This window comes from Triturus cristatus, chromosome 1_1 (genome assembly GCF_964204655.1).
Source record: "Triturus cristatus chromosome 1_1, aTriCri1.1, whole genome shotgun sequence".
NCBI classification, from domain to species: Eukaryota; Metazoa; Chordata; class Amphibia; order Caudata; family Salamandridae; genus Triturus; species Triturus cristatus.
Window position 1 is genome coordinate 544,238,075 of NC_140579.1, and position 72,089 is coordinate 544,310,163.

Consider the following 72,089-nt stretch of genomic DNA (forward strand, 5'->3'; position numbering starts at 1 on the left):
CTTTGGGATCCACAACAACAAGCCCCTTCTCGGGCCCCACCAATCAGGTTGTAGGTAAAAGGAAGGAGGCTCACCCTCCCTACGACTCCACAGCTACCAGCAGGGACAGACAAAAAGCCTCTCAAATCAATCACTTCAAAAGCCGACCAAAGCTAAGACTAGAGATCCTGCACTGCCCCATCAGCACACTTTAACTGTAACTAACGCGCCAAGAAGATCACTGACTTCCTCCAGCCTCAAGAGCAAGTTGACATGGTCCCTACGAATCTTGCTCGGTACATCCCGGGTCAAACGGATGCCTGCACCATAGAACACCATTTGATCTTCCCCCCAGAATTTCAGTCCAGGGAAAGACATAACATCCTTACTCATGGTAACTGTTAGAATCCGGGGTCTCTGGTCGGCGCAGGTATGCACTTGCGACAAGCAGGGACCCTTTCCTCTAAGTCAGGGCGAAGGATTACTCTTAGAAAATAACCTCTGCTCACCCTCTAGGTAACGTGGCGCGAGCAGTCAGGCTACATTCCAGAGGGCATTAGGTTAAGCATTCAAGGCGTCCCACAATAACCACCAATCCACCACACAGAGACACCAGACTGTATTCTGTAAAAATATATATAAAGTTCTTTATATAAAACTCTTCAGGTAGGCTTCAAATACAGTCTTTCACTTTAAAATGAGGTTCCAGTTACTTGTTATCACTTTTCAGGAGGCCACAGTTCTTAAAATGGTCACTTTTGGTGCAATCAGCACTCTTTGGAGGTCTGTGCGCTTCGTAGGGCCCTCCGTACGCTTCGTACCAGCCTTAGAACGCTTCGTGCCGTTTCTCACGCTTCCCGCGTGAGCACGCGTACTGGGACTCAAGCCGTACGGGCCGTACCTTCGTAGGTACGCGTCGTACGAGTCCGGTACGCCTCTTGCCACTCCTCACGCTTCCTGTGTGAGCAGCGTCTATTTCTTTAAAGCGGTACGGGCCAAACAGGTGCAGTGACGCGCCGTACGGGCTTGGAGCAAACCGCACCAAGACTCACGCTTCCCGCGTGAATAGCGTAGCGGGATGACTGCACCGTACGGACCGTACACAGCAAAGTACGCGTCGTACAGGGGCGCGTTGGGGCTCACAGTACCTTCTTCTTGGGGACAAAGTTCATCGCGGCCTCAGCAGTCCTTGGCAGGGGCGTCCCGCGTCGCGTTGCAGTCCCGCTGGTCAGTGGACGGCGATGCTTCGTGGGGCGCCTCAGGACGTCTCAGTACACCTCGATGTTAGAAGCAGGAGGGGCAGCTCGGGGGTGATTTTTCAGCGCGGCGCGCTGTCGGCTTCGTCCAGAATCGGCGAACCAGTGCGCCGCCGGTCCTCACAGTGGTCTCTATGGCCTGGGGTCGCAGAGGCTCGGCGCTGGGACACAGGCAGTCTCACCTTACGTTGCGAGCTCCGGCTCGAGGGGGCAGTTGTTCACTTTGCTCAGGCCAGACAGGGCAGGCCTTCACGGTGCTCACAGCAGCACAGTCGATTCAGGAGTCGCGTTGCTCAGCGAGATGGGGGCACACAGGTTCTCTGGGATCAGCGTCAGCAATCCACCCACAGCAGCTTCTTCTTCTTCCAGGGAGGGGTAGCACCCACTGTTCCTGGGGCGCAGTTCAGGGGCAAGTTCACAAGCAAGCCCATGGAGATTGTTTTAAAGCACAAGTTGAATTCAAAGACTTTCTCAGTCTTTTCTTCCTCTCCTTCCAGCAGCAAGGCACCCACCACAGGCCAGTCTCACAGGTCAGAGACAGTACTCCTCCATGCAGCTTTCCCAGGTCCTTCTCTTCGGGCAGAGTTTCTTCTTGGCGTAAACAGGATCTGATTTCTTAGGAGCAGGGCTCCTTCTTTTATACACAGTTTCTTTTGTTCTTTGTTGCCTGGCTCAGTCCGGTTTCGGAACACTTTGTTGTGGTGACTCTGCTCTTTCCTTTCAGTGCACAGGGCAGAGACATCAACCGCTCCACAGGGGGCGGAGCCAGCATTGTGGAGGCAGAGCACAGGTCTATTCAGAGTCAAGGTGTACTCCTCCCACCCATCCTGGTGTAATCTCTCTACCCACCACCTGGCAGCCAGCCTGTCTCCTGGAATTCCCCAGCCCTGCCCCTCTCTGAAACTAGGCAGCACACACACACACAAAGCAGAGGCGGACTGAAATGGCTAAGCAAGTAAATGCTAACTTTCTAAAAGTAGTATTTACAAACACAGGATATTAAAATAAACTTTACTAAAAGAAGTATTTTATTATTCTGAGTTCAGGCATACTAAACTTGACTTTCTACCATGCTCTCTGAGTCCGCTGGGATTATAGAGTGTAATAATTCCAGCAGCCCATTATGGCCTATGGAGAGCAGGTAGCCTTCAATAGTGAAAAACGAAAATGGCTGTAATTCACTATTAGGACATGCCACACACATCAGGGCATGTCCTACCTTATGCCTACAATGCACCCTGTCGTTGGGCCTACCATAGGGGTGACTAATATGCAGTTAAGGGAAGGTTTAGGGACTGGCAAGTAGGTGTACTTGTGCAGTCAGCGTGAAAGTACCAGACTGCACGCAGGTTCTGCAATGGCAGACCCTAGACACATTTTACTAGGCCGCTTCTGTGGGTGGCACAACCAGTGCTGCAAGCCCACCAGCAGCATTTGCATTTACAAGCCCTGGCACTCCTGGTGCACTTTACTAGGGGCTGATAGTAAACCAAATAAGCCAAACATGGAATCCAATGAACATCAACATTTTACCATAGGGAAAGCATATGCACCTTAGCACTGATCAGCAGTGGTAAGGTGCCCAGAGTCATAAAACAGCCATCAACAGGTCAGAAAAAATACAGGAGGAAGGCAAAAAGTTTAGGGATGACCCTGCAAAAAGGGCCAAGTCCAACAGTAACATCCTGAAACTTCTGCGGGCAATTCCATAACTTAAGAAGACAACATCAGTAGACTTTGAATCAATCAAATTCCTTCCACCTAGGGAGGATAATGTGCAAGAGTCTAGCCTCATAACATGGTCCTCTAACTTGCTAGCCAGGTAAGGCCTTCAGGAGAACAAATACTTTGCTGGCTGGGGAATCAAGATAAGCAAGCCTCTTCCTCCAGCATATGCAGCACCACTCATCTGTCAGAAGGAGCCTTTGTGGAAGCCTTTGTGGAAGTGGGTTTCTGAAGGCAACAAACAAACACACTCAGTCCTCACGAACCCTTCTGGCAGAATCGTACCACCTTCGCCTTCCCTTTTGCCGTGGGAAGAAATAACTTCATCAAATGGCAGGCTTTGCTCCTTTAAACTTAGCTGGCTGTTGGCAGCTCTACATAGCAACAGCCTCTGATGTCCTGCAACAAAGTTGCCTCAAACACTTGCAGCACCCAACTCAAGCTCAGCACCTAAACCAGAGGACACCATGAAAGTGTGCTCTTCGAACATAAATGGTGTGCATGCTAAAAGTCACAACAAGCAATTAATAAACCTTATAGGAGAATTTCAAACAATTTTTCTACCAGAAACTTGGACAACACGTCCATTCACAATGGAAGGATTTGCTGGCTACTTCAATCCAGCACAGAAATAAAATAAGTTTGGCCTCCCAAGGGGGTGGGGGGGGGGGGGATTGTCTATCTTTATAGCTGCAGCACTAAAGACGGAAAGTGAGCTGGTGGAACTGGACGACAACAACATTCTAACAGTTACACTCCAGAAATAGCACATCGCAGCTTTGCGACCCCTTCTGCTCATTAATCTATATATTCACCCGACTCAAGGTCCAGGGAAACAATGCAGCATATTAACAAGGAACAGGGAAAATTAACGCTAAGGGCGCTTAGCGTTCATTTTTTTAACGCCCACTATCGATGGATAATATCGCATGGTTATCGCGTTATTAACAACGCTAACCGCCTAGGCGATAAAAAATCCAGCGATAGCGGCATTTTGGGAGGTTATCACTGGTAATGCAGCGATAAAACTACAAGGATAGGGATATCCTTGTTGATAGTCTATGGTGGACTTAGCCATGTAATCAACCTCCTATTGGATTGCATGGCTAAGTCTGAAAATTAGCAGACATAAAAAAGCAGCGTTAACCGTGGTTAGCGCTGCTTTTTTTGTCTCTAACAGGGTTAGCGTGAAGCTTGATAATAGGAGAAATGTCGCTTAGCGACATTTCTCCTATTATTTTGCTCTGGAACGCCCACTTTGCATTTCATTAGAGATGCAAAGGGAAGCGTAGTGAAAAAGGGTGCTAACATGTGATTTTGCATGTTAGCACCCTGTTGTTGATAGGGCGATATTTTTATCTCCGCTTCTTTGGCTTTTGAAGCCAAAAAAGCGGAGATAAAGCCCTTGTTAATATGCCCCGATGTCTTTCAAACTGGTAAACATTATATCAGAAAGTCTACAAGATCCAACCCCCTTGGATCTTCTTATTATAGGGGACTTTAATAATAACTTGCTGGGACTCTTTACCCGAGAAGAGGACACTCTGCAACAGGACCACATCTGCGCGGTTCCTACAAAGTCTAATGCACCTGCAACCAACAGACCTAGGTATGTTAAGGCTGTCTTGTTGGTACAAGATCTGGAATCTCTTGGGCTGGGAGTCCTGAACAGCAGGTACCAAGAAAATATGCCACCAGCGTGGTCCTTCCATTCTGGAGTTTCACACTCCACTATTGATTACACTGTAGCATCATTCCCTCTACTCCTTTTGAACTCGACATACCAGGTCAAAAAAACAGACGAAAGCAACCATGGCCAACAAATTATAGCCTTTAAGGTTCACTGCCATCTACACCGACAGGCCACCTCCTTGTCGGGGGATCTTGTTACAAGAAACTATGCTGGACGGATGACACAATAGGGTCAATTGGAGCTATTGCCTCAGATCTCTTCAACCGATGTCTTAACAACTATAAATATACTCCAGTACTAAAGTGGTCACTCTTCAAGAGTAAACTATTGGACGACTGTTCGCCAAAAAGCAGTCCAAGTATCAATCAAGCCAAAGTGCGAGTGCAAAAAAGACTGCCATAACTGCCTCCTGTTGAATTATAAGGGAAAACCAAAATACAGCTCTAAGACTCACCAAAAGGCACCGGGGGAACCCCCGAAACATGGGCAAACCTCAAACACATAAACAAAATATACCATAGAATAGTCTGGGAGGAGGAAATAAAAGTAAAGCAAAACCTCTGCGCAAAAGCCCTGTATCGTAAAAAAAAAACCAAAATCAAGAGACTTCTAGAGACTGGTTAATAATCTGAACAGGGCCCCTATGGCTGCCTTGAGCTCTAACTTGACAGAAGCGAACTGGGTCAGTTTCTTAACTGAGCATTTCACTTAGCCTCCTGAGCACACAGCACTTTCTAGCCTAGAGAAGGTAGGTAGAACCATTTCTTTATCATCTCCAAACCCAGTCACTACTCCACTAAGTTTCACAGTAGAGCAAATATGTACCTCAATTAACAAGCACAGACAAGACGGAGCACCAGGCCCAAACGGAATCCCGCAAGTGCTGTATAAGACAAACCCCGCTTTTTAGGCATCCAACCTGTTGATAGTTTTCAACAGTGCCCTGCAACCAGAGACAATTTCAGACTTGTGGAAAGGATCCATCATCACCCCCATTTTAAAGGGGGCTATCGCTACTGTGCGGAAAACTATTGTCTTATAACATTATTAGACATCGAGGTCAAACACTTTGCAGGTCTTTTTCTTACAGAACTACAGCTCTGGGCGGAAGAAAAACAAATTGTTCCCCCTAATCAAGCTGGATTTGTACAAGGAACAGGCATGGCATCCAACCTTTTATCACTATCGATCACTATAGATAAACAGAAGCTAAAAAAACAACCTATCTCTTTTTGCTTCGTAGATTTTAAATCTGTATTTGACTGTGTGCAGCACAAACTCCTCTGGCCAAAACTGCCCCACTGGGGTATCCCTATTCGCTTACTGAATGCAATACAGTTGCTATACTCAGGTACCTGGGCAAGGGGAAGAATATCTGATGGCTCCGCATCGCACTCCCCCACGGTAGCTGGAAGGCGGGGGGAGTGCCGTCGCACTCCCCCGAAGACCCGCTGGAGCAGAGACAGCCTCGTGTCTGCCCACCAGAGTGGGCAGACCTGAAATGGAGTGCCAGCTCCAGCGGCAGCACATGAGGGTGCTGGCCAGACTGGGAGCTGGCGGGAGCCGCCGGGGTGGGCTTCTCGAGCAGCTCCCCACCGATCTGGCAATGCGGGGTGCCTGGGTGGGACCATGCCCCTGCGAAGAGAAGAGCGGCCGGGGTGGGCTCCCCGAGTCGCGTGCACTCACCTGGCACAGAAGGGGTCCGGGTGGGACCGGGCCCCCCTCAAGGATCCGGAGCGGCGTGAGGCCGCCAACGGTGGTGGTGCAGCTCTCCCCCAGCAGCGGGGGAGCCACTACTATGTTATGCATGCACAAGGAGCGCTACGTCCCATAATGCCTGCAGGCCCGGACTGGCCTACAAGGAAAAGAGGATGGTTCTTGGCGTGTGGTGACCACAGGAGGATGGGGTCACTGCCAAATGAGTGCAAAGGTGCAGGGGGAGCTGCAGGGCCAACGTAGTCACCCCCAGCACAAAGAGGAAAGTCCCCCCCTAAGTCTCTGGGGACTCCAAAGATATAACCCCTCAAGGGCTCAGCCAACAGTCAAAGCATCCTGGGGCTGGAACTTTTGTTCTACAGCTGGGGGTACTCAGGGGACTGCACCACAGTATGGAGGGCTAAGCTGCGTATGTCTGGAGAAGGGCATCTCTTGGAGGTGAAGAGGTGCAATTGCATGAGAAGTGCATTTACCAATGTTATTTCTTTTAGAGGGAATGAAAGTCACGTGTTATGTGAAGTACCTGTGTAAGGTGAAGTCATAAACCAAGTGGGGTTATGTTGCTGGTCATTCCTGCTAGGGTGTCTGGCTGTATATACTTAATCCTGTGATTTTAACTGTGATGCATTTTAGGGGCTTTAATTGCAATGCAGTATAACTATTATCAACTATGATGAGTACTGTCATTCTAAGTGATGCCCAAACATGTATTCTTGCTACTGGGTTAGGCGAAGAACAACCCAGACTGTTAGCCACTAAGATGTAGAGGTGTATACTGTATGGTCAGTATCAATCAATCAATCAGCGAATTGTAAGCGCGCTACTCACCCATGAGGGTCTTAAGGCAAAATTTATGAGTAAGACAGATAGTTACAGAGACATATTGTTAGAACTGGGGTTCTCTAGTTGGCTGAGGCAGTTACCTTAGTCCAAATAGGGACCCTTGCTTCTAGTCAGGGAAAGGATGGACACCCTCTTTGATAACCCCTGCTCACCCCCTGGTAGCTTGGCACGAGCAGCCAGGCTTATCTTCAAGGCAATGTGTAAAGTATTTGCAACCACACTCCCAGTGACAGTGATAACACCACAAATGGACACCACACTGATGTATGAAAATAGCGGTATCTTTATCAAGAAGAAAAATACGGTAAGACCAAACGATAAGAATCCAACATATGCGTATTCGTTATATTTCACTTTGTCGGTTATTAGGCCAACAAACACTTGTAGGTTCTGGCGGTATTAATGAGCAGTCCACAATGTTCAAATGCAGTCCTAATGCAATGCTATGCAGTTCGTAATGCAGTTCGTATTGTCAGACTAATGCAGTTCTTAACTTAATGCAAGAATAATGCAATCCTCAATGCACGTCATCAGGCAGTTCGTAATGCAAGAATAATTTAACCCTCAATGCACATAATCAGGCATTTGGTCATGCAAGTATAACGCACTCCTTAATGCAAGTAATAAGGCAGTTCGTAATGCGAGAATAATTCAATACTCAATGAACGTAATCAGGCAGTTCGTAATGCAAGAATAATGCAATCCTCAATGCACGTAATCAGGCAGTTCGTAATGCAATTATAAAGCACTCCTTAAAACAAGTTATGGGGCAGTTCTTAATGCGAGAATAATTCATTCCTCAATGCACGTAATCAGGCATTTCGATATGCAAGAATAATACAATCCCTAATGCAATTAATAAGGCAGTTTGTAATGCAGGAATAATAACAGCTAAATTGACGTGATTAGCGCAGGCACCACTAGACCCCAACCACAGACAACAGTCCTGAACTTCTGAGGGCGGCCCCCGTACTGCTATGCAGGTCCGGGCCGCTCGAGGGCTCAACGCGACTAACGCGATGCAGCGGGAGAGAGACGGGAGCACTCCTGTACTCTTCCTGCACGCCTCCCCAGGCCACACACGCTTGCGGCTCCCGACCGGAGTCCAAACCTTTTTTTTTTTGCAGAGTTTTATATAGCGCGAACTTGACCCGAATCCAATCAGGTATCAGCACGCTTTACATAGCATTAGTTACGTTACATGAGGACACACATTCATGTTTTGCTAGGCACGGGGAGATTAAGTGATTTGCCCAGAATCACAGGATGTTCAGCGTCATTACCGAGACTCGAATCCAGTTCCCCAGGTCCGAGGTCGAGCACCCTAGCCATTAGGCCAACTCCTCTCCCCATTACCTGCGGGATGTGCTGCCTCGCTCTCTCTCTCTCCCCGCTAATCGGACGTCCTGCTGGGCGCTCCTGATGACGACGCAGCTCCGATGCAAGGCGACGCTGTAGCTGGACAGGTTACGGCGCTGCCTTCTCCGTTGGTGACGATCTTGGGCAGATTACTCTTGAGAACAATGATCACAATTACCTCACAACTTCCTTAGCTTTCTGAAATCCTTTAGCACGTTGTGGCTCGGGCCGGCGGCGGCGATCTTGATCCGCAGCCTCAGTTATGATGACGGCTCGGGTCACAAACAGCTACACAGTAGTGTTATGTTATGTTATGTTAATTTAGTTCTTCTATAGCGCACGGCTACTCCAAGGAGCATCCCGGCGCTTTGCTGAAGAACAATAACAGATAGAAACAACACATAGCGACTGCCAAAGAAAAATAGAGAGAAAGACACAGGTTATCCAGAAGTACTTAATTAGCAAAGAGCCACGTTTTAAGCTCCTTCCTAAAGGCAAGGAGACTCGGGGCCTGTTTGAGAGAGAGTGGTAGTTCATTCCACTCCTTCGGGACTAGGTAGCGGAAGGATCTGCCACCCATCCTAGCACGCTTAATGGCCGGGACTGTCATTTTGAAAAACAGAGATGATCTCAGGGCCCTGCCCGGTACATATCGGGATAGACGTTTCCTTATGTACTTGGGGCAAGGGCCGTGTAGAGCCTTAAAGGCAAAAGTCAGGCACTTAAAAAGAATTCTTTTAGTAATCGGCAGCCAGTGTAAGTCTCTCAAAAGAGCCGTAGCGCCGGCTCTTCTTGGGAGCCCGTAAATAGCACGGGCTGCCGAATTCTGGACCACTTGCAAACGGGTCAAAAGATATTTTGGAAGGCCTAGAAAAAGGGCGTTTGCGTAGTCCAGACGCGATCCAATCAAGGCCTGAACAATAGTCTTCCTATGTTGAACAGACAAAAGAGGAAGGAACTTTCTCAGCATACGTAAAATGCCGAAGCATTTACCTGAGAGACACGAGATATGTGGCCCAAAAGACAGCTCATTGTCCACAATTACTCCTAGGTTTTTTGCTTTAAGTGACACGCTGTTAGGAGGAAATAAATCTTGAGGCCACCAGGCTTTCCAATCTGGTTCACAGGTGCAACCAAAAAAGAGCAGCTCCGACTTGTCGGGATTGCACTTAAGCCCATTACACCTGAACCACTCGAAGACCGCCCCCAAGCAGTCCTTGATCTGTACGCCATCGAAAGTACCGCCCCTGTCACAAGTGAACAGGAGCTGGGTATCATCTGCGTAAGATATGACCTGGGCGCCAAAAGATTCCGCGACTGCCGCCAGAGGAGCCATAAAGATATTAAATAGCGTGGGGCTAAGAATGGAGCCCTGCGGTACCCCTACCTCTAGCGGAGACATTTCCGCGGAAAAAGGAGGCGCCCAGATCGTTTGTCGGCGGCCGGCTAGAAAAGATTTAAGCCAACTCCACACCGTTCCCTGAATGCCGCACTCCCAGAGTCTTTTAAGGAGGCGATCATGGGGGACGGTGTCGAATGCCGCCGATAGATCTAACATTACCAGCATAGCCCTTCCTCCCGAATCGAGAACTTCCCTGATGGCATCCGTGACCTCTAAGAGGGCCGACTCTGTGCTGAAATTTGCACGAAACCCAGATTGCGTATTGTGCAACAGGTCGTGTTCCTCAATGAAATTAGAAATCGTCCGATGGACAAATTTCTCGGCCACCTTTGCCAGTGTGGACGATGATTCACGCTGTGGGGGCACTGCAGTCACGGGGCACTTTCCAACCAGCACCACGGACCCCACGGCAGTTTGCAGGGTGCACACGCACACGCACAAAGCGTCGCTGAGACTCGGTTGGGCTTCGGGCCACACAGTCCCGGGGCAATGCTTATGAAGGTCTCAGGCTGCAAAAAGCATACGCACACAGCGCCGCTGAGACACACTTGGAAACTTTGATGCTCCTGAGTTTCCACAACAGGGAGCCAGCTCTCCTCGGGCCCTTGGAGGCAAGTTACTTCGGGACACAGCAAAGTCCTTTCAAGCAGGGGGACACAGCACACAGCAAAGTCCTTTTAGCCTCTCATGGTTAAATCAGCAAACTGCAAGCCAGCCCCAGAACACACAGCAAGGGTCAGTCCTTCTCTTCAGTCTCTTCTGCTGTTCTTCCTTGGCAGAGGTTCCTCTTGATCACAAAGTAGTTTCAATCCTTTTCAGTCTTGATAAGCCCAACATTCAGGGGTTTTAGCTCTCATAGTTATACCCCTAAATGTCTTTGAAGTCTTTGTGATCAGGGGGCACTGACCCCTGTCCAAACCAGTTCTGGGTGTCTTCCTGCCAGTGGCACCTTCTTCCTTTGATAGTGGGGGTCTGGTTCCTCAGACACTCAGCAGGAGGTGGAGCCATTCTTTTATGGCAGCAGCCCAGGCCTCATCACATCCATCCCCCCTACACTCCAGATGCAGGTCAGCCTGACAGTCAATCCAGAACCAGGCAGAGACACACAGAATTGTTAGAACAAAAAAAACAGCCACTTCTAAAAGGTTGGTTTCCAAACACACAATTCAAAAACCACCTTCACAAAAAGATGTCTTATTAAATTGTGAGTTCAGGCACACTACACTTCACCTCTCCATCTTAAGCCTATGGTAAGATAGGCTTGAAACATATTACACAGCCTTCCCCATTCTGTCCTATGGGCAAGATGGCCTTGCAACAGTGAAAAACAAAAGGGAGAGTATTTCACCGTCAGGACATGCTACACACCATAGCACATGTCCTACCTTTCACAGACACTGCACCCTGCCCAGTGGGGTATCTTGGGCCTTGGGCCTACTATAGGGGTGTCTGATGTGCATGGAAAGTGAAGGGTAAGGCCTGGCAAGTGGGTGCACGTGTCAGGACAACATGGCAGTTAGCAAACTGCGCGCAGGCACTGCAGTGGCAGGCCTGAGTTCTCTTTTGAGGGCTACTTATGTGGGTGGCACAATTAGTGCTGCAGGCCCAGGAGTAGCATTCATATTACTAGCCCTGGCACACAAAGTGCACTTTACTAGGGACTTTACTAGTAAAACAAATATACCAATAATGGAATCACTAATCCATACTACTTTATACAGGGAGCACTTGCACTTTGACACTGATCAGCAGTGGCAAAGTGCCCAAAGCATCTAAGCCAGAAAAACTAAATCCATCACAGCATCAAAAATAGGGGAGGTAAAGGCAAAAAGTCAGAGATAACCACACCAAGAAACGCCAGGTCTAACACATATACTACTCAAGTCAAGTCAAGTCAATGAAGTTTTTATTTAGATTTTCATAATCATAAAAGACAAAATACATCAACAATTAAAAAGGCTTAGAGGATTCGGAATATAATATATTTCTAATATTTCCTACAATCATCCAGGCTTGTATAAAAAAAACACAGATATATTTACATGTGGTGTTAAAAACATTATTACAATATGTTGACAATGTTGTAAGTACAAAGGATAAGAACATATTTAAAAATCACATAAAAAGTGAAAGTACATAAAAACAACAAAACTGTGGCAGGACAACTGTTTCCTTTCGTCTGCCCATGATACGGGGTCCAAGTTTCGGCAATGGGTCAACAAGGGATCATTTCTTAGATAACCAGTTATCAAGGTCTAGACAGGCATTGAGTTAACAGCCCCAGACCATAATATCTGGACCCTCAGAGATAAAAATGGCGAAATTAGTGTACCCTCATCTTGTTGGCTCGGATGACCCACATCCAGCTCAGAAGTTTTGCCATAGCAACCACAATGGAATCTTTGGTGTTTGTCCTTAAAATCCTTAAGGCCTCCAGAGCTATTCTTGTGCCCAGATTCATACAAATAGGTTTGAGCCATTTGGTCCTAGGTGAATTATAGGCTGGGCATACAAACAAAATGTGAGCTAATGTCTCAGTTTGAGCTGGACATGAAATACTTTTGGCATCCGTTGGATGGTGCCAACTGCTAGTAAGTGCTCTTATGGGGAGTGAGCCCATCCTGAACTGGTGATACAGTTTCCTGTCTGTTGGCCTTGTAATGAGGTCCCAATAGGTTTCAAACTTAGTCTCATGTTTGAACTCCAAAACTTCCCTTGTCAGGGTGGGCCTCGTAATATATGGGAACCACTTCGTTTTGACCATATTCCAGTATGCTGCCTTGAAATTCTCTTTAGATAGAAATGGGTTAACAGCTGGGTCCTCCCACAGGATACTCATCCCCATATTAATCAAGGTGGTTTTGATGTTGTTTAGCCAGGAGATCTTGTGTAAATGGCCCAGCCCGCATACTTCAAGGAAAGCTTTAGCATACAGAGAAAGCTCAGGTGTGGTCCAAAGCCTTCTCCAGAATGCTATAGGTCTGAAGCGTGCCGAGTCCTCTATGCTGTAGCAACCCAAATCTAACTAAAGGGGCGTAAGTGGGGTGGATTGCGGAAGGCCTATTAGTGCACTAAAAAGTTTGTTTTGGGCTAGTACCAGAGATGTTAGGTCCTCAAAACCCCTAAGTTCAGCACCATATAATATTGAGGTACTGATTTTAGAGTTATAAATCTTTAGGACGGGGACGATAGGCTTAGTCTGGGAAAGTCTCTGCTCTTTTATCAATACACCAGCTAATTGTGCATGTTTTAAGGCCAGTATATTGATCTGGGGCTTCCAATTTAGTTTCCTACCTAGTGTTATACCCAAATAAGTAAAAACATCAGTCGTCTATTCCAAGGGGACATTGTTCATGTACACTCTCCCTGTTATGGCTTTAGATTTGTAGAGCAAATTTACCACTAATTCATGGTCGTGGCAAAACACCTCGAAGCGGGACAAAGTGGCCTGCAGGCCCTGTCGAGTCTTAGATATTATCAAGGTGTCATCCGCGAACATGGGCAGGGGTATGTTCATGCCAGCTAATGCTGGAGCATCTGTGGGGTGGGTAGAAAAATACTGAACAACCCTGTTTATAAATAAAGAAAACAGGGTTGGGGCTAAAACGCACCCCTGGCGATTCCCCTTGGAAACAGGGAACCTCGCTGTAACATTCCCCTGCTTTCCCCAGCGGACCTGTGCGTAATTTGAATCGTGCAGTTTTACTAAAATAGCCAACAGTTCCGGTGGCATCCCCAAATCCACAAAAGCACTCCACATTTTCATACGGGGCTAAATCAAATGCGGATTTGAGATCAATAAAAGCCGCATAGATTGTGCCCCCTCCAATGATAACCACCCACCAATAGATGAGCACAAACCTAAAGACCTGATCTAAGGTACTAGTTTGTGGTCGAAACCCCTCCTGGAGAGGTATCAGGATATCTGTCTCATCTATCCAGGCCTTGGCCTATTGGTGTCAGTTACCCGCACCGCCGCCATGTGGTTTTAATCATCGTGCCCAGACACGGGAGCGATAATTGAAACCAGATGTCTCGCTGTGGAGCTCGCGCACACCACTCGTTAAACTGGTGACTGAATACATGATTGTTTGAAATTGAATGTTCTGATTGTGTGCTGCCACAAAGTGATTTTGAAAGGATGGGAGTTTCATTGCAAACTCTTTGAAGTTGTACCTTCTCATTAATTCATAATTATTAAGGTGGACACGCTTCTCATCGTTACAAGATCCATGTTGCGTTGTTTACATATCTTATCGCTCAGGTCCGCCTGTCACCAGTGCCTACCAGTAATGGTTTTCCCTGAGTGTGGGGAGCATTTGTGTGTGTTTTGTGCTTGTTATTAATTTCCAGTGCTGCTATTTGTGACTGCCAGTCGGGGACCGGGGACACCACCTGCTGATGATGAGCGATGGGGCTGGGTCAAAGTTGTGTTCGGCTGCGGTTGAGTGACAGAGGGGCGTGGCTTGCGGGGTTTGAGTGGCGCATGGGCTGGGGCCCTGCGCGTGGTCAGTGATGCTGAGGGTCCTGTTTTGCTGTTACAGGAGGGCGGACCTGGCTTGCGATGAGTCAGCTGGAGGAGGTATTGGACATGCGTGACCTTCCATTTGAGTGGCAGAGGGGCGCGGCCTTCAGCCCGGAAGTGACGAGGCTTGCCTGGCTGCTGGTCGGACCCCTGCAAGAGGCACCAGATTCTGGTGGCTACTCTCCCCAGGATTTGGGTGCTGAACGGAACGCGCCGTGAGGAGCCTGGAACAGGTAGGGGAGGCGCAGAGGAATTATTTGGGACACACCTCTCTCTACCAACCATACCCCCTTGCCAGAACCCAGACTCGCCCATTCATCCCTTGTCCACAGTACGGCTCCCCTCAATCGCATCACCATCCAGAGTAAAATGCCCAACACTATTTGCCAGAGCCCTTCACGAGCTATATTTTTTAGCAACTACAGACTACAACCAACTGAAACCAATCAAAGCGATCTCAGCATTCCTTCCTAATAGCTCAAAACGCAGCTCAGAGCCCCCGCTAACCCAGGCTCCCCAGAAGCATCGAGCAGATCTCGGAGCTCAGTCTTCCCGAGCTTACAGTCCTTCCAGAGCGTACTGATCCCCAGAGTTCACAGTTGCCTCATCCCATAACCCACCAACAAAAGCATCACTACTCAGTACAGTCCCTTTTTGGCGAAAAAAAACCTACCGTGCTCTCCAACACAGCACTGGCCCCTAGATTTCACCCTACCCTGACCCCTGGAGCATAGCCAGAGCGCCCCGACCACGCCGAACCCAGAGTTTAGCCCCCACAAACTACCTACAGCTCCTTGAGGCTTCTCGCCTGGAGCTCTCCCCAGAGAACAGACTCCAGAGCGTAGTCCTCACTCAGATCATAGCGAACCAGAGTTCAGCCCTCGAGCACAGCCCCATCAACCATAGCACTGAATCCATGAGTGTGAGCTCCCAGAGCACAGACACAGTCACATGGCCATGAATGAGAGACCACTTGCTAGATCCCCCACAGCATAAACTCTATAGCACAACCCCCGCTGCAGAGGACTGAATGGCCTGAACCCTTGGAACACAGCCTACGACAGCATAGCTCCCAGCTCAGAGCGTAGCCTCACCATCGCAAACAAGTGATGGACAGAATGCTGAATAAATCACAAGTTCACCCCCTGTCAAGAGATATGGTTTAAATCCATTGTTCTTTTGCTCACCATGCCACCCCAGTTTAGACCCAGCCATATGGAACGATGAATTAAACCCAGATCTCTTGACTGGGGGTGAGTGGTTGAAAAGGTCAGCACTCCGTCCATCATCTTGTTGTGTTTGCATAGCCCCGCCATCTACAGCCCCAGAGCTCAGTCAGCTAGAGCTCATTTGACTGACAGCAACCCCCGGATCGAATACTGATCACCACCCACGACTATAGTCCTTAGAGCTCAGTTCCTTGGAATCAAATCTGCCAGTGTCTTCATGCCCAGAACCTTGTCTTCAGAAAGCACACATCACACCCGCAGAGCCGAGCCCACCCCGGACCACGTGAGCTCCAAACCTCAGTCTGGCATTTGCGAGAGTTTAAGCTATTGGCATTGTAAATGACAATGCCTTTTATTTATGTTTTAAAAACCAACATGTATAAATAAAAGGCATTGCCATTTACAATGCCAATAGCTCAAACTCTCACAACTGCGAGACCTATTGCATTGCAAATGCTTGTTATATATGGGTAGGATTTGAGCACCTAACCATGTGTCGGGAATGGGAGCACCACTAGCTATAGCATTGGCCAATAACTTTATATAAGATACCCAATGTTCTTTATCATAAACAAACAAGTCTGCAGGTATACAGTCGGGGCCTGGGGCCCTGCCTCTCGGCATTGATTTTAGCACAGGCTCGATCTCTAAACTAGTAAAACACAGTGTAATAGTTGGGGTAGGCCATAGGGTTATATCTTCACTACGATTAGTGGCAGAGTACTGTGCCTTATAGTGTAAAGTCCACTGTTCCAGAGCAACATAATTAGTAGGTGTCTGCTTTAATTCTCCACTGCCCCATTTAACAAGCTTCCAGAATTGGACCATGTTTTTCCCCTTGCTGGCTGTGACCAAATCTTGCCAGCGGTTCTCATCCCAATCCTTCTTCGCTTGTTGCTGGACTTTCTTATACCTTACTCTAGCCTTTTTAATATCACCCACAACTTTGGATCTAATAGCCCTGGATACAATCTTATAGGCCTTTCTACAAGAACTATTGTACCAGGAAGCTGCCTTTGCATGAAAGTTTTCCCTTGGTTTGCTACTTTTGATTAAAAAATGTTTTAGTTGCTTGAACAGGTCATTGTGGACCTGGAGGACAGTAGAATTAATTTCCTCCTGGTAATCACAATTAAGAAGGGTGGTAATCGAGCAAGCAACCAGTTCCTTCATCTGTTCCAGATCACCTTCATTGTCAATAATCCTATCCCACTGAACTCTCCTCATATCATTAGTGAGCATGGCCTCTGCTGTTATATATTCAAAACCCTTGTTATTAAGATTTAGTGCAGTTGTAAAACCAATGGGTTATGGTCGCTTTCAGTCTGCTCCTGCACCATCATATCCAAGAGGGATGGCCAGAATTCCACTTTAAGGAAAATATAGTCTATGCGGCTGCTTTTAAGACCATTGTCAAAAGTGTGTGCGCCTTTGCTATCCGACTGCGACCGCCTATTGACTGCCCTCAGTCCCCTTTCCAGACACAGCCCTTTTAGCTGTATTGCAGCCTCTGTCCATTTTTTAGTGAGGCATAATTCTAATTGGGGAATATTCCACTGTGCGTCCTCCTCTGCACTAAGGTTTCCGTCATCGTGGTCCAAAGGCTCGAAGCAGCAATTAAAGTCGCCTGCTATTATCAAATTACAACTACCCCGTAAACTTTCCAGATAGCTATCGAGGACGGTAACCACACATGATCCCCTGCCACCCGGCTGCCCTCTTGCCTAAACTTTGATAATCAGAACATGAGGACCGTGTGCCATTCGAATCCGTATGGCCATGATGTCCGGACTATCGATAAATACTTCCTCAACCGAGATGCCCGCTTGCTGTCTGACCCAACAAGTCAGCCCTCTTATAGGTCTCCCTCTCTGTCCTCCTAAAGCAGCCTTTGAAAATTTTTAAAAAACAGAATGGTAATTTTTGTCCAGAGACCATGTTTCCTGGAATATCCAGACATCATAACAGTCAATATATTTTGACCAGTCAGTTGAGGTGGTTTTAGAAGATAGATCTGCAATATTCCAGGAGACTATAGACATATATGTTTTTAAATGCCCTTGAGTCGTATTGCTGGTATTTGCTTGGGAGTCAGATACATGATCGTTTTCCAGTATTACCAAACTAGGAGTACTGGATGATGTAAGAGGTCTTGCAAAAGATGTATGGGATGAAATGTTCTCCCCCACCCCAATGCTTATTTTCGTCTGGGTTTGACACGAACCCCCGGCAATATCAGAACTACAAGCATATGTGACCTTTCGATCGGCCATAGGTTCAGGTGATACAACGGTGTCAAGAATACACTGTCCTAAGTCAGATCCCGACTGGCCAATAGGTACTTGTGTTCCAATTAGAGGGGGATTATCTAATTTTCCAAGTCAATCTATGTCTTCTAAGGAGGAGAAGATTTCAAATCGATTACTTGTGGTCACCGGGTAGTTATGTTGGCTGTATGTCCGGGATAACCCCCACCTCTCACTACACCTAAAAGTGCTGTTTGGTTGATAGAAAAAACCCAGGGGGAAGATATTTATGTCGTCCTCCTTTTTAAAACAGTTCCCGGCCCTATCCAGTATATGCTGGACCAGACTTGGCGACCTGAAGCTTAGGACCACGCAGTCACCTGGTAAAGACTTATGTGATTTCCCAACCCAGGGAACTCTGCGAACCATTTTAAATTCGGAAAAAGATGATCTTTTATGCCAATCCTATTACCCAGCAAGTGTAGGGCCTTATTTCTTAGTGTTGACCAGTGCACCCGTGTGTTGGAATAGAACATTGGAACATTTGCCAAAACGACTGTATGTGGAGTAGCTTCCAGGGGGAGATGTAAGAAGGTATTATGGTTCTGAGCACTAGCAGCATTAGGCTTGGAAGGCCATCTCCTAAGACCACTCTTCCCTTGCTGCGATGTCGATGTCAGAGACGTGTCACCTTGTGGTACATTAGCGGGTTGGGTGGCCTCAGAAGTTGTTGCTGTAGATGGTAAGGGGCAGTGTGCATTTTCTGGGGGTCCGTTTGATACTGTTTCATTTCCCCTCACCGATTGGGTCACAGTCCCGGCACCCCTCTGCCCATTAGAGTTGTTAGGGGGGCTACTAAGAATGCCCTGCTCTATTTTGTGAAGTCTGTCTTCAATCGAGATCAGCTTCTTGAGTAGGAGATCAATCAGAGCTGAAAATTTCAATTCTATCTGTGAACAGAGCTCATCCATATTAAATGGGGGAGGTGAATGAGTAATACTAGTGGGGGGGCGTGTAGTGGTAGTTGGCTTTTCTTTAGGCTGTTGGCTATCAATGTTTCCATTGCCATTTGTAACTGCCTTACGTTTAGCTACTCTGGAAGGTAGGGGGTTTGACTTTGGTGGCCCGCTGCCTTTCCTTTTTAGGTCTCGCCTTGCTATCGCGTAAGCGATCGCAAAGCGAGACTATAGAGAGCGGGCTGGAAAGTGCTCCCAAAAAGCGGATTGCATTGCTAGCACGCACACAATCACGCGCATCGTGCAGCCATGCAATTCGTTTTTTAGGAGCACTTCAAAGGGTCCGCTCCCTCGCCCCCAAGCGCGCGCGCGCCACGCTCCGCCGAGCTTGTCTTTTTTTTTTTAACTTAAAGCGGGAGGCGCGCGTGCGGCCAATGCTTGTTTTTGTTGTTGTTGTTAACACCAGCCTTCCCAGGCTCTTCCTCCTCCTCCCCCCCACTCCTAAGGTTCAGCTGCCTCCTTCCGGGCTCAACCTCAAGCTGCGCAGGAAGATTAATCCTTTTAGGCGGCTACTTTTTCTGCACCAACTCGGACTGTGCTTTAGTAGAAGTTGAACCTTTTCAGGGCAGCGTTACACAGCAGGGTTAATGCGAGTGCCTTAGCGGATCTAGCGCCTGGTGCTTCTTTTAAACACGGAGTTACATGTTTCTAAAGTAACTGAAGTGTTTTTGTGTAAAGAATGGATGTAGAGATTATATACTGCGTGCTCCCGCCCCATGAGAAAGGAAACACGGGGGCTGGGTGACAGTAGGGTGAGGGGTGTCTTTCAGTTCTGGAGTGCACTATCGCACACAATTGGGTCCGAAGACTCGACTTGCGCAGGAACACACCACAACAATAGCTTTGCATACAGCACGTCATGCGGCACGTTGTGGTTTCTAGGCGTTGTAAATGACAGTTGTATGTCTTCAAACCCTTCAGTGTTCCGCTTCCCTTACAAAAAAGTAAGTTTCACGGAGATAATAATGACACAGAAGAAACCGCATTATGCAGAGCACTAACAAAAATAAAATAATATATTTTATAACGCAAGGAAGTGAAACCCTGGGGGGGGTGAGAGGATGTGGCTTGACGGACAAGGCGGACGACCTTGAATCTGAGAAACCAGGTTCGAGTTTGGCAAAAGGCTCACAAATCCTGTGATTCTGGCCAAATCACGAAATCTCCCTATGCTTAGTAATGAATGTGTCCCTCTGTTATGCAACTGGTGCTCGTGTAAAGTGCTCTGATACCTTCGGTTCGAGTTCGCGCTATATAAATCTTCCGTAACGTTTCTCATACCCCGGGGGGGGGTGTGGTGTGTTTTTCCGTTGTTTTTAACACCAGCCCTCCCAGGCTCTTCCTCCTCCTCCCCCCACTCCGAAGGTTCAGCTGCCTCCTTCTGGGCTCAAACTCAAGCTGCGCAGGAAGATTAACCCTTTCAAGCGGCTACTTTTTCTGCACCAACTCGGACTGTGCTTTAGTAGAAGCCGCACCTTTTCAGGGCAGCGTTACACAGCAGGGTTAATGGGAGTGCCTTAGCAGATCTAGCGCCTGGGGCTTATTTTAAACACGGAGCTACATGTTTCTAAAGTGACTGAAGTGTTTTCATGTAAAGAATGGATGTAGAGATTATATACTGCGTGCTCCCGCCCCATGAGAAAGGAAACACGCGGGGCTGGGTGACAGTGGGGTGAGGGGTGTCTTTCAGTTCTGGAGTGCACTATCGCACACAATATTGGGTCCCGAGACTCGACTTGCGCAGGAGCACACCACAACAATAGCTTTGCATACAGCACATCATGCGGCACGTTGTGGTTTCTAGGCGTTGTAAATGACAGTTGTATATCTTCAAACCCTTCAGTCTTCTGCTTCCCTTACAAACAAGCATTGAAAATGCAATAGTTCTCGCCTTTGATTAAGTTAAAGCCATTTGCTTTGCTAATGGTATTGTATAGCAAAGCAAATGGCTTTAACTTAATGAAAGCCGAAACCTATTGTTTTGTTTTAAAATCCCTCTGATCTGGCTATCCCGGGTTTGATCTGAGCCACCACGACAGCTTGCAGTAGAAGAGGCTCCCTGCACTGCATTGAGGTGTTAACACGCAGCACACTCCAGACAAAGGCCTACAAGCAGATCTTATCAAGGCCCTTGGTTCGGAATTTACAAGCTCTAAACAAATGTCCGCTTCCTTTCATCTTGGGAGGGCGGGGTGACGCAGGGGGCAGAGGGAAGCGACGAATAGTGAAGTATGTGACTTTTACAACTTCCTCTGGGCAGGCAGCCTTCCAGCGAATTTACCTGGGAGCACTGTCCATGCGGACGAGCAGAGAAGTGGACACAAACATTACTGTATTCTGCACTGTTGAACAGTTAGACAGTAACACGCGCCTGATCTGCATAAATGCTTACTGCTGTTCTGATCAAAGCCGAACCCGAGGCAGCGAATAAGGGATTACATTGCCGCACTGAGCTACAGTCTTATTTAAATAGGGTTAACTTTACAGTACAAGCATTTGCAAAGCAATAGGTCTCGCATTTATAGGAGTTTGAGCTATTGGCATTGTAAATGACAATGCTTTTTATTTAAGTTTGGTTATTTAAAACATAAATAAAAGGCACTGTCATTTATAATGCCAATAGCTCAAACTCGTATAACTGCGAGACCTATTGCATTGCAAATGCTTGTTTTTGAAGGTGGTTCGCCACCTGTAGCCCCATTAAGCTTCTTGCCCCTAGTAGTGACCATGGACATGTTTGTAGAACAGTCCGAACTAGGTGAGATTGGTGAAATAAGTGGCACTGGGTCCGATGGTATCATAGAAGACTGACTAGAATGCAGTGTTGTGTCATTGGTGCTATTTATCAATGGTTGGGAGGGATGAGGTATGGAGCTATGGGTACCAATAGAAGTATGGGGTTCAAGTGATAACCTGCGCTCAGTTATTTGGATCTCGTGCATTGGCGCTGATTCTGCCCTAGAGAGAAAAGCGTCAAGTGTACCCACAACCCCCGCTCCCACCTTCCATTTACTCATATTGCTAGACCCTGACCTCCGAATAACACACTTAAATTGTTTGTCCGTTATATACAGCGAGAGCTTACTGTTCAAACGTTAGTAGGATGGCCCAGCCCAGCCTCTTCCAGTCTTCCAGTCTCTGACGGGCTCAGACGGGCCCGCCCTTGGCGGCCGCTTTGTAGCGCCTCCTTGTGCTGGTTGGTGGCGTAGGCGGCCGTGCGCCGCAGTTGCAGGTGAGCTGGTCCTTCCCCCGTGGGCCCCGTAGGCAAAAACACCGCGATGGAGCTCGGGGCTCGAGCAGGACAGAGGAGGCAGTGAGTGATAGCAAGTACCAGGTGAGAGCGGGTCCCACTTGCAGGGCGGAGGTGAGTCCAAACCAAAAATAAATCTCTTAAAAAATTTAACAAAAGGTAATCGAAATGAGCAGCTCTTACAGCTAGTAGAGCGCTTGATGCTGCTCCTGCATAGTAGAGCCAGAGACATACGTCTGTCTTCTGGGTAGTTCGATGAAGGGTGTTTCCATGGGTAGGAGAAAAGATAGCACAGTCTTAACAGGAGCTTCCTTGGCTGTTTGTCAGGCAAAATATTGCTCCCAATAAATTTTTGGAATCACAAACAACAGCAACAAAAATAAGAAAAACAAAGAAGACGAACTCCTGGGGCCCAGCGTAAGCGAACGCTATCTTTAAAAAAATGTTATGACACTGCTCTTATCAGGGTTCACCAAAAGATAAGAGCCACTTGGGTGAACAGGTTAGTGTAGTCCTAAACACGGACTCCGGTTGGAAAGCAGACGCGAAAACTTTGGTGACTGCGTATCTCTCAGCAAGGCAGGTGTCCGATACACGGCTTAGCGGTGGAAGAAGTCGCCATGCAAATCAGCGCATCCTCACGCTGATAAAATATCTTTTGACAATTGTTTAAAAGAGGCCGAGAATAGCATGGAGCCGTGCTAAGAGGTGCTGACGACCGCGAGTGAAAGCGAGTGAAAGCGCGGCGTGTCAGCTGTTCAAAGCGCAGAGGGAACAAGCATTTGCAATGCAATAGGTCTCGCATTACTGAATGTTTGAGCTATTGGCTTTGCATATAATAATGCAACAACAATAGCTCAAACTTTCAGTAATGCGAGACGTATTGCATTGCAAATGCTTCTTTTTTTAGTGTGTGCTGTGCTGCTGACAAAGGAAACCCTCCGATGCCAATCAGGCTTTTAAATAATGAGTTCAGTGCGAGGGTGATGTACGAAGTTTAAAAAATGAGAGCTTGGCATAACTCCGGAGGCTGAAGTGTCGGTGGTGGGGTTGGTTGGACGAGGAGGGGGTCTGTGGCCATCCAGAGTCTCCTACCTCCAGTTCGCACAGTCTAGGGCACTTCCCTGTCGTTATTTGCATATAAAGTGATATATATATTTTGCATCGCTATTCAGTGGTGGGTTAGGGGCAGGTGTATCTCCGTCCGAAACGAGCTGAATGTTTTAGTGAGAGCAGGGGGTGGGGGAGATTGACGGGCGCAATTTACGGCGCTCTCGCGGTGGTAGGTACAGTGTCGTCGATATGGCACATGTATGATCGAGCCTTTTATGGTTTCGACATTTATTGATCACACCACACGGGGTTTCTTCGCAAAACTGTAATACGCCCCACTCTTTATGTTTTCAGACGCAGTGTTTTTTAGTGTGTGCTGTGCTGCTGACAAAGGAAACACTCCGATGTCAATCAGGCTTTTAAATAATTGAGTTTGGTGCGAGGTTGATGTACGAAGTTTAACAAGCAGTGTTCTTTACACTGTTACATGGGAAGCAAACGAAAATGAAATGAATCACATTCTATGGCACAGAATGAATAATCACACTTGCAAACATTGTAATCAGCTGGCAGAAAGGTGTGACTGTTTACTGATACGTCGTTACGATTTAAGAACACTGCTATTGGTGGGGAGCTGCACTTTGAAGAAGTTGGCTGTGCAGTACATGCTAAGTGTATCCAGTTGTTGGAACAGAACAACTGGCGCTGAATAGAGGCACAGCCGATAACAGTACAGCGGCAGAAAATAACCGCAGAGAGGCAAACTGCCACTCGGAGGTTTCATTGACACATTGTTCACAGCCAGATGAATTGCCTGTGATTAAAAATAAAGCCGTAAGATAGTGTTACATGCTCAAAAACACCACCTCCCCGTCCAAAACCAACTTGTAGTGCACTACACTAAAAAGACGTACATTAGTTTGATTCAGTTACCCAAAAACACACGAGTATTGGCTTCGTAATAAATGTAAGGCCTGCACAAAAATACGTTAAAAAAAAGTAATCGTTTGTTGTAAAAATAATTTAAATGTTTGAGTTCTTAGGGTCAAATTTGTATCATAAGACCAAAGATGCCAACTTTAAATTTGGAAGGGAGCAGGCTCAAGTCACAGCAGTACCGCACCATGCTATAATTGTAGACATCATTCGAACCCCCGCTAAAGGCTAAAGCCTAAAGTGTTCCGTCTGAAGACGTGGTTTTCGGGGGCTAAAAGCAGACAGAAAGTCTGCTAGAGTGTGATGTTTTCAGAGTGAAAATCTACACTTGAGAAAGGAAACAATGTCAGGCTAATGAAGCGCTAAGAAGCAGAGCGAGACAGATCGCAATCTATTCGTAGGCAGCATCTGTGGGATGTCGAACCAGCACAGCAGGACGGTAAATTTGTGTACACACCATCGGCAGGCCGGCAACTATCTAAAATAAAAGCATTTGATGTACATCTCGCAAAAGTTAACCAAACCTCTTTAGCAAGAATTAGTTTATACATTTTCTACAAATGTACCAGGTAAAGCTTTGAACTTTCAAAAACCCAGTATCTCTTCGGCACAAATTAAGCAGTACAATATCATTCAATGCTTAAAATCCACAACGCCCCCAGCTTGTGATGTAGTAGGCTGTTAAATATATATCTTGCTAGCAGAAGCCCCTGTGTGCACCTAAATAAAGCACTAAGGTTTAAACGTGTGAGGCATATGTAATAAATAAACGATAATAAATAAAACGTTTAAGCTCAAATTCAATGTTCACCATAGTATACCACCTAACTAAATTTTTGCTATTCCGATTAGTGCACCGAAGCAGGTTTGAGTCATAGCCTGTCTTAAAAAAAAAAAACGCTAACGTTTTGTTTGTGTAATGTAACTAGTGGCTAGGTAAAACGGTGCAATACTTTAGGGCAGAAATGCTGCAAAGGTAACATATATTTCCTCCCCTCGTATGACGGTGAAAAAGGAGAGTCCGATTGACATCACTAAGGCAATTTGTAGATGTTAGCATACTGTTGCGCGAAACTGGCATGTTTCTACGCCGTTCACCGCAGCCATATATATAACAAAATGAAAACATAGCTGCACGCAGCCATGACTGTTCCTATGCAAATAGGGGTCAAATAATGAAACGTTTCCTCGACATATAGTAAACAAGCTACAGTTCAGTCTGTGTGGCTGAAGTCATGTTTGTGAACCAAACACTATTTTATTGCACGGACGGCTCGCTAAGCAATGTTCAAAGCACCTGCCCTGGAACGTCAAATAAATCCAGCGCTGCGCTGAGTATGTTAAAAAAAAAATACAAGTAATATCGCACGAAGCGCTTGAAAGTTTAATTAAATAAAAATAACATCCCGCAAAGCGTGCGCTCTGAGCATCCCCCCTACATGTTTTAAAAATAAAAGTAACTACGTGAAGTATGTGAAGCGGGCGCCATAGTATTTAAATGTTTTAAAAACATCAAAGCGGGCACCATACTGAAACACATAGCGGCGTCCGTGTATTTAAAACGTATGCGCGTGACAGACTGTAAAGCGCATGGCGCGCTGAATGTTGGAGGAAAGCATGCCTTGCCTGCAGTAGGAGAAACGCATTGAAGAAATTAGTGCTTACAAATTAAATAAGACGTACCGTGTAACAAACGAAGTACAAGCGGACGCGAAAGTGAAAGTGATCGCAATCGCGATCAAACATCAAAGCGACCATGAAAGTGAAAGAAAACGAATGCTTTCAGGCTGCCAAATGGTGCGCGCGCCCGGCGCACATGCACTGTAGTTGGCGGCCTGAAATGCACTTGTTTCCACTTCCAAAAGTCGCTTACTATAAGTCTCGCCAGAGCAGCGCTAAAGCGCTGTCTCAGGCGAGACCTAAAAAGGAACCGAATGGTTACCCTGCGTAGTGAAGCTGAAGAATTCTCGGAGAGGGTAATTACCAGTCCTGAAATATAGTTGAGAGTTTCCCCAGCGGCAGCGCGGGTCCAGCAAGGTTTCAGGTTTCCACAGAAGTGCAAACACAGAGTATCCAGGTCAGGGGACGTGCCTCTACTACTCAAATTGGGGTAGTGTTAGATTTCTGAATTGCCAAGAGAGTTGGAAAACCAGCTACAAAAGAGGTGGCAAATCTCTACGGTGAGTGACCTGACCATCAACCTGGAAGCATGACATATTTTTCATCCAAAATGTGCGTGTGTGAAAGTCAGACGTGCTGACCATATTATTCTGGTGGACGACACCGTGATTGGCCTGCAGTGTTACCTTGAAAATAATATAGGCTGCATCAGTCAACTGAAACACAGATCATGTGCTCTGGCAAAGTTCATAAAACTTATTGTTGCTCTTCTAATGGAATAAAGCTCCAAAGGGTATATAAGAATAAAATCTTGGCTCAGTAATTTATTCCACATTTTCCTGTTTGGGAGATTTCCAGTCCATAAAAGCCAAAACTTAATTAGTAGAATTTTGATTTCACATGACATTTGGGGTCTCTACTGCACTCCCACTTATAAACGTATATATGATCAAACCCATACCTACCATTATGTACAATGCACCAATCTGGTTTTATGGTCTTCATATTAAGCTTCCTTGTAGTGCAATTGAAGCGAGCATCTTGAAAAGTTTACTTCACCTACCCCTGGTACGAATCCAATGGGTGCTATCAGATTGGTATTTAACCTAGTCTCAGCGCGGTGTCCCTGGCTGATTGTCCCAGTGTTGTTGCACTTCTTTAACCTAAGACGAGCATTGCAGGAGCCACTATTATATCTCAGCAGTTTAAGCAGCAATAAGAGCCAAGGATGAGTCAGTTTCCTTCCCGCTGCAATGGTTGGTTTCTCTTGTCAGAATGTGACACCTATTGGGCAGATACAGCACTTAACATAGTTGAGTTCGAAGCTACCTTGAAACGTAAGTTACGTGAGCTAAGTAAAGATGTTGACATGAGTGAACTTACTAAAAAGAAGTCTTGCCTCCAATACCTCGAGGAACAGGAAGGAAATGGCCTACCTGCTTATCTGATAGTAATGCTTGCTTCGGAATCGAGAACAAAGTATTTAAGACTGCGATTATGCCTCATAAAAATGTACATAGAACTGGCAGAGGGACTTCTGTTGTCCTGACTCAGTGTAGATTCTGCGCAGAAATTTGGTGGAAACTTGTGCCCATGCGAATATTTTACATTGCGAATATTTTAGTAAACTGTGTAAAAAAAATGAAAATACTATTTATATTGATAAAAACAATGTTTATAAAACCCAAATGCGTTTGGATAATGGATATTTATGTAATCAACATGTTATTAGATTGTCAATTTTGAGAGACTTTTAATTGATTTATTATGCGTTTGAATGGTCTGCCTTAACAGAATTAACCTGATAATAATAACAACAACAATAAGAATGATAAGAATTAGATAGATAGATAGATAGATAGATAGATAGATAGATAGATAGATAGATAGATAGATAGATAGATAGATAGATAGATAGATAGATAGATAGATAGATAGATAGATAGATAGATAGATAGATGGATGGATGGATGGATGGATGGATGGATGGATGGATGGATGGATGGATGGATGGATGGATGGATGGATAGATAGATAGATGTCAAGTGACAGAAACAAATGGCTATACACAGACATATAATTGTTTATATTGTATTTAAACTTATTGCATATATTTTTATAGTGTTTGACTTAACCTAAATAAACTATTAAATAATAATGATAGATAGATAGATAGATAGATAGATAGATATATAGATAGATAGATAGATAGATAGATAGATAGATAGATAGATAGATAGATAGATAGATAGATAGATAGATAGGTAGATAGATGTCAAGTGACAGAAACAAATGGCTATACACAGAGACATATAATTGTTTATTTTTTTTTAAATGATTTTTATTGGCAATTTTCACAAAATTATATAATATTTACATAAGCCCCCCACCCCTCCCTTTGGACCAAGGTATTACTTCTCATCATACCCATCCACAAGAGAGAAAAGCAATTAGGTAAATCTGTAAGATAATACAGCATGTATTGTCGCCATCTATATAATTACAATATATATTCTCCCAAATAAAAGCATTTTAGGTGTGTTCTAATTGCCATTGCAAAAGCGGACCCCAGATCTGCATCCCTCTTCTCTCTTTTTTTTTTCTCCTCCCTTTAGTTTTATATATGGCATATAATTGTTTATATTGTATTTAAACTTATTGCATATATTTTTATAGTGTTTAACTTAACCTAAATAAACTATTAAATAATGATAGATAGATAGATAGATAGATAGATAGATAGATAGATAGATAGATAGATAGATAGATAGATAGATAGATAGATAGATAGATAGATAGATAGATAGATAGATAGATAGATACAGAGCATATAGTGATAGATACAGAGTGATACATATGGAAATGAAAAGCGCGATTTGTTGCCCTGAAGAACTAGGGACAGTTCATGAAGAAGCGCTGTGCCTGCATGTAGATGCAGAACAGATATGTGAATTCATGTTCAACGAAATCCTGCTGTTTACAGTGCATGGTATAATTTTGTAACACTGTGGGCTGCGGATAGATAGCCCTGCTGGGAAACACAGAGCTGTGGATGTCTTTCCATGTTTCTCGTATAACTAAGTGGGAGTTGTGTCGGTTTCAGGAACCAGTGGGGTGTTCTGACCCAAATGAAATATGAAATTTCTTCTAAACATCTCATTGACCGTGGATGTAAAATATTTAAAGTGTAACAGGACGCACGGCCTAGTCCTGGCCTGTGGAGAAAGAATGATGTATTTTTTTTTACGTACATGAATTTTAATACAATAAATATAATGCAAAAACCGTAATAAAATGCACTTTACAATATATTTTGCATTAAGTAAATGTTGTGAAATATTTAGCACGATTAGAAAACATCCAAAATCCTTCACAAAAAAGCTGTGAGCACACATGTTGAAAAATGTACTAATTGAAATATAGTATGAGAAAAATATAGAATGAGACAACTCTGTTGAATTTAGATCAGGGGTGCTCAAGCTTTTCTGTTGTGAGAGCTACTTCTGATCAGTGAACATCATGGTGAGCTCCTGAAAGCTAAGCAACTCAAACATTGTTTCCAGATGCCCTCACCCCCAGCTTAATTGACTTAGGCCTAATGTCCATAGAGCCAGATGCTGCGGTAGGATCAAAACTCTTTGGTTAGGGGCATTATGACAGGGCTGCCATGTGTATCAGTGAGAGCATGATCTTTGGGGATGTCTGAACATGTGTGCTTATGAATTGGATATATATTAACGGGTGACTGAGAACCTGTGTCGTATTGAGTTGCAGCACTGGACATACTTTTTGCCATATGTGGCACTATTACATGTATAACACAGATGATAGGAATTTAAAGTGCAGAAAAATGTTCTGCAATAATGTTCAGAGAATGGGATATTTTTCTGCACTTAAAATTTCTGAAACTTAAAAATGGCTGCATTTTTCGCTTATAAGTTTGGCACTGTATCGAGAAAATTAAATTGAAGAGAAAACTTTGTTTATATGGATTCCATAAAACTCATCATTTACATTTTCTCTCATTTCCAAGTGTCACATTTACAAACCCCAAGCATCTTGCTCCCAGTTGCCTGTAGATATGGTGCCATATTTATAACAGAAAAAAACCCATTTTTGTTTAAATATTAAGAATTATAAGTGAATAAACACGCTTTATAAAACATTATGATGGATTTGGCTAAATGAAAAGTGGAGAAAAACATTAATAAATTATTGTTTCATAGAAAACATTTTCTGCACTTTAAATTTCTCCTGTTTGAAAAAAATGACAATTTTTCATTTATAAATATAACGCAGTGTCTACTGGCCACTGGGAGCAAAAGGCCTGCCACTTGTAAATGCAACACTTTAAAATGGGAGAAATTAAAAATGAAGAGTTAGTCATTAAGATAACTTTTCATTTTCATTTTCTCCCATTTAAAAGCATTCAGAAATATCATTCTGCTCTCACGTTCCAATATTGAGTTGACAGACACCTGGATTCTGCGTGGACTTAGTACCACATTTGTGGAGGCAAGGCCGTTCAAAAGGTACTTTTGTATTGCTTTAAAAGGCCTTGACACTTTGTACCTTTTCTGTTGAGCCCAAGCAAGGGTCCAATCAGGTGTAATGCTAATGTTTATATTTCAAAGTTATCTGAAGTAGCTGAGCACTGGGTACACCGTTTGTGTGAATAAATATGTGTCCGTCCGTCTGTTTGTGGACACACTTTGACCCTTGGTTACTGGTTGTGAGGGTCTTCTTCAGGACAGGAAGTCCACTGACTGCTGTGGGAATATAGGGGAAATCATGAATATTAGCATTTTGTGATATGGGTGCATGGACCATTAAAGGCATGCTGCTGTGTACCTTAAGGAGGGCTCTGTTTTGGATTAGTACGAGTAAAAATAGGGGAAATTGTATTTGTGTGAGTATAAATAGAGAGAGCATGGCATATCTAGGTACGGAAAAATAGGACTAACGTACCAAAAATTGCTGGTTCTAATCTGTGAACAGCGTGTGTGAACTAGTATGGAATATCTGAGATATGCACGGCTACTGAATTTAGAAAAGTAAAAGAAGGTTGCAGAAATGGGCTTAACCCTTCACCGTTTTATATACGCCACTGGTGGCAAAATAATTAGGTGAGAAGCCGGGTCATGCATGCTCCTATTGTGCTGTAGGTACCCTTTGCTGATTTAGATATGTTTGTAGAGCAGGCCCACGAGGGATCAATAAGGCGGTACTTGGTGGATCTTACCAATCGTCAAGGATCAAACACATCAAAGAGGATGGCCAGAGATTTAATCACACAAAATATGTACTCAGTATTGAACTACTTCAGATTCCTTTGACATATAGATATTACTGGCCCTGATTAGCTCCTTTTTTTGGACTCAACAAAAGGGATAAGAAAGTGCTAAGCCTTTAAAACTAAGACAATTACGAACAGACTTGCCTACAGGCCTACATCCATATAGAATTGGGTCCATACAGGAACTATAACAGTGTATTCGAATGTGGAGCAAAAATAGTTAAATTGTGTTGACTTTTATTGTGTGTTTCAGTTTGCACATCATTGAACATGTGTGCTAGCAACTACCTGCCCAGTGAACACACACCGACTTAGCACCAGGATGCCCTCTGGGTGATAGTGGACTTCACAAATAACATAAGAACTGTTTGATGAAAGAATGTGGATGCATTTTCACGTTTTATGATAGCACTTGATTTCAAGCATTTTCTAGCATAAAGTGCATTTTTATTTCTGTGTTTGTGCTAGATGAGTTGTATGAAAATTCATTTTGTAACAAATTATAAATACCTTATTCTTCCTATGCCAGGCCACAACGAGGCTGTGTTACTTGCTACTCTAAGCATTTTCTTTTTATCTACCCATGGTTTGTGAGCAATGGCGTTAACGAAACTTAAGGGGGCCCCCTGCACAGTAAATGGAGGGGGGGCCACAATACGGACACAGTCAGGACTTCTGAGGCCAGGGGCCTGCCACCCCTGCACAGTGCCGAAGGGTCCCCCTGGAGCTCGGGGCCCTCCCTCACCACAGGCGCTACGGTGGCTATTGTTACCTCACTGTCTGTGAGCTGTTTACAAAAAATGTCCGGTGCGGTGCCGGCTCCTTTGTGAGAGCGTGGGGGCGTTGCTCTCCTGTAACACATGCTTGTTCACACAAGACCGAAGAGACTCCCACCCACTACACTGAGTGACCAACTTTAACCTCCAGTTCAGGGTCACCATCCTTGTGGCAATTGCAGTACGTGCCACCTTACCTGCAAAAGTAGGTTTTTGAAATTTAGAAATGGCAATGAGTGGGAGCAAAGAGGTTTCACTAACTGTAGTAGCAAGAATACCATCTATATGATCACTTGCCCATGCAACCTGGAATATATTGGAATGACTACAAGACCTGTCAAGATCCGCATCGGGCAACATAAGAGTAACATTCACTGCAGAAGAAGTACAGCTATGATGGCAACCCACTACTTAACCCACAATCACGGAACAAGTGACTTAAAGTGGACCGACATTGAGCAACTTAACAGCGAGAGATTGGCCTTTTTGAGAAGGAACAAAGGTGGGTGTTGCGTCTAGGTACACACGTCGAAGGGCTCAACAACGAAATACCATGGAACCAGTTTTCATGAACTGCAATCTCCAGACTTGGTATATTATATATTTCTGAAACCTAGAGATCTAACATCTCTTCTGTCACACGACTGTACCAGGGTGTTCAGAAACCCTGGCTCTCGCAGTGGGTGTAGGAAGGTGGATTCTGACTGCATGGTTGCCCCCACTTTTTTCCTGGTGTTTGAATGGTTTTTGAGTAGTCTGGCTGGGATCCTGCTATCCAGGACCCCAGCCTATGTGCTTACTCCCTTAAATGACCGGTGTGCATATTAGATGCACTAGTGATTGGATACTGTGGTGCCTTATGAGCCCCTAGTATATGGTAACTTAGGTACCAAGGGCATAGGTACTTCACAGGCCTACCAGGGGCTGAAGCATGTATTATGCCACCCCTGGGAAGCAGACTAAAGCTGACACGACAGGCCTGCTACTGCAGCCTGGGTGAGGTAGTGTTAGCACTCCTCACTGAGGTATAGGTTCCTATATCTCACCATACACACACATATAAACCTATCAGTCACCCCTAAGGCAGGCCCTATCAATCCTGAGGGCAGGGTGCTTGGTTTACATTGTGAGGGGGTGTCTCTGCCTGAGCAGGGCCCCTCTGCAGCTGGCAGGGTCTATTCCCTGTGGATGTTTGTGGATGCGGTTAAACCATATACTCTTAAGTGCATTATAACCTCCTGGTAAATGCTAACTTTGGAATGACTGCATCAAAACATGTCGTGTTTGGTGTCAAACAACTTGGAATCATACCCCCACACCAGTAGGAGTATGATCCCGCCCTTCTAGAGGGGACGACATGTACCCACTGTGGAAACACGGTAGAAATCTGAAAGAGACCTGGCATCACAAAATGGATGCCACCAGCACAGACACTGGGCTGCCCTCCTGCTGCTGACTGAAACTCGCAGTGGAGGAGGCCCAACAATAGGCATCCTGTGACAGGGAGGTGTCACCACCTTCCAGACAGGATTTAGTGTATTGGAGCTGGGTGGGTGCACTCTTAGAGTGCTTTGAAGTCCTGCACTGGGGGAGCAGTAGGCTCCTCTGTGCATATGCCAGCTCAAATCGGTTCAAGGGCTACCAGCCCCTGCTCTGGCGCAAAACTGGACAAAGGGAAGTGGGTGTAACCACCCACCCCCTGACCCTCCTGGAGGAGCGGTCATAGAGCTAGTCCCTCCCTTTCTTTAACTATAGGATAGGTACACATTGCCATTGCAAAGGTGGAGAGGTGTGGCTCACTGGTTAGAGGCGGCAGATCCGTAAGCAGAGAATCGGCCAGGGACCAGGGTTCAATTCCCGACGAGGCAGGGTCGTGGACCAGGGTCAAAACGGACTCGATAATTCTCGCCTCGGTACCTACTCTAACCAGGAACACACTCTGCAACTCTGGGCATTAGCTTGCCTCATCTCCACAACGGCCCCCCACATTCGCCAGGGATGCCTGGTTTCACCTTGGAGATACCCTGGAGGGATCATCTCACAGGGAGAGCCAGGACGGGTTCCCCAGCGGTCTACAGCGCCAGGACGCCTCAGGGCAGCAGTGCGCTTTACAAGACACATACATTCACATTCACATTCACATTGCAAGTTAGATAACCCTGGACGACGCTTTACAAGAAGAATCCTGGCCCTTCGACGTTCCACTACCTTTGGAAGACTGAAGAATCTCCCTTGGAGTCAAGGGGTGACTCCCCTGCTTGGCAGGCCCCAAAAACTTGAATCAATGGTCGCAAACTTTCCCGCTCTCACCGGAACCCGAAGTCCCTGCAGCCCCAGAAGTAGATTTCCTGACTTCTCGATGGCCATTGTGAGTCCCCAGCAGAGCTCAGGCAAGTGGACCCCACGAGTGACGAGGAACAGCAACACCCAGGTACCGTGCACTATTGTCGAGTGCAACCCCTTTACGACATTCTACGAACTTGTGCATTGGACCACGTATGGTCCAAGCCTCCAGCCGGATTTCCCTCGAAAATCCGAGGCCTAACTTGTCCCGAGTGACCGTGGACTCCTGTGAAGCAAATCCTCACGAGGCGTCTTCGCGATCCCTTGCCGGCTGGCTTGTGGGTCCCCTGAAGACTCCAGACCTGCCCTGACTTACCTTCGCTGGGTGAGTCCCTCAGACCGTGCTGGTCTGCACCGCTGACTTTTCTTGAATTCCACAAGACTTGCTGTTGCGAAGGCTTGTTGGCTCCAATCCGGTTGCCGACACCTCAGTAAGCTGCAGACTTCGTAGGACACTCCGAATCCAGCTCCTGGCCATCGTCAACACCTCCTGGTCCTCGTGGTGGAAGAGTCAAAATACCCTTGATCACCTGAAATCACCCGACTTCCGTGGGCATCCATCTTCCTGGCCCCGGGTCACTGGCAAGTGACTGTGAACACTGTCCCTTCTGCTTTCAGGTCATCTTCATCTTGAATCCAGCCTTGGATTCCACCGGACACTTCTTCAGTCTTCGTAAGCAGCAAATCTTCTTTGGCTTCCATAGAAAACAGAGATGCGACCCGACACCAAAAGACACCTCTGCACCTGGCTTCCCTGGGTGAGGTAACTCGTGCACTCCGGTGCCCTAGTGTGTGTTGGCCCTCTAATTACTTACCTTGTAAGTGGCTTGCTTGTAGACTTCCTCGAAGTACCCTAAAACTTTCAAAATCCAACCGCGACTTGCTCCATTGAAATCAATAGGGAACCCACAGCTGTGTTCTCACACTGCACGCGTCTCCCGTGGGTCTTTTACTTACCTGCCTTGGGTGGATTAGTGAAGCCCCAGCGATTCTACAGGCCCTAGGTCTTGTCCCCTTGCAAGTCGACTTTCCTAAACCTTTTTTTTAGTATATGGTCTGGTATGCCCCTAGGGCCCCAACCATATTTGTGCTTAACTTATTGTGAAACATTGATATTTGAATGTGTTCCTGACTTCTAATCTCATAAAGAGATTAGTAGAGTGTGTCTAGAAATAAATACATATATATTTGATATATATACCTGTGTGGTGTCCTTTTATTTGGTAATTCAAGGCATTATAAGGTAAAACAAGCTGCTTTACATTCCTCTGAGACTTAGCCTGAAGGCTGCTCTCCACAGCTACCACTAGGATAGCTTTCTTTCAAAGGTTGTCTTAAACCTATCTACCATAAGAGTCGAATTGGACTGGTGCAAGGTGGCCACTATAACTAGTGACCAGCATATGCCAGGCCAACTTCTCACATTGGCTTTCCTTGACTGCCCAATCGAATGCCTTCGGGAAGTCTCCCATACACCGGCATAAGTCTCATCAGTACCAGGGTCCCTGCCCATACCTCTCATAACCAGATGCTAGCACCAATATTGCCTTGGCACTAACAACTTTTTCTTTTTTTTTCTTTCTTTTTCTGTCCCGTATATACCACTGTCTGTCATAACTTTAAACCTCCCCCCATCATATGACATGGTACTCACTCATTAGCCTGATTACCAACAAAGTCATTTTTATTCACTTCCACGCTTGGGGTTGTGCGCCCCCTCGACTTCAACGTTGAACGCCACAACCGGAATCTCTTTAGAGAAGGATTGAGAGTCAGCTCTCCAGCTTCCACAAACCGGCCAAAACACAGGGGCCTTTGTTTTGATTCTTCTGCCAGAGCGGGAACACCAATTAGCCACTGTACTTAAACTCCCCGCCGATCGAGCTCCGTTGTCCAGCGGAGCAGCGGGGAGGCCAGACACAGCGGGTCAGTGTCCCAGGAGCAGTGAGTACGGCATAGCCTGGGGTCCTTTAGACGTGTGGTAATCTTGGAACACGTTGAGGTGACTTTTGGGCACCCCTCCCACCCGTTACAGGCTCATGGGGCAATTTTCCCATTGAATCCAAGTAGGTTGTTTTCTTCCTACCCACCGTACCTTTACCTAAAACCTATCATTAACTATACCCCCTTTTTTTTAAGGTAATGTAGAAACCTACCATTTGGATCACTAGACCGGATCCTTTGACATAGTGTGTGTGCTTTATGTTTCATGTGTGTCAGTCTTTGTCCGTTTCTTTTCCTCCTATTTTGCCAGCGGGACACACCACCATCCAACTGCACTATGAATAATAATAAGGAATACATGTTCACTCATCTCACTTCCTTTGCAGGTTTTTAGGCCTCGCGAGCCAAAGGCTCGAAGAGACATTTTATATGTGGGATTTTCAAAGTGCTACCCACAGTATTTTGGCTGGCCCAGTGCTTAATTTGTGCCGGTGCTTGCCGATGCTTAGCACCGGCACTTATTTTTCAGGGCCGGGTCTACATGTGATATCAGCTCACTAAGGTCACACTGTCTCCCGGCGAAGAGCTGAAATCGCATGTAAATCCATCCATTCCTGCCCGGGTACAGTGCTGCCTGATTGGGATTGGTGAGTAAAATAATTACATTTGGACGCCGCCCGCCTTACCATGAGACACACAGACTGCACCCACACACTGACAGAAACTGCGTGGTTAAGTCTCTGACTCAGCATAACAGCAATCAAAATAGCGCTAGCGCGCTACCAATGACTGCTTGAAAATGGATTTTAAGCCCGCCCCGTTCCTCCTTGACGGCGTTGAATCAAGTGTTGCCTCCCGACCGAGTCGGACCAATGCAGAGCTGTGTCCCCACATTTCACTCCCCCACCGTATTGCGCAGCTGCAGCGCTTAGTCGACTGGACAAGTAAGCAGAGTGTTGTGCAGCAGCAGGCCTCTGTTTTTAATCCAAATTTCACTAAGTAATGATTTCATTTTCGTAAAAGGCACTAACTGTAGAGCCAATTTTTGGGTAATTGAAAATAAAAGCATTTTCGGAAAGGGAGCTGGGCAGGGTTGGGGGTTGGGGTGGAGATGGCCCTCTCTACTTCTCTGGGTTTAGGAATGCCCACAATCCCGTCTCCCGTATTCAGTGAAGCCCACACTGTGAAGCGTTTCACAAAACGTGAAACAGCACTGTCTGACTGGGATCGATAAAGAATTGCCCACTGAGGAGCACAGAGAGGCTAATTGTATATGGGGTTTTCGAACACCAGTGCCTGCTTGCTGCTCGCCCCCTTTCTTGAGGTTAATTCGAAGAGTTGTGTACTCCTTTTGCTCCTAATGTACTCAGCGCTCCGTCCTCTCTGTCTGCTTTCCCCTCTGTCATCCAGAGGCCCCTGGGGAAATATGACGGGTTCGCTACAGCTAGCACGTCCGAAAAACACGAAGAGCTGGTAAAGAGTCAGCCAGGGTATTACACCTCCCGTCATACAACTCAGTACTGAAAAAGGCATAAAGTGGAATCAACAATATGCAGAATTTAGGGTCTGACTGCGACAGAAAATATGCGCAGGCAGTAAAGTAAAAGTTGCCCTCATTAGTGAAATAGGCAGCTAGAAAATAAACCAATGTTTGCAAATTGAGGCACCTTTGAACTTGTAAAGAACGCTGTATACGTACTTTTAAGATATGGAAGTCCTTGTGAATTTGAGCTTGCTGTAGATAATGTTTGGTTCAATACCAGGGAAATCAACAGTAAATACCGGGCCAGTAGAGCATAAAACATGCCCACAGACAGCCCAAAAAAACGGCCCATACTCTGACCTGTCAGAGCAGCCCATCACTACTTGATTCTCCTATAGGCCTGTCTGAGCCTTGGCATTCTGCACGCTGACATTCAGTAGCACCAACCATTCTCTTCTTAGCAAAACTTTGAGCCCCGGCACTTATTCTTTTACAAATTAAGCACTGGGCTGGCCTAAACCTTGAGTGCACGATCACATGCACGTGCACTGCTGCTCCTCTGCTCATTGCATTCCCCCCTCCCTTCTCACCCAGCCCTTTGATGCTCTGCTCGATTACTTTCACTTTGCCGCTTTGACCCTTGCATTCCCCCTTCCCTTCTCACCCAGCCCTTTGATGCTCTGCTCGCATCTCCCTCCTCCCTGGGCGTGAAGGGAGACAGAGACATCCTCCTTAATTGCTGTTTCCCCTCTGAGCCGAGAACACACATCGGGTCCTGTGGACACGTTATTGATCAGCTCCGAACTCCGATACATTGCTCTCAAGTGACCGTCTGTCAGAGGAAACAAGCAGCAGGCACTAATTTTTGTGATAACTCTAACTGCGTGTTCCTTACTGTATCTTTCACACCGGCTCAAGCAGAGCAGCCCAGGGCAAGAAAACAGATTAAGGACACGTCTTTCTGGTGCCGCCTTCCAGGGAGCTCTGTTATTATTTTTCTTTGCGTCTGTTTGCCGGCTGCGCTGGAGACAAACGAATAACAAACACAAGTACATGCAACGATGACCCCTTCCGTGTAAATAATATTACTGTATATTGTCCTTCTAAATACAATAATATTTGTTCACCTGGACAAATAGTGTAAATTGAAATAAAGAACCCGCTTTTCTTCTACAGCGTCTTTATGCAAGTCACTAGATTCCATGCTTCTTGTTCTAACTTGCTTTGTTTCTCCTTTGTTAAAATGCTTGCTGTGATGGGCGAGTTTAGTTGCATGGCCAGTGTTTAGTTTTCAACCTTATTTACCCATTGCTGTTTAATGAAACGGTTTTCTAAATAGTGGATTCCAATTCTGATTTTATCAACCTTGGCAGCCGACGCGTGTTTTGCTCGCGTTGCTACGACCGTCTAATCTGTCGCCTTCATCAAGGCTTGTTGACATTCGTAGAAACACATCGCTGGCTGAAGCCTCTCCTAAGCTGGCTATCGCGTGATTTTGGCTTCCGGAGTTCCGGTCTGTGGGTACTGTAAATCTCAGTTCACAAGACCATCTTGAACACTGGCCAGATTTAGGGTTACCACGCCCTGCGATTGGCTTTTTATTTAAGTTATTGGACAGGGAACAAAACAAGGCAGCAAACTTTGATAAAGCCTGCAGTATGGATGCGTGTTGGCACGTCAGCGAAACACGTGTCAGCTGATAAAGCTTGATAATAAAATCAGAAGAAAATCAATCATCTGGAAAATAGTGTGATTAAGCGGTGGAAAATAATGTTTAAAGTTGCAATCATTATTATGAAACATTACTAAAAAAAACAGCAACGCAAAACTGGTTCTTCACAGCAAGCGCTGTTATTTGTTTGTATTCATTCTTGCACTTGGCCCACTTTAACCCCCTTCTTACCTCATAAAAACATGAGCCATGTGTTCTGTTGGGATTATAGGCCTCAATTCTATTTAGCATGTATGCATAGCACTTCCTCCCCCTTGACATGAGGGGGTCAGAAATCATTCTGACAGGGCCCGTCATAAATCAGCTTGTCACACGTCCTTGATAAACCATAAATCATACATGTCAATTTGGGAGGTAAATAGAGTTCTCTGTGTTGGGTTTTCCTCTAACCACGAGGGAAGTACCTTCCCCACTGCTGTTAGGCTCAAACTTGCTACCTTGTCTGTCCAATTGTGCCCTGCTGTCCGACTGGTCTGGGCTGCGAGTGCCGTCGTAGGCAAGACCTAAAAATGGACGCCCCAGTATGAATTTAAACTCGCAGTCAATACATAGGATTGCTGAGAAAAGAAAAAGTGTGATCTATGGTGTCAGAGGCATTTTCGTGTTTATAAGGCCAGTATGGACTTTAGACCTTCAAATCCTGATTCACCAACTTCTTATTGTGTGATTCGTTTTGTACCGTTCCACAGTGCAGCTTTGGGTGAAGTTGCACCTACTCCTGGTTTGCACATTTCCTATTATCATAAGTTATCTCTGATTTTCAAGCAGTCGTTCTATTCCAGCGCAATGTGAAAGATGACTTCACACCAACCTTTGTCGACACAGTTGCCATTTTGGGATGTAGGTCTCCTAATATCAAAGTTAATTAAACTCTTTTAGGTAGTATCGATGTGCATGATCAGTCAGTTTCAAGAGTTATATTTGGTATCGGTTTGGCAACCTACATCATCTCCTACCACAATTTCCCTATGTTTTTTTTTCCCTGAAAGGCTATTTTTAGGTCTGGATTTGACAGTGCACCTCTCTAAATAGACCTTTTGTTTCTAATATGCTTAGAGTGGGCTTTGGCTCCACCCCTTTCAACCCTTGACTTTTTTCGCTCTGCCGCACCAGAGAAGTATTCTCTCCCCTCTGATGATATTGGCAGTTTGAATGTATGCTTCCACCTCCAGCGGACTGTATGATTTGCAATTTATCAATAAGTATTTTACATCTCTCTGCCTCCATCACCTGCTCGCTGCTAACGCATGCACAAATGGATACTTATACATGCCTGTCTTTAAATACCTTAGCACTTTAAACCCAGAGCTATTGGTTTTGCTAATGCTTGCTTCTGCACGCCACCGTTTAGCACCTGCTGGAATAACACTGTTAACTTTCGCATAAACTGCTTTGTCACAGTTGTTTTGCCTAACTATCCCAAAGATTGGGGCGCTTCTTGATGCACGTGCGGAGTTGTGTGTTCCACTCTGGACTTGTGAGTTGTCTGTCTACCTTTCTCATCCATAAAACACCATAAGTACCTTTGAGTCTACCCCAAGACCTGGTACAAGACCTCAGGCTTTCCTTTGGTGTCCAACTTCCATTTGTTATTTGTGTTTCAATCTTCTGCTTCACTTCCCTGCAAGAGACCTTTCCCTCTGTAAGAAGTTGCAGATGTGTGATAAGGATGATAGGGAACTCAGGATGGGTCTGTGACGCTTGTGTGCCCGACAGCAAAGTTGTGCGATGTTCATAATTTTCAACCATCCCAAGCCTCTGAAGGTTTCCCTTGTAGCTTATCCTGAGGGAAATTTGTGCTTTATTGTGAGATGATGTTCAGTGCATTGCGAGAAATTTTTCACTCTAAACAAGCCACGCTGGTACAAAATAGTCAGAACATATATGGGCAATTTTACCTTTTCCTGAATTTTTTATGCACAATGGCATTGCATAATATATGTTGTCCTGGGCCAATTTTAAATTATGTAGGTGTATTTTGCGTAATTTGAGATATTCGCATTACATTTATTATGCTAAATTCCCAAATTTTTGGGGAGGTGGGTTTCTGCTTCTCTTCTGCGTCAAATTCCTGAAATTATGCCATTATTCCCCTTTGTATAATTAAGCGACATTCACTGTAAAAAATGACCGCAAATCCACGTGAACACCAGAATGTGAGTTGATATTTTTTGCAGGGCTTTTGATGAATGCGTCCTTGCTGCAAAAAATGATGTGAGGATGCATTCTGTGCTAAACAAAAAAAAATGCGCATAATTGCGAATTTTGCTTTATTATACATAATTGTATGCAATATTGCCTGAATTTTGCATGATAACATGAAAGCACATTACGCAAATTTCTCATACCTCTAAATATATGTGATGCAGAACCATTTTGTCAGTATTAAATAATTATATGTGCAAAAAAAGTTGTCATCAAAGACACAATTGTTTGCACAAGTGTCAAGGCGAAAATCTTTGCAACCTTCACAAACGTTTTCCACAGAGCTTGGCTAAGAATGCAAAAAAAATACAAAGCCTTTGCATACACATAGCTCACCGTTGTGGAATAGATGTTATCGGGTATGACGTATAATAGCACTTGCAACATTTAGGGTGATTAGGCTTGATTTGTAAATGCCCTTTCACCTTTGATGGTAAAGCTATTGTATTCTATACATACCCTAATTGGCTTTGACTCAGCCTCCTTCAACTGTTAACTTCTCTGTCTCCACTCCCTATTGCCATTGGTTTGAGACCCTGTCATTCACATTTTCGATCAGCTCACAGGATTATTGTCAAACTCTTTTTCTGTTCGCTGCTTTGGTGTATCCTTTCGCCACTATTGAAATGCATGAGGGACTATTTTGCATATGCAACGTACACTCTGTAATTTAATTCTTTACTTTAACCATTGTATCATAATAACACTCCTTTGTAGGTCTGACTTTACAGCACAGCTGTAGGCAGAACGTTAGTGATGAAGAGAAAAAGAGCTTTAAGAAGCATTGCTGGGAGAGGGGTATAGACTCTGCACATGTTGATCCTCTTTGCCACACGTTTTTGATTTGGCAGAATGTGTGTGTTTTGACTGAAAAGTATGCTTGTATTGCCTTTTTTGGAAAATATATGCTCTTCACTCCCGGAATGTAGAACATGGTGCATGTGACAATAGGTTAGCTCACTTCAGCCAGTTGATTTACTGCCCTGTGAGTGATGGCATTTTTCCGGATCACGTGCACATCCACCTGACAATGAGCTTGCATCAGTGCATGGGTCTGATGGTCCAGTCATTTAGTTTTCCATTTTTAGGTCGAGCTTGGGCAGCGCATGCGCTCCTCAGTGAGGCATACTGTATTCAAGTATGGACATACAGCCACGCCCACTTTTCGCCCATATTTCTCATTGGCTTGTGTCATTGTCCTTTGTGAATTCTGGCTTCTGATTCGTTAATAGCCTTGTTTGTCCCTCCTTAGTACCGCCTTGTCTTTATTTATAACCTCCCATGAGGACTGGCCCTTTTACTTCTGCTATTACACAATATATCTTATTTAGTGTATAAGCACTATTATCTTTAATGTGTTTCTCCTACTGCAGGCACAACATGCTTTCCTGCACCATTCAGCGCGCTTTCACTTTCCAAGCAGCCTGTGACAATGACGGCCGCTTCTTTGAAGTGAAATAGGTCTTGCAATCACAAGAGCTTGAGCTATTGGCATTGTAAATGGCAATGCCTTGTATTTATGTGTTAATTATCAAAAGAGATAAATAAAAGGCATTGTCATTTACAATGCCAATAGCTTAAACTCTTGCAAATGCGAGACCTATTGCATTGCAAGTGCTTGTTTATTATATCACGATGGTTGGCCATGTTATGTGTTGCGCATTATAATACATGTACCTCGTTCTTTCCTTCCAGATAAATTGATTGAAGATACCTAATTAGGTATCGTATGCGTGCATTGGGAATCGACGTGCACTGAATTACTTTTGACTTAGTGTAAATTTGCACATCACATAATTTCGTGAGTGTAGATAGGGATCTTCTTAGTCCTGAAGAAGAAGCCTGGGGGGCTTCGAAACATGTTGACTAACCTAGGAGGCACAGCTCATTGAGGCATACATACCTCCGTCCCCACCTTTTAATAATACCAGCTCACAGGTGTATTAAAAATTATTTTCTAAACCGACGAGCCAGGTATTTTTTAACCTCACTCACCCATCCACTCCTGACCCTCGCACTCACTCCCCTACCTAACACATAGTAATTTTCACAACAAAAAGGAGCTCCCGCGTATTCGTAGGTTGTAGCACGCCCCAGCCCGTAGAGGGGCGGGAAGACCCCTATGATGAAGCATGACACCAATGGTCCTTTTGGTGTGTGAGGGGTATTTAAAACACTGTGTGTTTTTCCCACCATTGTAGGAAACATACATTACCCGGGAGGACATGATTTTTGGAAACTGTTCTGAGGGTGGATCTTTATGGTTTATAGACTACAGAAGGAGGAAGTATCCACCTCCACTACTTGTGATAAGTAGTACCTCTCCACTCCCCCATTTGTTTTTCTCAACATTCCAGAACATACAGCTGATGACGGGGAGGGGAGAAGGTACAGGAGAGGGAAGGGGACAATATGGTAAACAAAGCAAAGTGCAGGGCAATATGCAACACTCTTGCGGCCTCTTGACATTGTGATGCAATCCGCTGGCATTCTGGAATGCCAGCTGATGTCGCAACAATGATTATTCTGGGGAGTTGGCAGACAGCAGCTGATGTCCTTTTCTCCTCTCTCTTGATGGATTGGTGTAAACTCTTCCATTAAACATTCAACCTCCATTTCTGTGGTCGGAACCTCCTTAAAAATTTGGTGATCCACATCCACAGACCCTACGTGTGTTCCATATTGCCAGATTGAGTCTATCTTGTTAGGATCATACACCTCTTAACACAAGAACTTTTTACCTTTGATCCTGATGTGCGAAATTCCTTCGTTTGTATGTATTTCTTGCTTACTTGGGTTCCTGCGCCTGTTCATGTATGGGCCTTGCCGGTTGTACGAAGCTGCCATTTGAGGTTGTCAGCTGCCATAGGTAACCATCCGGTTTGCCCTATGACATCGTATAATGCACAGATTGTCACTGAAATGCAATGCTGGAACCCGTGTTCCTGCTTAAGCTGCGTGCCGCCATTTTGGACTGCATCACACTGTGCTGTAGTTCCAACGAAATCCTATGTTGTAAACACCCTTACATGCCACCATCTTGAATGTATTTCAGCGCATCTTCGGCTTGCTCATGCCTTCAAGCAGTCAACATACGTCAACGCACGTTTTCATTCTTATGCACCGTTACGGATATCAGCGGTCTACTTTTAGTCAACGTGCGCTCCTATTCTTCAGCAACTTTTGTTCAGCAGTTCCTCATCTGTTGGTATGTCTTTCGAGCTGGTGTGGTCCGGTGGGGCAGTGCTTCATCTAAACATGTTGCTTATGGTGCAAAGAAGGTAAGTTCTGCTACTTTTTGCATTTGTGCTTGCTTGCAATTTCCTCTGGACTTGCTTTAACTTTTCCCTGGAATTCCCTTCATTGCCTTAGTGTTTTTGGGGGTTTGCTCCAACCCGTCGTGACAATTCCAGTTTTTTGGGGTTTTTGGATTTCATCTCAGCTTCCAGCAAGCATATGTGCCTTACTCTAAGGCTTACTTTTGCACATCTCCTTCCTTCAGTGTTTGAGGCCCTTTCTGGTGCTTTTTGCACGCCCAACCTAGCACTACAGTTGCGTGGACATCCTACTGGAAGAATATTTGTTGTTTCTCACTTCTCTGTTCTTTGCTTTGTTACAAAACGTTAGTCCCTGGTCATCATGTCTTCTAGGAATATATACAACATATCCCCACCACAAGCGTTTCTGTCATGTAGTTCCTATAAAACTAAATAGGATCTGCGCGTTTAGACAACATAAACTGTGGGATTGGTATCCAGACTGATTCCAGACACCCCCACCAGATATGTTCACCTGTATACCAGCTAGCTCACAGTGCCACTATGAACCCCACTTACCAAGGAGAGAATAGTTCCTGGCAACTATCGAACATGACTACCCTGTCCCATCAGGAATCGTGGAAACAGTACAGTACTTTTCGCTCAGTCACTCATGCTTACTTTGTATCAGAGAGATACACAGAATAAACGGTGGGGATGTTTTCAATAAGCATTTATTGAACCAGCGTCCTTCTAGTGTAAAATAGGTATGGTGAAAAAACCATAAGACAGAAACAGGTATATATGTTTATAAGCACCAACAGAGTAAATGGATGGTACATCTCTAGCATAGTGCTAAAACAATGACTATATACAAGCATATAAATACATGACAGTTATAATGTGTACTCCTACGATGCAACCCTAACTCGATGTACCTAAGTGTACCTAGCATGTATGTAGGTGTAGTGCCAAGAATCCCCCTAGGATAGAGCCAACCCCATTACCTGATGTGAGAGAATGATGGACCCCGTCTTGGTCTCAACATGGACACCCCGCGTGGGATGTCAAACCACTGCGTGCTGGAGTGTCTGCGTGCAGGAACCTCAGTGTCTCGCGTCAGTTTGTAAGCATGGAAGTCTTTCTCCTCTCTCTGTCCCAGCAAAGATATGATGACTATTTATACCCAAAAGGTACCCTCAGGGGTTCTACCTTGCTGTGTCATGTCAGCCGAGGATGACGGAAGGGATGACCTTTATACATAGTTATTATGCAGAAGATGGTAATCCTGCTGTAATTCTAAGAATCCTCATGCACAATTAATGAGGCTAGTTTTCTGGGAAAACCACACAACATTTTATGCAGCACCTAACTAGGCAAAAGGTCAATACCAAAAAGGGTTATGTAGTACAATGACAAGGAAAATGTAGGTGAAAGGTTAGGTGACAACCAGGGCCTATATTGGGGTACATTACAAAACATGACAACTACTACCGGACGATATACTAAAAGCGAATGTTCTTCTAATCAATTGTAAAACATTGTTAAAAAATGTTCTGGATACAAATGTCTAAAAGTATATACAAAGTGCCTAAAGTTTCTATAGATCCTTTATACATTTGTTAAAAAAGTCCTTTAAAATATGTTCATATATATGGTTGGAGCAACTGAGAGCATCTGAAAGCCATGATGCTCAGTAAAAGTAAAGAAGGAAAAAATGTTGTTTGAAATTCCAGTGTCGGTTGTTTTGGAACAAGGCCAAATTCTTCCAAGCACAAGGAGAGTCAAATGTTTATGCGTCCTGTGTGGGAGATGCAAAATCACTGCTGCTTGCCTTCGCAGATGACGGTCCCTGTAACACCTCACAGATTAGGTCAATCAGGCAAAGATAATCTTCTTCAGTTCACACAGCCGATGCTGAGGAAGTGTTCAAAGCAATCAAAGCCTGTGTGCCTATAGTAGAGCCGGTATACTATCCACCAGGAGCTGAAGCATCCAGTGGTAGCTCGAAGAATGCCGACATCAACATGGGAATATGCTGGGGACATTGCAGTACGTGGGCCGTTAACGGGTCCAGTAATACATCCACGTCGGGTGGCGGACCGATGGAAGTGTTATCCAGAGATCCAATACGTATTCTTGTCCGCAGAACAAGCAGCAGAGGATAGGCAAAAGACAGTCGATCCAGACTGGTCGGAATGATAGGAACCAAGGCTCGCTTAGCTCGCGAAGTCAAGGTGTGCCCAGGTGGAGTAGCATGCGATCACCGTAATGTCAGTCCAAGAGCATTTTTTCCATCTCCTTGGTGACTGGGACATCCATTGCATAGCAGAAAAATTAAAATCAGGATCCCCACTACCAGTAGCAGGATTAGCAGAAGCCCCCAAATACGGAGTGTATAAAAGCTGGACTCACTCCGAAGACTTTCTGAAAGGTGCGTAACAGTCCAGAACCTATAGTCTTAAATAGGTGTACTATACCCTTCCTATCTGACATGAAAGATAAACGGTACCATTTCTCCGAAATGGAAAGAGTAGTTAGTTCGTACCAGTGCCTGTATCTCAGCTGAGGACCTTGCAAACTGAAGATCAAAAGTTTCTCGGGCTGAGGGTAAGGGCACATCTTTCTGTAAAAGCATGGCTTTCATTCGGCTCAGTGTATCAAACCCTATAAAGGAAACCTTCAACGAAGGCCACAACAGCGCCTCCATGACTGTGTGGGTCGGTGGAAACAATACTTGCATACAACAAGTAACCATGGAAATTACAGTGACAAGACTTGTGATGCCTGGAAGCATACCACAACAACCTTTTTTTCTTTATGTAAAACATGTTTTTTATTAATGAAAACAAAGAAACAAGCATCAGTAATAGCATTACAATACTGTAGGAGCAGTACAATAGGCCTCGGCGGTACAGTAGGGAATATTACACTTGGTACATGTATATGGTGGAAGGTCTAGGGTGACGGGAGGTCATCCCACACAGGGGCTAGGGGGGGGCTGACAAATTTCTCCCCGATAGGAGTTCCACGATCCCCACACTCGAGACCATTTTTTGGGACATCCACAGGACACATACACCGATTTTTCTCTAAACTTGGCCCAATCCATATCCTTCTCCCAATCTTGCGCCGTGGGCGGACCCGCCGCCCCCCCACCGCTGGGCAATGTTTCTCTTGGCTAGCATCAGTCCCAGCGTTACCCACTGCGTATGGCAAACATTCAGGTCGGTCGGCTCCCATATGTTCAGGAGACACCTCCGGGCTTCCACCCTGAGTTGCATGGTCAACACTGCATTAATAATGTCATGTATTTCCCGCCAGTAGTGTTGGATAAGTGTGTATTCCCAAATTATGTGAAAGAAGGTCCCCAGCTGGCCACATCTCCGCCTGCAAGCACCCTCCTCTACCCATCCCATTCGCACCAGCTGAGGCCCCGCCATGTATGTACGGTGGAGGATCTTTAACTGGACTAGACGGAGACGCGCCGATATTGCTACCACTCTGGGAGAAGAGACCGCCTCCTGTCACTCCTCGTCGTCCATTGCAATGCCGTCGCTGCTCCATTTATCTCGGAGCACCCGAAGAGGATCCGAGATGTTATTGACCAGTTTTTTGTATATCAAGGAGATTGTGCTGTCTGGGAGATGGCCATCTAGCACCCTGTCCTACAATGGGGAGGATTCCGGCAGCGTGGTCCCGGGTTGTAAGTACTTGCGCAGTGCATGCCGAACCTGCACATATCAGAAGCGCTCCGATTCGGCCAAGTTATACTGTTGCTGCAGCGCTGCAAAGGATTTGATATCTGATTTGTCCCACAAATCCCCAATACTTACAATACCTATGAGATCCCATTTGTCGAATCCCTTACACTTCCATAGTTCACCCAGTTGCTCAGAGACCCACAGCGGTGTTGCCAGCGTCAGCTTTCGACTCCATCCCAGGCAGTTAGTGGCTGCATGCCAGATGTGCACTGCATGCTTAGTGGGGCCCGTGAGGGGATAACGTCGGGGCTTAGAATAAAGGGCTCTTCCAAAGGTCCCTCCAGAGAGGAGCCACCTGTCCATATTATACATACCACAACAACCTTGGTCATTCAGCATTAAGTAACTCCCATTTGACAGCATTGGATTAATCACGGCAGCTGGAGAACCCTTCAAATAACAGTATACGTTTGCTACTGAACCCTTACAGGAAACGTGAAGCACAATATCCTGGCAATTGAGAGAGCCTCTCAAAGAATTCTCGAAGTCTGTACCGCTGAAACACACTTCAGTGTCCCCGTTCCTGCATCTAAATCTATACAGTGATTCCCAAGATTCATGGATGAATTCCCTACCAATTGCTTCATACCTGCCTACCTCGTGGTGTTCTACGCAATATTGAAACTGGAAAGTTGTTACTGGAAATGTTATATTTCCATGAATTAACCATTGTGGGGACAGTGCCTCTGCCACGGTGAAAGGTAATCGGTCTAATTTTTCAATGCGCAGCATTGCATATTTCACATCCCTTTGTGCCATTGTTGTCTGCTTATCAGTTAAATTATATGCAGAGAGCAGAGACATACTGTTGATGTATCGCCAGGGCACGTAACCAGAGCGCAAAGATTGCAGCGTCCAGCTTAATGACACAATAGAATGTAAATGTGTTTTTCCGTGTTGTAAGATGGACAAATCCTGTTCCATTATATCAATAGCAGAAGATACAATGTTGCCCAGTAAATGCATTCTAGATGTCAGTGTGGTCATGCCATTGGCAACCACAGCCAAAGCCTTTTCTAAGTTAATTCTATCAATTTCACACAATCTCTCTGCAGCTTCCTGTTGAGAGATCGTACAAATTTCATTATAAACAGCGTATAGGAAACTTTTCTGATGTGACTTTCGGGGACCAAGCAAAAAATCCCTAAGATCCATGTTATCTGAGAGTAAGGACACGCGTTGTTTTGCCTGTGACAGTGTCAAGGTTCTTAGTAAATCTAGGCATAACTTCCCAACACTGTATGATGTCACCCCCCGGATGTTCTCGTTGTGCAAAGTGTAAGTCAGGCCTATGGATATTAAACCCTTCGGTGGTACCCTTGAATCTTGACTGTCACCTATTTGTGTCAATAGGCCAAACTAACCATCCCTTCCAATTGGGGTCTGTTGAATTGTTTGAAACACCATGCATGATGTCATCGAGTGTACCCTCACTATTTTCTGTATACTTTTGCCAGCCCTCCAAGTGTGAAAGTGAGGGAATATGAGGTGTGTTCAAGATCTTAATCTTGGCTAACCCAAGACAGGAAGTCTGTTGCACAGTGTCGTTCAGGAAAATCATCTGTTGTGGTATGAGGCATGCTCTAAATAGTGCCTCAGGTCCCTGAACCTGACATTCCTTAGTACCCCAGACTGATGTTATGTCTACAGTGTCTGTCCATAAGTCGAAACCCTGTTCAGGGAGTTGTGCAATAAAGGATGCAGAGTATATCTGTTTGGTGTTTGTAAGCATACTTTTCTTTGTGGAGGTAGGTGCAAGCTTATAATAATATGAGCATAGATCTGATGTGTTAAACCAAGAAAAATAAGCAAAGTTTTGTGCAAACGTTTGTGAACCACCTTTCAGTGGTGTTGGGCAATGTTTCCATTGGTACTATGCGAAAACATTACGTGGTGCACTTGTTTTATCCAGAAAGTGATGACCATAATGTTGGTAACAGTACATGGTATCAAAATCAGATGAGTCATCAAACATTTCATTTGTTGTAAATGCTGCAGACAGTTCTAAATCAGACAACATACTATTAACAGTTTCAAAATCCCAATCATCAGAGTATGTACTAGAGGTGATGAAATCATTTAAAGAAATTTTGAATACATGTGGTATTTTTAAAAGTTTACTGAGACCAAATACATCATATGAAACTCTGTCCCAGGACAGGTACAGTCGTTGTGTAAAATGGACCAAATTCTTTTTGGTCCACAATCTTATCTCTAGCCAGATCCCTGACTTTAAGGATCCAGGCAGGTCTTGCCGTTACTGTTTTTACTTCTCCAGTGGTGGTGCGTTTTACTTAGACTTTGCATTGTAGTGCCTAGAATTCATTGAGTTCCTGTTAAAACAGCCAAACATTTATTGATGCCAAATATTTTTTCATCCTCCACTGTGCTGCCACAATCAAGGTCAGTTACCCACATTCTTGTCCCAAATAGGACTTCTTAAGGGGTGATGCCTCCTAGGGAACGTCTTGGCATGTTATTAATGCCCTCTAGACCCCATATAGGCGATTGACCCAACTACCATCCAAGCCTAATACCCTTGCTGTTAAGGATTACTTTAAGTCTCGGTTTTTCCTTTTCACAACAGAATTTCTCTCGGGATGATACAGAGAGGAGTACCGCAATGCAACACCCAAATTTCCCCTGGCTTCCTTGTAAGCCCAAGAGCTAAACACGGGGCCACGGTCAGAATGTGATGTGCCAACTGCGTATGTCCCTATGAAGACTCACAAATCCTCTATAACAGTTTGGGTGTCAGACGATCACTGAGGCCAAACCCACAGGAATCTAGTGCATGAATCCACTGCCACCAAGATGTACTTGTAAACCCCATCAGATTGTAAGGGGCCGCAGTGATCCAAATAGACACAAGCGAAAGGTCTGTCTGATATTAGTAATAGTGTTTGTGCTGGACGTGCTACGGTGGAACTCTTTATCTGCTGACAAATGTCGCACTTAAGGACAAATGCTTTTGTCTGTTTTGTTAAACCTGGCCAATAGTGTTGTTTCAGTAGAGAAACTGTTGCAGTAATCCCTGCGTGTGCAGAACCCAGACCCTCATGTTCAGCTAAAATTAAGCCTAATCTGCAATCCATGTTTCGTATAACTCTATCCCCTCCTGGAATTTGAGCATACAGAATATTTTTTGCATCTAATTTGTAGAAGTAGTTGAGTGGAAAGCCTTTTGGCAAGTCTGCGCTGGTTTTGCGTGAAGCAATGACAGATATCATTGTGCTTCCGTCTATTCTCGTGCTAGAATGAGTGATTGCAGCTACGGCAGCAGTTTGCACTGTCGCCTTGGCGGCTTCATCAGCCAATGAATTCCCTTCGAAGTGAACGGTATCACGTTGATGACTCAGCTTTTGTATCACATGAGCTCTTGGCAAGTCTTTTTTCAGTTCTGCCACTTGTTCCCAAAGCAATCTGTGCTTTATAGTGCAACCTTTTGAGTCTTTAAACACATTCTGTCCCAGTAGTGAAGATATTCATTATAAGACTGGACACAGTAAAATAGATCGCACACTATAAGTGTGGGGAATTCCTGATCCGTATTTATAAGTGCCAGTAATAGAGCTTTTAATTCTGCGAGCGGTGCCGTGCAGTCTCCCAAAGACTGTGTCTTCGTACTGCTAGGAAGGACCTTGCCTTCCTGCATACATCCTTTCACAATCGCACAAGCTGCGCTGTATTGCTGTTTACTAGCTATGGCAGGCTGAGCAGAACCGTCAGTGTAAATAATATCTTCATACTGATCCAGAGGCATTATTTCATTCGGGAGAGGATATTCTTGTTCTTACTGCAGAAATGCTTGTGTTTTAGCGTAGAGTCAAATTTGTGGTCTACATCTGTTGCAGTGAGAGAATTAGCCCATTGTATCCATCGTGTGGTAGCGCTTTTGCGTTTGGAACGGTAGCTTTTGTAACAGCCTCTAAGGCTAATACTGGAGTTACAACAATTTTTTGCTTCCCCTGTACTAGTGCTATTTCTCTCACTACAGCAGTCTGTACTGCTGTGAAAAAAGATTCGAGGCAAAGTGCATTTCAGCATTTGTCTGCAAATGTGATTTGCATGCTATTGGTACCGTTTCACCTTCATTGAAGGTTAGGTAGTGTACCTGATTGACCCGCAATTACACAGATCACCAAATTTGTGGTATTTACACATGTGTGTAGGTGATTGGAAGCTATTATGTCAGCTTGTAAGGAACAAAGGATATACGTGTGTTCCTGTGTTTAATGTCTGATTGAGAAATCAGGTCTGATTAGATCGTAGAAAGGTTTTACTTTTTCTGCGTAATCCAAAATGTATGTTCTGCCAAAATTTAGGAATCCTAATATGGATTGTACATTTTTGGAGGTTGGAGCAATGCACATTTGTCTAAAATGTTAGCTGCTAACCTTTTCCCTTCACTTGATAGCTCGTATCTCAAAAATAGTACAACGGGGTGGTCTATTTTCGATTTTTTCAAGTTGAATTTTTAGCCCTCAGAGGCGAATCCCAAAATGATGTTGCTCACCCTTGTCAAATGATCTAATAAATCATCATACGTCAGATAAATATCATCTACATAGGGCAGTGCCTCCTCATCAAACTTTTGAAGTAACTCTGTTACACCGGGGCTATTCTTATACCCTTGGGGCTGTTGACAGAATTGACGCTGGGAGTGTAAGACTGAGAAGGCTGTCAAATATCTGCTTTCGGGCGCTATTTTTGGCAGAAAAATCCATTTGAGATATCGAGTGTTGTTTTATATTTTTTCCGCTCAATGTTATTCATTTATGTGGCACTGTGTGCATTTTGTACAGCAAATATCTTTGTGCATGTGTTAAGATGTCTGTAGTCTAAAACTAGATGGTGTGAATTGTCAGGTTTCATTACGGGAAACAAAGAATTATTCATTGAAGGGGTGCAATTTTTTATTACACCGTGGTATTCAAGTTGATCTAAGATCTCCCTGACCTGCTTTCTCGCTTCTTGTTTTATTGGGTACTGTCTCTGTGGAGTTGGAGTAATTTTAACAGGAATTACATGGTGTGGTGACTCAGCATCCCACCCCACATTGTTGCGATATAATGCTGGGGCAAGCACTACTGCCCACTGCTGTGCGTATGAATGTTTTAGTGATACTATAAAGAGTTTGTGAAAAGCCGGTAAAATTACTGTTTCTCCCTTTGGCACTCCATAACAATCTTAGGTGGCCAATCTATTTCAGCCAAAGAATGTCATAGCCATAAGTCATGTTCTCCCAAAAGAGACCTTTGATTTTTCTGGGTTTGTCCCCCTCCATTTGGAGTGTTATTTCGTATAACGGGTGTGGGACACTTACCCTAGTATCTGGTGTCTCCACCTTGAAATGTTCATACAACGCCGCTGTCACCAGAAATTCCATAAAGTCTGGCGAGCTATTGTTACTTTGCTGCGCTGTCTGGTATTGTCAGAGCCCATTCCCCGTTCAGAAGTTGAGTCCTCAGTATCCTTAGCATTTCTTACTTTAAGGCCAGCTACCTTCTTCTTTTTAAATTGAGGTTTTGATTTTTGTTTATCTTCTTTTACGATATTATAGTCTGAAGCACTTTGCATGTCTCTGGACTTTGTACACTAGTCTTGTCTGTGTTCTGACCGTCCTTCCCTCTTGGAGTATTTTGATGAACCCTGAAAGGAACGAGAGGAACGTGTATCAGAATCCTGATACCTGTCAGTTTTTTTTAATGTTATCACAATTCCTAAGGTTGTATCTCCTTTCGGAGGGCTCCTGTTGAGGAGACCCACCCCTTAATTGTGAACTAATATCTTTATTCTTTTGTTTTTGTCTTATTTTTTCTTAGAAGAATCAGCCGCTTGCTTGGTGTTATCCTTTTCAGGTCCACCCATGAGTTGAGGTTTTGGTGCTCTAGCTCCCAAATTACCTCTACCTAATTCAGCATATGTATCTTTGATAATTTTACGTAATTCACGCTCCTGTTGTATAGGAGTGAAATCCCTCAGGCGTTGGCATATTGTCACCGCTGCTGCCTCCCCTTTTATGTTTGCCTATATAATAGTGCATACCTGGCAACAGTTCAAAGCAGGTTCGGCTCCATACTCATTCTATATCTGTCTCATTACATCTGGTATTAATGCTATTGAAGGGATACCATGAGTTCTGGTATAGATGGCAGCGAAAACTGTACCCAAGAAGTACAATCCCCCATCTGGGGAGCTATCCCCATTGGCAAGCAGATTGTTAACATTCTATGTTTTTCTTGAAGGCTTGTGTGTGGAAACACTGCCTCTAACTCTGTGATTTTCTGAGCTATAAAGCATGTCTTTGCTCGTGTTTAGTTAACATTTTACTCATAACTGCGTTTGTGGAGTTATTTTAGTTGCAGACCCCTGAACTTGTCCTGCTGGTGTAGCTCTTGTTGGCTGAAGTGTGAGTGCTCTCATAACGAACTGTGTCAGATTTCTGTAAAGCTTTAATATTTCTTTGTGTAGTGGAAGTACGTCCGCTACCGGCATTGTGTCAATATCTGGATGCGGTGTATTAGCAGCCAGGACTGGCCAAGTGGCTCCGTCTCTGCTGAGTGGACCGAGTCTCACCTTATCTGTAGTGTGTGGGAGGGCGCCTTTAAACCAGTTTATGTTCTCCTGGTAGGTGAGGGAAATTCAGTGTCAATTCAGTGGACAATATTCCTCTGGTATTTCATCTTCAGTGTAAAAATAAAATGTATTTGTGCGTGCATCTGCTGGTGGGAATGTGACCCATGAATATAATACCTCTGTCCTGTATGACTTGTGTGCCTCAATCACATAGGTTACAGTCCTACCTCTTGCTCTGACTCCATAGTCAGCTCATTTTAAAGTAAGGGCAGTTCTGACATTTTCTGAAATGTTTATAGCACCTTCCTATTCTCCTTCCCCTGCTGCATTCACACGTAATGCTGGCACAGCATTTTCTTCTTCAGTCATTGTTGAAAGAATTTCAAGGAAACTAAGTGAGGGTTTTATGCACAATAGGGAACTACATATCCTTCAAGCTTAAATAAACCTATAGTCAATTCATGGGATATGCACACTCAGCTGTGGCAGATTTTTCCCTTCTCACTCCAGATGTCTCTGGGTAAATGTGAGTAGGGGGTCCCTGAGAAAGCACGACTGAACTGTCTCAGATTTGGCTGTTAAATAAGAACCAAACCAACGTTGAGCACCATGTCGTGTAGTTCCTATAAAACTATATAGGATCTGCGCGTTTAGACAACATAAACTGTGGGATTGGTGTCCAGACTGATTCTAGACACCCCCACCGGACATGTTCGCCTGTATACCTGCTAGCTCACAGTGCCACTATGAACCCCCCTTACCAAGGAGAGAGTAATTCCTGACATATATCGAACATGACAACCCTGTCCCATCAGGGATCGTGGGAACAGTACAGTACTTTTCGCTCAGTCACTCGTGCTCTTTTTTTCTCAGAGAGATACACAGAATAAATGCTGGGTACGTTTTCAATAAGCATTTATTGAACTAGCATCATTCAAGTGTAAAATAGGTGTGCTGAAACAACCATAAGAGAGAAACAGATATAAATGATTATAAGCACCAACAGAGTAAATGGATGGCAGATTTCTACCATAGTGCTAACACAATGAATATATGCAGGCATATAAATATATGACAGCAATAATGCGTACTCCTACGATGCAACCCTAACTAGATGTACCTAAGTGTACCTAGCATGTATGTAGGTGTAGAGCCAAGAATCCCCCTAGGATAGAGCCAACCCCAATAGCTAGTGTGAGAGAATGAAGGACCCTGTCTTGGACTCGAGATGGACACCCTGTGAGCGATGTCAGACCACTGTGTGCTGGAGAGTCTGCATGCAGGAACCTCTGCCTATCACGCCAGTGTGTCAGCATGGAAGTCTTTCGCCTCTCTTTGTCCCAGCAAAGATATGGTGTATATATACCCAAAAGGTACCCACAGGGGTTCTACCTTGCTGTGTCATGTCTGCCGAGGATGACGGAAGGGATGACCCTTATTCATAGTCATTATGCAGAAGATGGTAATACTGCTGTGATTCTGAGAATCCTCATGCATAATTAATGAGGCTAATTTTCTGGGAAAACCACACAACATTTTATGCAGCAACTAACTAGGTAAAAGGTGAATACCAAAAACCGTTATGTAGCACAATGGGAGGGAAAATGTAGGTGAAAGTTTAGGTGACTATTCAGGCCTATATTGGGGTACATAACAAAACATAACATTTCTGCCAGCTGTGGGTAAGCCATTTTTGAAGTGGGAAGAATGGCGTGAATATTTCACAAACTACAAATTCACGTTTGGCGACGAAGAGGAGGACTTGTCTCCTGAAAAGAAGAAAAAAATATTATTTCATTGTCTAGGAGCTGTTGGTTTAAAAGTCTACAATAGGATCAATAAAAAAATTCATGCAGATGGTCAAGGAGATGTAATGCTAACACTCTGGAAGATTTGGATAACTACGACAAGCCCACTGTGTGTGTGTGTAGCAGTGGATTGCTAGAAATTCTTCTATAGGAAGGAAGGAAGGGAAGAATCTATTGAGGATTATGTATCTGCATTGAAAAACTTAGCTTTCACATGTCGTTTTGGTAACCTACATGGTGAGTTAACAAGGGACCTGCTACTGATGTGTGCTGCTAATCTTATATTCAAGACTCGCGGGCTTAAGGTGAAAAGCCTTTACAGGATGTAATCGACATAGTCAAAAAAGCGGAATTGACAAGGAGGTGCGTTAAGGCAGTGCTATCTGATGACAAAGTTAAACATGAGGAAGCTGCAGTGGTAGCCAGAGTAAGCAGTTCCAAGTCATCTGTACAAGCTTCTTTCAAGAAAAAGAACAAAGAGAAAATAGAAAATAGAAATAGAGTGGAGGAGTAACCAGAAGAGTTTGAATCCTAGGAAGTGTTATAGGTTTGGAAGCACCAGACACTTGGCTAATGACAAGAAATGCCCTGCACGCAAACAGAAATGTTCTAACTGTGGCATTGTAGGTCACTTTCAAAAGGTCTGTCAGAGAAAATTTAGGGGAAGGTCAAAATGGTGGACAAGGATGAAGAAGACTGCTCAAGTTTTTCTGACGATTCCGATACTAAAATGTGGGTTCTTAATATAGATGATGTGCAAGTACTGGATATAGAAACAGTAGCCAGTAGTAGTAGAAAGAAGCCCATGTGTGCGATGTCTATTTGCCGTGTGGACATCTCCATCCTGGCTAATTCTGGGTCCCATATACTATAGTGAAAAAAGATGTGTGCGACAGGAAATGTGTACATGCTTTGGGACATCCAAGGGACTCCACTGCACAGCGGCTGCACCTCGTTTGACAAATGGAGCACGGACCACAAATAAGTGCGCAGAATTTAGTTTATTTCCCCAAGCTTCTGTCGGCCATTACGCGTTTCGGCTCCGAGGAGCCTTGATCACATGACACGTTGGCAAGTCATCTGACTGTTTTTGTGCTGTTTTTCCCCCCCATTTTTTTCAGTGTTAAAGTGACAGTGCAATTGTAAATAAATATGTGTTTGAATACCAAGGCGTTAGAATCAATCTGGCTATATCTTGTTTCATACACATTCTGTATATATATACACATTCATACATTTGTTTGCCTTGTGTGTGGTGAATAAACACGTAGGATTTAAACTGTATCATGGTACAAATACCAATTTGAATAATCTGAATCTCTTTATCGACTGTTGAAGTCAATATTAACCATTGGTCTATTCACATGTGCCAATTTGGTGCAATCAAACTCCATTCAGTTTTTGATAATAACATTCATTTTAAGATCAATTAAAATCTAAGTGAACGGATATGACATCTGCACTCAAGGTATACTTACATAACAGTACAACCATTTAACAGTGTTTGCTTCTAATCATTTTGCTAGTACAAATTCAATGCAACATTTCATCAATACAATTTGTGATGTTAAACAAAATAGATTTTAAAATCCAATAAAATATATGAGGGAGGCTAAAACATTTGTTGTCTGGGTTTGAATACCCTAACATCCATTTCGAGTCACCTCTGTCCATCATTACATTTTACCAAGTTTTATTTCCAAAAATAAATAAATAAATACATATTTAAATATCTACCTGAATAAATAATTATTAGACATCAATTTTAATCCTAAAATATAATCTAAAAGTTATTCTATAAAATGAAAATCGGTATCAGTATTAATCTGCCTCCTCCTTTGTATTTAGTGTTGATGTTCCTCAATTTGAGTATATGTGCCTGACTCTCGATGTTGTTGTGCACCTGTATATCTTGTCCTGGCAGATAGTATTTAACTGCTCTTAAACCATCTTTGTGGCTAATGCTCGTATAAAGAGCAGTTATATCCATTGTTATTAATAAATACTCATTACGCCACTCAAAGTTGTGTATTTTTGTTAGAAAGTCACCCGTATCCTTTAAATAGAGTTTCTGGACGACGTCCTGTAAGAAATGGTCTATATACTGTGACGTATGTTCCATAAGGCTGTTCTTGGCGGATATAATGGGATGTCCTGGAGGTTTAGTCGGATTTTTATGTAGTTTGGGTATAAAATATAGAACTGGGATTGTGGGTGAATTGTTCCTCAGAAATAGATATTCTTCCTTACTTATCATACCCCAATGCTTTGGGACATGAATTGATGTTACCTGATGTTACGCTTAAAACATACACGGGCGAGCCCATTGAAATCATTAGTTATAGGGCACTAAAGTTTATATTTAAAAGTAGAGAAACAATGGGAAAGTTGCATATTTCTGCCAAGGGTCCCTCTGTTCTGTGGTGGAAGGATCAAGGCAAGCTGGGGATAACCTTGAATCTCAACAGCCCAGAACCTGTGTTGATGGTACAACCTAAAGAAGAACTGGTATTATAGATGGCTAGGAGATTCCCCAATGTTTTCAAGGGCAACATAGGGAAGCTTAAAGGGTTCCAAAATAGGATACAACTTAAGGCCACTGCCAAACCTTGCATTCACAAGGTTAGGAATATACCGTTCTCACTTAAAGAGGAAGTGAGAATACAGTTAGAAGGATTACTAAATGGTGGATTAATAAAGAAGTGGAATCTTCAGAGTGGGTGGCGTCTTTAGTCGTAGCTAAAAAAAACTAATGGTAAGTTACAATTATGGATTGACTTGCATAACCTTAATTTAAATATTCTGGTAGACTAGTGTCCCTTACCCAGAATGAATGAGATGTTAGCCCTCACCAAAAATATAAAGTGGTTTTCCACCAATGATCTGGAGGTTGCTTATCACCAGGTATCTTTACACCCGGAGTGTAGTAGTCTCGCCACTTTTGTAATGCTGTTTGGGTGCTGGAGGTTCAAGAGGATACCTTTCGGCCTAGCCTCAGCTGCGGCCATGTTCCAAAGGTTAATGAATATGGTTTTCAAAGGGATCAAGAACATTCTCATTTTCCAAGATGGCATTCTGGTAATGGGTAGGACCAAGATTGAGCATGACCAAGTATTGCAGCAGGTGCTTGGCATTTTGGAAAATAAAGGCTTGACTGCAGAATTCAGCAAGTGCAGATTTGCAAAGAAACGAGTTACGTACCTTGGGCATGAAATAACTGGGGAAGGGATTGAACTTAAAAAAGAATTGTGGAATACTATTAGAGAGGTGCCAGTCCCCAGAAACAAAGATGATTTGAGGGCGTTTTTTGGCTTTGGTTGAATTTTATTTAAGGTTTGTGAAGGGTTTTTCAACCAAAACATATGAAGTACGCCCGTTACTAAAAATGAGGAACAAATTTAAGTGGTTAAATCGGTGTCAAGAAACCTTCATTGCCCTTAAGGAGGACATTTGTAATGCCCCTCCTTTACAAGGATTTGTCACGACTGATGCCAGAAGTAAGGGCATAGGTGCTCTTCTTACCTAAAGGAATAAACTTGGCACAGAAGACACCATTGCATTTGCTTCCCGGTCACTCACTCACACTGAGAAGAAATACTCTGTGATTGAGCGGGAAGCACTCACTTGTGTGTGGGGCTTAGAACACTTTTGCCATTTCACTTGGGGCAAGAAAGTAACTTTTTGCAGTGACCATAAACCTCTTACCAAAGTATTAACAACTGAGGAATTGTTTACTGCATCACCAAGGCTGGCCAGCATGTCTGTGAGGCAGGCGCGTAGCTAGGGGGGGGCGGTGGGGGCGGACCGCCCCAGGCGGCAGTATATTTCGGGCGGCCGCTCGGCACTGGTGGCCTGTTGCGGCTGCGGCAGCCTTTATAATTTATTTAGGGACACAGTGTCACTAAATAAATTGTAAAGTCCGCCGCGGCCGCAACGGCGCGCGCAGCCGGGCGGCCCAGTTTAAGTGTTGTAACTTGTTGGTCCCATCCCAGCCTGCTCCAGGGCCGTCAATCTTGGAGAGCGCACGCCAGCGCTACCAATGACGGCCCTGGGCTACATTTTTGCCCGGCCCTCACGATGAGAACGTAGCGGTGACGCGTCACGCGCTTCACCACTACGCACTCTCGTGAGGACCCAATTGTGGCCTGGGGCAGTCAGTCTGCTGCGTGGATAATTCGTTCTATGCAGCGCAGGAGAAAAGAAGTTTGTTTATTCCTAATCACCTTCCCTGACCCCTGCAGCTGCTTATCACATCAGGCTGTGACACAAAGTTTGACTAATGGAGTAGTAGGTAAGAGAATGTGTGACTATTTATTTTTCTTTTAAAAATATGCGCAGGCCCAGCAGGACACATACTTCGTGTGCGCTTCATTTAAACAGTTTTTATCATTATCATGGCTGATGCAGAACAACAATAAGACAAAGACAATAACAAATGTCCCAATAACGCTGGTGATTAATGATCCGCTGGAGAGCAATAATTTGTCTGTTAGTAGTTTTTAAATGCAGATGAACTGTATTTTGTGTGGAAACTCAGTGGGTTACTGCCTTTGTCACAGAGATCCCCCTGTTACTTGCAGTTCAGAAGTTACAGTCCTAACATAGGACAGTGACCAATGAACTGTCACCAAAGAGCTGCATACAAACATGAATGGTATAGATTTTTTGTTTTGTGATATAGCTAGAACTTCCTCAGTCTTTCATCATTCTAATGTTGCTAAAATGAGTATGTTTGGGCAGAGATACATTTTTATCAGTAAAGCTGACCCCCATGGAATACTCTTTTAAATCCTAAGGTTGTGTTTCCCCAGACCAAACCCTCTCAAAATATACTGCCCACCAGTATGGATGACATGTGATTCCTACACCTTGTAATCCTCATTGGCTTATGTGACATTCCCTGTAGACTGATTTACATACTTGTATGATTCATTGTCTCTGTATAATGTGTTCGTGGTGTAAAGTGCTGACACGCTACACTGATATGAGTAGCGCTAAACAACAAATGCATATGAGAGAGGGGCTACGGAGCGATGAGGGGCACTGGTGGAGGGTGGCAGTGAAGGAATCTGAGGAGGAGGTAGTTGGAGGGGCTGTGGAGCGTTGAGGGGCACTGGTGGAGTGTGACTGCAGGGCTCGAGTCGGGGTACCAGGCGGGTGGACGGCGTCCCCTCACTTATTTTAACGGGAGCTCGATTACTGGAGCAAATGGAGCTCCACATTTACTCTTTGGCCTCTCTGGGGCAAGATCGGAGCTCATTCAGAACGCTGCTCACGCGCTGGCTTCTCTGATGCAATGGCATCTAAGGGGTGAGCGAGGGGAGGCAATGAGTCTGATGGTGCAAGCCACCTTTCGTGACATCACTTGCTGTTGTGACGTCAGCGTCCCCCCACTTCTTTTTTTAGGACTTGTGCCCTGGGTGACAGAGAGGGAATCCGAGGAAGAGGTCATGGTGTGGAGGGGGAGCTAGGGTGAGATGAGGAGCACTGGTGGAGGGTGGTAGTGAGGGAGTCTGAGGAGGAGGTCATGAGGGGGAGAGGCTACAGAGAGATAAGGGGCACTGGTGGATGGTGGCAGTGAGGGAGTCCAAGGAGGAGGTCATGAGGGGGAGGGGCTATGGGGAGATGGGGGGCACTTGTGGCGTGAGGCAGTGAGGGAATCTGAGGAGGAGGTCACTAGGGGGGCCATGGAGGGATGAGGGGCACTGTTGGAAGGTGGTAGTAAAGGTATTTACGGAGAAAGAGGTTATTAGTGTGGCGCCAAAAAAGACTTTCGCATCAGCGCTAAAGCCGGCCCTGTCATGGCCTTTCTGTTTTTGTTTATTTAATTAGCAGTCGGGTCATAAGGGCTACTGTGGAACATACTTTAAAATGCATGCTAATTATATTTACTGCTATATTCAATGTTTTAAGTTTGAAGGTGATTTTACTAATGCTTTTACCGGGAAAAAGCAAAGTGGAGCCCGATGGTGCCTGATATGGGGCTGGGGCCCAAGGTCAGCTGTGAGATAAGGTGCACTGGAGAGAGGAGTAGTGGATAATCAAGCCTGTAAGGGAGAGCGTTGCCGAGTCCGGGGTCAGGTGGAGGTAGTAATGAAGAGGGATTCTCCCTGAAGGCTCGCACAGAGGGAGCCTGTAAGGGAGTGCGTGTCAGAGTCCGGGGTCAGGTGGAGGTAGTAACGAAGAGGGATCCTCCATGAAGGCTCGAACAGATGGAGCCTGAGTAGTATCACTTGCCTGATACTCCCACCTCAGAAACCTCCTCTTCCCATCAAAGGAACATCACATGGAAAGTGATAATATTTAGAAAGAGATTTGGAAAAGAGTGAGTTTTACTGGTCCTTATAAGACTAAGAAGAGATAAAGGAGGGCCCTGAAGCAGGCCTGCCCAGACATATATGCGACAAATCGAGCCCGCAGTGGCCCACCCAAATGCACCCTTGTCCCACCCAAATAAAATTCCTGGAGCCGGGCCTGATGTGTGGCAAGAATATTTGTGCATGTTTGTTGTGTGGCATTGCTCTGTGGTGGTGACTGTTTTTAAGCTGCCTCATCTGGAGGCATCAGACTGGGCCTCAGTGGGTTTATCCTGCTGGCTACGATGCATGCTAGTATTTTACAATGAACATTTATGTGCGATGGGGATAGTGATATGTATGGTAAGGGTTGAATGGTCACACAGTGTTAAAGATCCTCAACCCTTTACGTTCAAAGAATGGGTGAGCACAGCTCTAAACGGTTTGAAGCTGAAAGTATGGCTCTCCACAGGGAAGAGGCATGGGGCTTCAGATAGCATTCCATAAGCGATCAATGACTGGGTGTATAATAATGTTAACAGACAAATCTTGTAGTTCCAGCATCTAAGGCAGTACTTCCAAAATAAAGACCCATTACACACATTAAAATCCCACTCCACATTGAGGAAGAATGTAACAGCTTGGACCCAGGGGCTTAGTTGATCCTCGACCATTTACATTCAAACAATGGATGTCTGAAGCTGACGGCATGGCACTCCACAGAGCAGCCCTGCCCTGGCACTGCCTCCCAGCCCGTGTCTCTCTCGGCAGTGGCTCCCTTCCCGTGCCCTGGGTAGACTTGGGGGTAGGTTACAGGCTCAGCCCACAGGATAGGCGGCTCTCAGCTTCCCACCATTGGCTGCACTTCCAGCCCATTAGGAAAATTAAGCCCTCTCTCCGGTTGCCCGAGCGGCTAATGCCGTTTTCTGGAAAACTTCTTCATTCTCTTCATCACTCCCTGGCCTCTCTCCCTCACACTGGCCCTCCTCATTCGCTTCCTGTCTCGCCTGTTGGTCGCCCCCCTAAGTATGTGCATCTACAGTCCCTCTACCAATTTGCCTGTCTCTACTCCTTCATTACCTACCGCTGCTCTCTGACTCAAGCCTGACCATGTTATTGCACGTTCTTTTTTCTTCCTGCATCGCGTCCTCTTCCATGAGGTCCCCTTCCTGTCCGGAGTGTGTCTTGCTGTTCATTGCCCTCCCAGGTTCTTTCGTGCCCTCCGTCCCCAGACGTGAACCAACCCCTGCCATAGAGACCCTGGCTCTGGCTGCCACCACTGTGGAGTGCTGCTGGAGGCTGAGTGAGGTAAGAGCTAAACGTTTTCAGAGGGGATATTTAGTGAGTGGCAGAGTGGCAGAGTGGCAGCATAGCTGTGTGTTCTCTTTTATACTGCCAGCCACCAGTGTATTCAACTGTGTAGCCTTGGACCGTGTCATGTATGTGCATGTAACTTGCATGATCAAGGTAACTATTAGCGGCGATACTACGTGTCTCTCGGACCTCTTTGAAGTGCATGCCCTCCGCGGGGGGGTGGGGGCGGCAATCTGAGGGATAGCCCCGGGCGCCACAAGCTCTAGCTACGCCACTGCTGTGAGGCTTTTTGATTACAATTGCGATGTACAGTACATTCCAGGCTTTGAGAATGTGGTTTCTGATTTCCTTAGTCACATGCCTCTACCCATGTGTAAAACTTCTGAAGATATAGGCGAAGAATTCTGTGTAGCTAACATTTCTGAAGAATTTCCAAGTATTACAAGATCTGAAAGGGGAGGAGCCCTAGAACAGGATGAAAGTATTCTAATCTGTGAGTGGAATGGTGTTGGCAAGTTGGTCTCAGAGGAAAGCTGTTAGTAAAGAGTTACTTACGTTTTGGGAACTCAGACATGAGTTGTCCTTGGAAGGTGGTTTGATTTAAAGACTAGGGAAAGTGGTACCCCAACTACTTTAAGAAAGAAAATCCTGGAAAATTGCCATGAAGGGCATTGGGAATCGGTAAGACAAAAAATAGGGTAACAAATTGGTATTTGTGGCCTGGGTGTGACAAAGACATAGAGAGGATGGTTACATGTTGTATACAGTGTGAAAATTCAGATACGACGCAACTAACTCAGACCCCCCATTACATCCCATGTCCAGTCCGAGTATGCCTTGGGAGAAACTGGGCATCGGCTTAATGGGACCTCTATGGGAGCGAGATGAACAATTGTATATTGTTGTTCTGATTGACCACTTTTCCAAGTGGCCTGAAGTTGAAATACTTCACAGACCTGACTCTTGTAGCATCATCAAATTTCTGGACAAAGTATTCACAAGGGAAGCGTTACCCAAAAACATTCTCAGTGACAATGGACCGCAGTTATTGTCTGAATCTTTTGAACGTTTCATGAAAAGAAATTGCAATACACACAAGACTATGTCAGTGTATTACCCTGCAGGGAATAGTGCAGTTTAACCGTGTAATACAAAACATTGTACAGCTTGCCACCAGTAACAGATCAGTATGGAGTATTGAATACACAAGATGGTGTGGAATGGTACTACTGGGTCCAGTCCATTAGAGTTAATGAGGGGAAGAACTCCCATGTCCAAAGATAACATAGGATGGTTGAAGACTGCAAAAAGGGCAGAATGGTCTGCTGAGGATGTGAAACAGAATTTAGTACAAGCACAGAACAAGCGCAAGAGATTGTACGATTTAAAGCATAAATGTAAAGTAGGTGCGAATCAGGATTGGTGATAGTGTAGGAGTTAAAGGGAGTGGCTTCATTGACAAGGAGCAAAGCCGTTATACACAACCTTTGATAGCTGAGAAAGTCTATTGCAATTCAAACTGTTAAGCAAAGGGAAGGTCTAGCATTTGTCCGCACTCCCCCTGTGTAGGAATACGAAGGGAAACGGAGGCAGGAATATCCACAGTTACCAAAGCAAAATGTGGTGCATGCAAGTGAACAAAGGTTTAATTGTTTGCAAGATGATGCAGAAACCCAAAGTTTGGGAGGAACCAATGGCAATTGGAGGGATCTTGAAAATTGTGCTGAGAGCTGTGAGGATGCTGTGGTGAACTAGAACCAGGGTAGTTCCAATGACCAGGAGATAAGCCAAAGTCAGAATGGTGTGAGTGAGGAAAGCGATGCTCTGAGCAATGTGGACATTGGAGTTGCCAGAAGTAGGGTCAGTCCTACTCAACAGGGTGGAACAGTAGACTCACAAATCAGTAACAATAGCGACATTAATGGTGACAACTCTTTAGGCCGAATAATTAGCAGGGATGGCTGCACCGCTGTCAAACCCGGCCGGTTTAGAGATTTTGTGTGTGAATAACTGCGCATTACCTGCAATTGTTTAGTTGTGTTTTTTTGCTAGAGTTAAGCTACACCTGGGATTGTTTAAGTTTCACCTTACTTTGTGCTTTTAACATCTCTTGTATCTTTCCTTTGTATGTACGTTTCTCTGTTTATTTATAGCTCCTTTCTTACAGAGGCACTTTTCTTATAATGTTTAGCTCATTATCCTGTGTGTTAGACCTGGCTTTGTCAGCGAGTTTACCCCCAGACATTTTGCTTTTTGGCCTCTTGTTTCTGCCCTGTTTGTGTCCTAAAGCCAACAAAAACAGGTCAGAAAAAATAGCAGGAAGAAGGTAAAATAGTTAGGGATAGCCATGCAAAAAGGCCCAGGTCCAACAATGCTTACTTATAGGTGGTGGGCTACGTGCAAATCTAATTTGGTGAAGACCTTAAAACCTCTGATTGCTTCCAAGATTTCTTTGATCAAGGCAATGGGTACTGATAATTTGCTGTGATCTTGTTTAATCCTCTATAATCAATGTAAGGTTTTATTTTGTTCATCTTTTCAGGAACAAAGAACATGGAATCACCAGCTGGGTAAGAGGACCGGGTAATAAGGTCATTCCGCGAATTCTCCTCTAATTATAGCCTTAGAGTTTACTTTTTTAAATTCAGAGAGGGTGTTAATCCTACCAAACGGAACAGTGGCTCCTGGCTCAATGGCAATGGCACAATCGAATTCCCGATGGTGTGGCAGAATCAGTTCTCTTGGCTTCTTGAATAGATTATATTAGTTGAGCACTTCCTATAGAAAATGATCATACTGGAGCTCGTTCTAAGAGAGTTGACTAGCTCCCTAGGGGTCCTGTAATCTTCCATGGACAGAATTGGAAGGATAAAGTAATAGTCCGTGTTTTCTAGTTTATATATGAATTGTGTTGTCAGGCAAGGAATTCCTGGAATTACTATGTGATTAGGAGAGGAGAAAAGATCAATTGAAATAGTTTCATGATTATTTCCAAAAGTAAGGACCAGAGGTGTTGTCCTTTTTTTCACAGGTCCAGAAACCAAAGGTGTTCCATCAACAGTATGAATTTGTTCAGGGTTCTCCTTAGTGATACGGATACAGAGATTGTTTTGCTCTTTGGCCCAGCCTTCATCCAAATATACACCACTGACACCATTATCTAAGAGAGCCAATATCCATTCCATACCCCCACTTGGGAGTTTCATCTACAGGCAAGAGAAAAAGGGAGGCTTTGTATTATTCAAATTTTCCAACAAAAAGGGTTTGAGGTCTTCCCATCGGTCCCCCTTCATAAAGGACAGGACCTGGCGTTTCCCGCAAACTTCTCAGGGCGCACCAGACAGACTAAGACTAGGTGCTCCGGAGATCCACAGTACATACAAAGCCTGGTTTTACATTGGTGGTCTTGTTCTGATTCCATAAGAGGTCCATGGGCCATGCCCAATTGCATTGGCTCTTCACTAGATGGAACGACAAATTCCTCAAGAGAAGCCTCTGCTTTTCGTACTGGTGGTCTAGTACTGCCTGGAGCGAAGGATGGGCTCTACGTCTTTCAGCTTGACGTTTCTGCAGTCGTTGCTCAATATGTAGAGCCTGGTCCATAAATGTAGAGAGATTATCCGCTCAGGCAGAATGGACCAACTCATCTTTAATCTCTTACTTAATTTCCCTGAAAAAAAGAGTAACTAAAGTTAATGCCACCCATGTAGTTTCTGCTGCTAACTGGCTAGCACTGGTAATATATGACAAAATGTCTTGCCCTACTTGTTGAATATCAGCAGAAAATTCAAGGTCAGATCTTTTTAACATTTGTCTGAAAGCTGACAGGAAAGTGGAGTAATGTGACAGGCACAAATCTTCTGTGGCTACTGGGGGGTCGCCCAAGCCAGGGCCGCACCAGTCAAGGCACTTATCAGGTAAACAACTTTGGCTCTGTCGTGTGAGAATTGAGCTGGACGGAAGGCGAAGTAGACCATAAGGCAATCCAAAAATTCCTTCAGTTTATTACGATCTCCTGTGAAGCGTGGATTTGTTGAAGAGATGGTTGGAATATCAGATGCCCTAGCCGCCAGGGCTTGCCAAAGAACCAGGTTCTTGTCTTGCAGTTGTTGCTGGAAGGTCTGCTCTAAGGCCTGGGTTTGGTTGATCTGAACAGCCTGGGGAAGGGCTTGAGCTTATTCCATATCTTCAGAGTAAAACCTGGATTGCTGGCATCGCAAACTGTCAGGGTCCAGACGCCAGTCTGGGCAACGTTGACAACAAGGAGCCTGAAAGGCCGTGGCTGTTCTTGTCTGCCAGAGATAAGGGTCAAATCTTCTAGTGGCCACAATGCCATCGACACTAGGAAGCACCCAGCAAATAGTGCCTTCAGGAAGGAGCCCAGGTGGAGGAAAAAGCCTGAAGGCAAAAAACATTCAGACAACAAAAAGACTTCAGTGGCAGGCAAACCAGAGCAGATCAGCATGGAACTGGAGGCAAGTACGCAGGAGAAAAAGCTAGGAGCGCTGGAACCTAAAAACTCCAGGAACACTAGGAAAGCATTGTGATGTGAGAGAGAAAGGACCGGCTCCCTTTTATTCACTTGAAACAGGAAAATACATCAAAAAATGGTGCTGTCATATATATTGGAATGAGAAAAAATGATAGGTGAAGGAGACGAGGTGGCCATCTTACATTGGGCAGGATATAGTTCTGTAGAGGGAACATTTGAAAACAGAATTCCCCAAGAATGAAGAGGTGCTAATGGCCTGCACCCAGCAAGGCAACCCTCAGAAGAAAGAATGATGGCATGGGGCATCACACCAGTGAGCCAGCCACCTGCACATACGTTTAGATGCAGGTGGACATTCCCCACTCAAAACTGCAATTGTGCCGCTATGCAAACCGCCAGCCTAAGGTAGACTTGGGAAGCCGCGTCAGGCTGAAGGCCAGAGGCATGATACTTGGCCCCACCCAGCAGAGTATTACTCTCTAACCTCATGCTATCAATGGGCGATGCCTCATTCCGCCTTCCAGGAAGTGCTTCCATTCGAATGTACAAGGGGGTTAATCTAAATTTGAAACATAAATTCAAATTTGCTGTCCATCACATTCAGTTATTTTTCTCCAATATGCATTCTACATAGGAAGCAATCTTCTATACAACGTTTTCCGAGCGTTGGCAAAGCAATGTGATAAACAACATTTGGGGAGTTCAGTTTATTGCCACTAGTCTTCACCAGCTGCTGTCGCCACTCGCTGCCTAATTTGCCCAACATAATCCATGCCACAGCGGGGGAGAGGGACTTCATTCCCCACGCTGCAACGCGGCGCGCACGCCGCTACGCGGCGCGCACGCCGCCAACATCACTTCTTGTGCCCGGAGGTGCTCAAATAGCGGCCAGGGCTCCCGCAGCACGGGAGCTCTTTTTGTTGCCACTAGTCTTCACCAGCTGCTGTCACCACTCGCTGCCTAATTTTCGTGACATCATCCGTGCCACAGTGGGGAAGAGGGACTTTATTCCCCACGCTTCAATGCGGCACGCACACTGCCAACATCACTGCTTGCGCCCGGAGGCGCTCAAATAGTGGTCAGGGCTCCCGCAGCGCAGGATGCACGCGGCATGCCCGGGCAAAGCCCAGGCCAAGGACGGGCCCGTCTGGGCCCATCCGTGACTGTCCGTGGCTGGTGTCGTGTTCCCCAGACCCCACAGACCACGCGGGACTCGCCGGAGCTTTCAGGTATCTTTTATTATTTCTTTGTCGTCACACTAGTGGGCCCTGACCTCTTGCCCCGAGGTCCTGTCTTGCAATGCCCCTTTGTTCCCCTTGCCCCCTCCCCTCACCGGAACTGGTGTCCAGTGTCCCCTGCCCTCTGCCCTTGCGTCCCAGGGTCCTAGTGCCCCTGGTCTGGGCATGACATCTCCCCCTTTGTTGCAAACAAACATTTTTTTTTTTTTTTTTTTTTTTTAGAGAGAGAGAGAGAGAGGGAGAGAGAGAGAGAGATAGAGAGAGAGATAGATAGAGATAGAGAGAGAGACAGTCTCCACGGACCCTTGTCTCCTCACATTTCTTCAATTAGTCTTTTTGTTTTCTTGCATTCTCTTCTCGGTCGTTGCGTTCCGCTGTCCGCTTGATCTCTTTCCTCATGTGTCTCTTCCTTCAGTCGTTGCGTTCCGCTGTCCGCTTGATCTCTTTCCTCATGTGTCTCTTCCTTCAGTTCATGTATTGGCAGCTCCTCTCCTTTTGATTTCAATTCTCTGAAATGCGAGCTGTTGCGCGTGATGTGGTATGGCCCTGCTGAAGCCGTTATCATTGGCCCTTTGACTCCTGTCACTGTCAGTGGGTCCTTTGAGAAAACACTGTCTGACTTTCGCACTTGTCTCTGCCGCACTACCACGGTGTCTCCTTCTTCTATTTTTGTGCTTGCCGCGTGTCTTCTCCGATCAACATATGCCTTCATCTTTTTCTTCGCTTGGGTGTCTCTCGTTGCTACGTCATGTCGCTCTATGCTTTCCTTTTCTTTCACCTGTGGCAACCTCGTCCTGCTCGACCGTCCCAACACCAGCTCCGCGGGGCATCTTCCTGTGGAGCTGTGCGGGGTGTTTCGATAATCCCTTAGGACCTGGCACAGAGCTTGTCCTATCGAGATCTGCGTTAACTTTGCTCTTTGTATGGCCTTTTTTATTGTTCCCATGAACCGTTCTGCTTGTGGCCATAGGGGTGTTATTCGTCGATGATTGATCCTGAGGTATGCCATGAACATTTTGAATTCTTCGCCTGAAAATGGGGGCCCGTTGTCCGTCTTCAGTGTCTGTGGTGAGCCCCATGCTGCGAAGATGTCGTCCAAGACGGGCAGTGTTGCGTTCGCTGACGTCGAAGCTACCGGCCTCACTATTGGGAACCTGGAGAATTCGTCTATTATTACCAGCAGGTAATTTCCTGTCCCCAGAGGTCCATAGAAGTCAGCCGCCAGTTCCGTCCACACGGCCTTTGGTAGTTTGGACATTTGCAGTGGCTCCGGCTTTGGTGGGGGACCTGTTACCTGGCAGATGTGCCAGTGCATCACGGTCTCTTCCACCATGTTGTCCAGTCCCGGGAACCACACCTTCTCTCGTGGCATTTTTTTCGTTGCCACAATCCCTCGATGTGACTCATGTGCTAGTTCTACTGTTCTTCTTCTTAGAGTTTGTGGAATTACAATTCGGGTGCCTCTCATCATTATTCCATTTTCGCTTTCGGAGAGTTCTCCGCTGATCTTTTTGAATGCGAGCAGTTCTTCTTTTCTCACTCCTTCTTCCCAGTTGTTGTTGTTGTTGACGTGCCTCCATCTTTGTTGTTTCGTCACTTTCATTATTGCTTGCATGGTGGGGTCTTTCCTTGTCTCCTGTTCCAATTCTTCCATTGCTATTGTTGCCGGTGTGTTGAGTTTTAATGCAAAGTTTAGGTATTCCTCCACCATCGT